This window comes from Prunus dulcis, chromosome 8, assembly GCF_902201215.1.
Source record: "Prunus dulcis chromosome 8, ALMONDv2, whole genome shotgun sequence".
Lineage (NCBI taxonomy): Eukaryota > Viridiplantae > Streptophyta > Magnoliopsida > Rosales > Rosaceae > Prunus > Prunus dulcis.
In genome coordinates this window covers 12,838,965-12,903,594 of record NC_047657.1, presented here as the reverse complement: position 1 = coordinate 12,903,594, position 64,630 = coordinate 12,838,965, and the positions used below count along the sequence as shown (strand labels likewise).

Here is a 64,630-nt window from a genome sequence, read left to right as displayed (position 1 = left end):
TAGGAAGCATCTTGGTTATCTTCACCAGCAAAAACAACAACTGCTTACAAGTAGATTCTTAGCTTGGCATGAGAGGCTTGTGGTAAGAAAGACAGGGGTTCTAAGGAAATGGGGAGGACATTCTAAGAGGGTTTGTTGAAGAGAGAGAGAGAGAGAGAGAGAGAGAGAGAGAGAGAGAGATGGGGAGTATTTTAGGTGTGTTGAGTAGTTTCCGGCAGCTCGATGAAGACTCTGTCAAGCTTTGGAACAGTTTACTAAAAGGGAAAACTGGGAGAGATGGAAGGATGGGGCTCGAAAACTGCAGAGGTTTTAGAGGTGAGGGATAAAGGTTGCTCTCCAGATGTGTGTTGCTTAGGATAAAGAAGAAGGAGATAGAAGGTGAGGCACTTGGGCTTGATGTTAGCAGTTAAAGAATAAGCTTGCTCGACTGCTCAGGTTGAGTTTAATGGGTAGGAGGTACCTCTTTTTATAGCCGTTGGAAGCTTCTCCTTCCCAAGAAACTCTCATGGTTTCTATCCAATTTGGCCAAGTCTTTCCTCTCCTTTCCTTTCTCTTCCATTGACTCATCCTATTTGGTGAAATTATCTCTGCCAAATCGCACAAAAACAGGGTATGGGAAGCTCTAAGCTTTTCCCGCAGATGTTCCAGTGAGGGAATCCCATTTTCAGCCATATTTCTTCCTTCTTTTCTCCCCTCTTCCATGGCTAGATCTGATGATGGGGAAAGAAATGGGTACGTACACTGGTTTGAAGGGTGCCTTGGCTCCTAGCAACCTACGCGAGCTAATATCCCCTGGTTCTTTGCGTGTTCCACCTTGGTGTTCGTTCTTAGCCCATGTGCTAGAGCCTCCCAACAGCTCACTGACATAACACTTTGGCTTTCATCATGGTTCACGTTTCCAAATAAGTGCTGAAGACTATGGATATTTTCTTGGCTGCTTGGGCTTTTGCTAAAGTGATAGGTTAGCCTATTAAGGGAATGAGCTAATTTCCTTAAATGATGGGCTATTTTATTGAGATGATTGGCTATTTTTTCCTAAAGTGTTTGGCTTTTTTTTCTCTCTTTTATGCTTACCCACATATTTGGGCTCAAGAAATGGGCTTGATTTTTGGGGCTCCTAAGCAGCCCAAAACTTCCATTTCTTGGCTTATCAATGGGCATCATGAAAGCTCGTTACCATCCATACCACAACCCACTCAAGCAAGCCCCGGATATTTGCTTGGCTTGGGCCCACTTAAGCTTGTAGCGTGGCTAGGTGTAAAAATAATGATTTTCTACTTGGCATTGCATGTCGCTTGGTGTGCTTGAATTTTATCGTCTATGAAAAGGGATATAATGCTTGACGGGATAATTAGCATGGGCTTGTAGAGCCAGTGCCTTTTATAGGCTTATTTTAATTCTTAGCGTGATGAATTGCATATTTATTTGGCATGACACGTGGTCGTGGCTCGGGAAACCGTGCATGATGAATTTCGCGAGCTCTGAACCGAGTCTTTTCTTAGTGAGGTGTAGCACTGAGCCATGAATTTATTTGGGCTCAACCCTGGATTTTTTGGGCCTGAACACTCTGGAAAAGTAAAAAATCAAAGGGGACAATAGAGACTCTGGTAATGGCCAAATATTTGTGGATAATGCTCTAAACTACTCTTATCAATAAACAAAATTCTGGGAAAAGTTTTAAAAAAAGAAAAAGGAAAAAAAAAAGAATCCAATATAGTCGTGCGGCTATACTATTTATTAAAAATATTATTAAAAAACTCAAGTATTGTCGCGTGGCTATACGCATTAACTACGCGCAACTATTTTATTTATTTAAAATAAAAACAGTGGGGCTATACTATTTATTTATTTTAAAAAAAATTAATAAAAAAACCTCACAGTATGTCAGCATTGGTCTTGGTGGTGCCTTCGGATAAACAGCACAGAAAATAGATTAGTGCTTCATGTAGCTCTTCATGCTCCAAGGGATGCAGTTATACACAGTAATGGGAAAAATGTGGTCCCAGATGTTTGGGAAGTTCTGGACAAGATCCAAAAGTTTTCTGAGAGTAATCGAAGTGGATTTCTTGGGTAATCACTGCAATTTTTTTTAGTATCCATTTTAGGATCATATTGCCTGAATTCTGAAGTAATTGGCAATTCTGGACAAGCCCTGGAGGGTGCCTAGACAGGACGCTGTTAGAGCGAGTGTGGAAAGCCATTTCTTGTAGTTAATGCACAATTGAGATTGATGTGTTCCTTTCCATATGCATCTGCTTAATATATAGTCTTGGTTGAGGCAGGGGACATGGTATCTCGTCCACTGCAATCACCAGCCAACGGTAACATGATTACGATTTGGTCTCTTCCCACACCAGCATACCAAAAATCGGCCTAGGCGGGAGGACACTGTGGCCATTTCACCCTACTTGTTAGGGGTAGTTTCCAGGGAGTTAGGCAGCGCCTGGGTTGGTCTGGGTGGGTCTGGTGGCTGCTTCGCTACTCTTCTCGACCCAACCAATGGCAGCGACGACGGCTTCTTTTCTATACTCGTCAAAGGAGTAAAAGAAGCCGTCAGGTGTACCGTATTAGACTCTAGTTATGAGTAAATAGTCTATGTCAGGTGTTTGATGTCAACTTGTATTATTTAATTACCCGACTATTTTATACGGGTTGAGCTTTTAATACTCTCCTTACCTACTAACTAATACAACCCACACACCCCGGTTTAGATAATACACGCTTAATTATACGGCTAGGGAAAAAGAACACGCGTTCTACGAAAAAAATCAGACGCTCTTTTCATCTTCTTCTCCCTAGGGTTGTTCTCTACTATCTTCTTCACAGGTTATTTTCTTCACTCTTCTCCAGGTATCCATCTCTCACTCTCTCTCTTTTTCATACTCTCTCCAATATGCTTTATATATTTCAAATTTTTAGTGGAAATTAGGTTATGAATTTTTTTTTTTGGCATTTTTTTTAATCGAATGTTTTCTTTGTATGTGATATAGTGATTCGACGTTGTGGGAATATTTAGATTATTGGTATTAAACAGAGTATTGCCAGTTTTTGTCCAAAAACAAATAACTGTGCTAGTGTTGGTAGTTTAGTTGAATACATACATACCTGACGACTAGGGGAGCAAAATTACAAAATTAAAATTGTATGAACCTGAATTCTAGGAACCATTTCTTTTTCTTTGTCAATTGCTATTAGAAAAGCAAAGATGGCCTTGTCTATTAATGACCAAATTAAGGCACTACGGCCAATTTTGGAGAAAGCAAGTGATGAAAAAACATTCCTGACATTGGATGGTGCTATGAGAAAAGCATTTGTTCTTCTCTTACTTGGGGCGAGGGAGTTGTGATTCACTCTTTGATGTAGTTTGGTTTATGAACAACTTTCTCTTTTGCTCTTATCACCTTAATATGTGATCACTTTGAATTATACATTATTTGGTACTGTTTTTATTAACGAATGCGAGTATGTTGGAATTTTTATGAGATACTACAATTATGATAATGGGTTATATGAAAAAAAATCTTGGCAAAAACAATTGAAAAACAAATCTTGTCATATGAATCTTACCAAAAAAAAAATTGTGTCATTTGAATCTCAATTTCTATTAAAATTATCAAAGATTTTTTTTAATTTTTTAATTTATAAATAGTATGATATGATGTTATTCGAAACATCACCAAACACAGTATAACTTAGTCATATTATTTATCCGGAATAGCACCAAAAGCCTTATAATATTATGGATAAATAGTCAGTACTCTCCGGAACAGATTAATACTATCCGACGGAAATTAGTCAGTACAGTCCGATGTACCAAACGAGCCCACAAGACTCATACATATACATATACATATACATATACATTTTTGTATTAATTTTGGTATAAATTTACAATTTATAATTCAAAATAATTAAAGAAAAAAAGAAATGCCTAGGCACACATCTAGGTCTCGATTACTCCTCTGGGATAGGCCCTTTCTTGCCACCAGCATACCGCCTAGCGATTTTTCCCGCCTAGCAATTTTTCGAACATTGGTATTAGTCTGCTCAAAACCGTATGAGAGCAAAACATACTATAATTGAAGTAAATTGTGTCCATGAAAGTATATTGTATGCGTATATATAGTTCATGTGCAAGCATGAGCCAAAAAAAATTTGGATGAATGATCCAGAACTAAATTATATGATTCCTAAGCTAGTGGTTGAGGATGTTAAGGAAGGAAACTCTGGTTTTAATCAAACGCCTTGAAAGTGTTCAAGTGACTCTTGTAGATCTTGTATGCACAACTCCAAATTTTGCAGTTGGTTTTGTGTGTTCTCAATGATGTTATCAGATTCTGCTGTCTTGTGACCAACAAATGAGTTCAAAGCTGCATCTACATTTGCAAATTCATTTGCATCTGTTTCTTCTTCCTTATATGCTGCTACTCTTTTATGGTGCATCAAATTGGAGACCAGTGACCATCCACTTTGCTTTGATTGTGTCTTTGGACTCGAGCTAAAAGAGAACATCGATTTAAATAGAGTATGAGTAACTGCTTCCACCTCTTTCGGCATGCTAACCATTGCCACAGCCTCAGTCTCTTTATAGAAGGGAGAAACACCCTTCAAATTTCCTAAGGCCTTGCGAATCGCCGTTTCCATCATCAACCTGGTTTCCAAGAATTTCTTAACATATCTCAACAATGTCCGTGACGTGTTCCCTACCTCCTCCAACTGTCACCATAATTTCTCACCTTCTGCCTTCTTTGTGTATTGAATTTTGGGTGACAGATCTGAATGCCCAGCTAATTGAGTTGCTAAATGATTGCTAAGTCCAGCTCATCTTACGGATCATCTTCCTCATTTTTGTCGATATAGAAACCAATAGCACCTCCCATACCTACATATCAAGTCTCTCTGGCCAAACACTCATGGTGCTTGATGAGTATCTTGTTAATGCGCAAGCAAGCTTATCGTCTGGGTGCTGTATGATAAATAAACATGCATTTCATCTAGGAAAAAAGAACATGAAAATGCCAATGTTCAAAAAATCGCTAGGCGGTAGTCGAGCGGCAGGCAGGGGCCTAGCGCCTAGAGGAGTAATCGGAGCCTAGGCGTTTCTTTTTATTATTATTTATAATTATTTTGTATTATAAATTATAAATTAATACCAAAATCAAGCAAAATAAAATGATATATTAATTAAAGGCTTAAAATAGAAAGTAACATAATTGATATAAAACACGGGGAAAAAGTTAAAGCATAAAGTATATAATAATACTCTATTTTTCAATTAACATATTAGTTAAATATATTACGCTAATAGACCGAAAGGGTTTTTGTTTGTTGGCCCCATAACTCCTACCCACCAAAACGATACGTTTAGCAACCCAACAAAACGAAGCGTACGGCGTATTCCATTAGGTCATCTTCTTCGCGTTTACCACCTAGTGCTGCCGCAGCAAGTTCATGGAGCAGATCCAGCCAAATCTTCTTCGCTTAGTTTACCATATGGTGTCGCCTAAAGCTCTCGGAAATGAAGGATCCGCCCAGGCGCCCAGAACCGCCCAAGGAGCGCCTAGGCGGTCTCCTAGGCCCATTTTTCTAACACTAGCAGGATATGCATTTGTATGCTAAAAAAAAACCAACTGGTAGGAAATGGAAGGTGATGAATGATTCTGACATAGACAATGTACCACATGAATATAAATTAATGCAAAAATATTCCCTTGCATTGCACAATCAACCATAAAATATGGGGACAATACCACTCGTGTTCTGCATATTTTATGGTTGATTGTGCAATGCATTCCATGATATTGTTACCGAATTGAAGATACTCATGCTATATATTATAAGTAAAATATAGGTGCTGATGGGGTTTGTGATCCGGTGGTGGTGAGACATTGCATAAACATTGCTGATATAGTTTTTCGATCCAGATCGAAATCACGTTGTGACTGATTCAGCTGTGAAGAGGATGAGTTTCTCTTGTCTCCCGAACCGTGTGATATAAATTGAGCAGATGCCAAAGGGAAGGAAAGCAAACTGAAACACCAAATTGAACATTCAACTGCAAAGTACAAGACCTTTCTCTTTTCCAAGATTTGAATGATTGTGTTGAGAAGTTTCTTCTATTGCCACAATCTCAGCAAACATTATCCCAGGAGTGTGGTGACAAATGGATCAATGAACTACTAGATGGATTTTGAGGCTCCTGGATGTGTGTGGCATCATTAAGCAAGATTGTTTGCCACCTCCACCAAACTCTCTTTCAACTGGTAAAAAAAAAAGAAAGAAAGAAGATGTTTTGTTGATTTTGCACCTGGGTGACATGCGGCAGCTACCACGCTATCTAGAACACTGTTTAGCCACATAACTACTAGTCCTAATACCACATATCATGAGATCATTGTTAGGGCATTTACTAATTTGTCATTTGTTTCCTGTAGTTATAGGAAAATATTGCTTTTATTATTATATTAATTCTTGCTGTATGTCATATCAGGCTTAGTAGACTTGCAGTGTGCTCCATAAAATCAACTAAATGTTGCCAATAGAATCATGTTAGTATAAATTGTTTATGAGATTGTGAGTAATTATGATTCATTGATGCATTGCGAGATCATAAGCTTATTCGCATTGCTCATTTCAAGTATTTGAGGCTATATAGAAGTAGAGCCCAATTTTCTACAATTCATGCATACCCAATAGAATTATGTCAATATTAATTGTCTATGCGCTCGTGAATGATTGCAAACCGTTGATGCATTGTGAGACCATCAACTCTCATTCGCATTGCTCTTTTCAAGTATTTGAGGCTAATAGAAGTAGAGCCCAATTTTCAACAATGCAGGAAGATTTACTTTGATCCTTAATAACATCTATGGTCAATTTGGAGGCAGGTTGTTTAGACTTTCAAAACCCAGCTGGTGTCCTCTTAGTGCCAACCTCTCTAATTCAACTCTTTTGCATTAATTTTTTTTTTCTTCTCGTGTTTGAACATTTATAGATTTCGATAAAGAAAAAAGAACCTTTATAGATTCTAAAGGACTCATGCACATCTGTTGTTGCCTTGACAGATTGGGTTGGGATGGTTGGTTTTTAGTGACAACGGAGAATGACTTCTTTTGGAAGGGCCTTGATTCACCAACTAAAGTCCAAGAAAGGCTCAGAGTACTACTACTGAAAGGGATTTGTTCTCCATCACAGGTGGGCATTCTATGCTTCACAATTGCAATCAGGTATGCTCATGTGCACCATTGTGCTACCATTTGGGCTTGAGAATTGGTAGAAATATGCCACAAGCCCTCATGTGATTGGCAGAGTAAAGAAGACTACCTCAGTGTACATGATTTCTCTCTTACTACTATGCCCATAAATCTTTTTTGAAATTGAAAATTCAGTATAATAAAAAACACGTATATTAGACATGAAACATACATACGTACATGTATTGTACATTTGCTTTTTGAAAAATGTGCATTTTCTAAATTACTCTTATTAATAAATGAAATTCAAGGAATTCAAAAAATAATAATAATAAAGAACCTAGCTATACTATTTATTAAAAAATGTTACAAAAACCCAAATATGGCTATACTACTTATTACAAAAAGTAAAAAAAAAAAAAAAACCCAAATATGGCTATACTATTTATTAGAAAATTTTAGAAAATAACTAGGGTATAGCCGCGCGGCTATACTATTTAATTATATTATATTAAAAAAATTTTAAAAAATAAACTATAGCCGCACGGCTATACTATTTATTATAAACAATTTTAAAAACTTGAGTACCGCCGCGTGGCTATACTATTTAATTATTATAGTATTTTATACGTAGAAGAATGCATTCATATGTTAAAGACATGTAGAGAAGCATTTTGTATTTGATACAGCACATAGGATTTAGAAAAGGTTTTTAAAACACTAAAATGTAGCCGCACGGCCATACTATTTATTTAAAAAATTTATTAAAAAATCAAGTATAGCCTCACGGCTATAATACTTAATTATAATAGTAGTTTATGAGTGTTACTAAACAAACCCTAAAATTAATTGAATACACCCTATTTTACTACCAACAAAACTCCTGGTACATCTTAATACATTCTATCACTCCAAAAAAAATACTAACAACATTCATCGATCTCCCCACAAATCACTTTTTTCCATACTTTAATTCTCAAAGTTTTTAACTATACAATCTGAACAATATTGTTCTTTCTGATATATCCTAAATCTAACTAATGATACAAAAAACGTTCAACATAAATCTTTGATATTGATCCTAAATCAAATAATAAGTAATACTAAGTGAGGGAATCACTCTTATTAAAATACTCAATTTTGCAGCTTTGGGTTTTAAATTTTTTTCCCAAGAAAGAAACACTGTATTTCATGAAGAATTTTTGGGCTTATGATTTCGGCTGCTACGTCGCGTAGCGCAATGCAACCCCTCATTTGGAGATGGTGGCTTATTTTTAGCATAACTTGATACGTAATAATTCATCCCAAGAAAATCTGAACTTCCCTTGATCATCATTTTCTCTTCTTCAGTAAACTTAGGCAGCCTCTCCTTCACCATGTCTCTCATGCTTTTTTGATACTCCCCAAACACAAATGGATCCATAAACCATCCTGGTGGGGCAATCCCCAGCTCATAACCATAAGATGCAAGAATTCTTGGCTCATTAAATGTGTACCAATATTTAACTCTGTCTCCAAATAAACGTGTACCAATATGCAATAATATCTCGGTTGGAAATGCTTTAATACCTTTTATTCTATTACAATTTTAGTACATGCCTATTTTATATGCTTAAATCAAACCATATCTTGTAACTGTTTAACGTACCAACAATTTTAGTCATGTCACATACAATATTAATATAACAATATCTTACGTGATAAAATAAAATACTGAGAGACACTCCATCGACAAATGTCATATTCAGAATCTTAATTATGTCATAACCTTCTTTTCCATGACTTATTTTCTTGTTGTCAACTAAAATCTGTGAAGTTTAATAATATTTTTATCCACATGAAAGTTAGGCCATTACAATCACCTAACTATAATTAGACATCATATCATTTACAAATATACATTGTTGTAACTTGTATGTAGACCAGGGCATTTTGGCATGACAACGCCCACACCGACACTTTCCCGCGAAATGTAATTGAGGCGTAACTTACGCTTTAGTCACGATGAGTCACGTGACCGGACAAAAACAGTTTTATTAAGACAGGCCTGCGACTGTCCCTCGTCCTCTACGTAGCAATCCCACTAAATCCTCCGAAGCTTCTCGCTCGCACTCGCGCACGTCGCCCAATCATTTCACTCGTTTATCCCATGTCGGATTTCAGCGCGTACGAATGCCCCCAACATAAACTAATATTAACTCAAATTCCATAAATCTTAAAACACACGAGAACAAAAAACAAAAACAAAAAAAGAGATTATGATCACCGACATTTGAGTTTCTTTTCCTGCAACATATTCTTTTCGTCTTGCTTGGTTCTCGAGAAAATGGAATGCTGGAAAAATTTTGAATTCGAATTTTCTTGGGGGTGGTGGGATTAGTGGAGGTTAAAGTAGTGAAACGTCATTGTCACCTCAGCTAATTGATACTTTTCATCCAAAAACAAACTAATTAATAGCGTTTATCCTTCTAGTGGGCGAATTAATAATTTGATTTGGAGCGGTTTCATGGAAAATCCAAAATTTCTATTCTTTTCCCACGCTTTCTTTTCTTCCAAAAAAAACCAGATAAGACCATGTACCAAACTGAACACTAAAAAGTTACAAAGAAAATGAAGAAGAAAAACTTATGTATTAATTAACATAAATTAATATAATTTACAAAACCCATCTCAATTAATCATCTTCATCCCCCTTTGACGATGGCGATGATGTTGGATTTCTGCAAAATTTAAAGCTATTATGATCTTCCATTTTCTCCACAACAAAATGCCCCAAGCTATCCACAGCCTCCACCAAGTTTTCCCGGCAAAGAAACTCGTCGCTAAAAACCCTCTCAACCTCTCTGTTTAAATCGTGGACAAACACATGGGTCGTGGCTCTGCCGCCCCTTTTGCTCCGAGCCAAAACTCCGGCGGTGAAGATCGCCGCCATCCGCCCCGGCGCTGCCGGCGAGTACCCACGTGGCCCGTCGACCAAAATCACATCCCAAGGGACCTGGTATATGTGGTTCGGCAAGTCGTTGATCCCAATCTTGCAGTCCGAGAACAGCAGATTCTGGACCGGCCGGCACTCGTTTTTGACTTGGCTTCTTGTCGTCGAGAGCAATTGTTTATGATCTTTGACCTGGGTCGTGTACGACACGTCGTATGCTTCGGGGGTGTGGTGGGGATGGGACTGTTCGAACCTGGAGACCAAGAACTCGCTCTCGTCGAGGAAGACGGTGCGGCCGTTGAGATTGAGGGCGAGGTAGAGGAGGGACTCGTGGGTGAGCCCAAAAATGAGGAAATTGCAGGTAGGTGCGCAGACGCGGGTGAGGGTGGAGAATATGGTGGTGATCTCTGGCGCGGACATGTGGGGTGTAGACGAGGTGTTCGACGAAGTGGCGTAGTGAAGAAGAGCATCGAGAATGGGCGGCTGGAGTGGGATTGTGGAGGTGGGCGTGAGGGAGGAGTTGGGGAGGGTTTGTGGGATGGTGGTGTTTATGAGAGTGAGAGTGAATGCGAGGGTGAAGAAGGTGAAGAAGAAGAGCAGCCATAGCCGGTGAGGGCTTCCTCCATTTGTGCTGGATTTGTGGATTGATGAGGGGTGGAGGAGGATGAGCTTTGTGTTTGTGTTGGTGGTTGTGGTGTTGGTCTTCATTTCTAGGGAGAGAGAGAGAGAGAAAGGGAGAGAGGTGATGAGGTTGTGATTGAGTTTACGACAAAGGGATTTTTGGCTACTTTTTATTTTCTGTTTTTCATCTTCTTGAGCTCTCTCTCTGTCTTCTCTTTCATGATTTCAATTACCTGAAAGTTAGAGAGTGCGACAGAGAAATCACGGAGGGATTGAGTGGGACACAAATGCCAATGTGTACAGTTGAGGTCTTGAGGAGGTGGCGTCTTGTCATAGAACGGAGGTTGGAGGGGGTCCTTTGTAAAAAAGAGAGGTCAAGGGGGCACTTTTGCAAGAAAATAATATTTCAGGGGTAGAATATAGAAGTTCTTTGCTTGAGGCCCGCCCATTGACAAGGCGAAGGCCGGAGACAATTGTTAACAAGAACACAAGTCAATCACCAAGATATTTTAGTGAAAGCACTCCGTAGGTTAAATTGGACTGCTAAAATATCTCGGTGGATTTCTTGTTAACAATTTCGGTGGCTAACAATGTGGTCAGTAAATGTGGTACAAATAATATTATTGTTAACATAAATCCCGTCTAATTCAAAATTTATCCAATCTAATTCAAGATTCTATACGAGGCCTTATGAATTAAGTAAACAAGTAATTATAGTGTGATACTTGAGGATGGCCATATGGTATAAATCATTCCAATATTAAAATATAAATGGATATTTATTGATGTTATACAATAAAAATGAGAATCTTGTCCACTCATATCATAATATGCGGACGGTATTTTAACACACTAATGCACGTATTTCAGTATAATACAATCATTTCTCCAGATAAACAATATATGAAACCATTGTTGGTCTAATTGTAAGAATATTCTTTGGTAAATTTGTTTTCCTTCTTGGAGGGGAGAGAGGGTAAATACAAAAATGTGAGTCAAGATCCCACATAAGGGATAAAAGGAAGAAAGAAAGAGAGTTTGCGGGAAATTGGACATAAATGGATAGTGGATGTAAATTTTGGCAGAAAGGGTATGGCCTGGGATTGAGATATTTAGGCGGGATTTGAATGTTGCAAATGGCAATTACTTTGCCCTACAAGCTTACCTTTGTTTTCAATTTGAAGTTTTAATGTGTCTAGCATCTTTGTATTTTGTGCAGCTCCCATCCCATGTATGTTAGTCTCAAAATTTGAGGTGAAAGTGACAAATGGACATTTGACCCATTTGGGGACATTCATTTACAAGAAATCGTCACCATATGAATAGAAGGTCAATTAAATGAATGGCAATCACAATCTGAAATATCAGGAATTTTATGATTGTTATCTCTTCTATGTGTGACCTAGAATAGTTAGTCGAAATGATAAAGGAGCAACTTGAGATGTGTAAATTTAGAATCAATTAAATTCAATCTGCGCATGTTTGGATTTCACTTACCTTGACGTATAGACTTTAGGCTAAATATCGTTGTTTGATAAGTTAAATCCATGTTTTAAGTTTAAGGGATTTGAAATTATGTTGGTTTTGTATTTTGCTTATGATTAGGATGTAGTTCTAGGGTTTGAAGTATATTAAAACCAACTTTAGTTAAGAAAGTAGGGTGGTTATCCATTCCATTTTTATTATCAATAAGCTTCCAGGCTTTTCTCATCTTTCTAGTGGATTTCATATTTTCTTGTTTTAAGATTATATTGTTGTGGTTTAAAGCAAATGCTCATTTTATGAAAAGTCATGAATTCGAATCCTGATATTTGTATAGTGTGTAAATTTAGTATGCTATTACCAACTTTTATAAAAAAATAAAAAAAACAGTGTTTGATTGTCCACTGAGTTATATGATTAGAGAGTTATTTGAGCCAAATAATATGATATTGCACTAGTTTTTGTCATGTTAGCAAAGTAGGCCACATTTCAAGGCAGGAAAGTCAGATTAAAGATGGTTGTATAGTTAGAAAGTTTCAGCCTGGGGCCCAAACTTACATGACCGAATGATGCAGCAATGGGCAAAAGACACCACAGCTGCTCAAGTTTCACAACGAACTTTTTCGTCAGAAACTTGCACCCTTCATTGTACAAAGAGATCTTACAACGAGAAAGCAAATACAATGCAATAAAGCTCTCAGTGCACACCAAACAAGCACTTACAAACACGCACTAACAGTCAAATAAACTCAGTAAAGCAACTGGTGAAAAACGTAACCGTAGAGGAAAACAAGGTGCGACAATCCCATAAGGAAAGTCAAAACGCCCCCAAACCAGCCAAACAAATTATGAATTCCAGGGTGGGCAGGGGAGCCCATCTTTGTTAAGAACATGCCCTAGTGAGGTGGGTGGTTTTGTTTCCCAGGTCTTCGAACTCCTCCTCGATAGTGCCAGCGACGCTAAATGGTCCGCCGCTTGATTTCCTGATCTTCTCGTCCAAGACCACACACAGGATGCAAAGGATCTGTTTCACAACAAACTTGGAAAGACTAAAACTTGCCATACCTCCTTTCTGTCACAAAGTTCATTTCTCTGATCACATAATTTACTTCATAATTGACAATAACAAACCAAATATAAGTATAAGTTTGATTCCAAACACTTGACTGCAAAGAATTTAAGATACACACAATTGCTAATTTGCTATATTTAAATTGTTCCTCTATGATATCTTTACTCTTTTTCTTTTTTTCGAAATCTGATTTCATGAAAGGCGAAATAGGCAAGCGAACAATAAACAAGCCAAATACACAAAAGAAAAACTACAAATCTAGAAAGGAACAACTCAAACCAAGTCTATCTTTACTCATGAGCAAGTCATGAGACCTTAACTCTTCAATCAAAGAATTCAAATTTGAGTGAGATGATCCCCCTACTTCAACAGCCCTCCTTGCCATCTCTGCATAACCCCTGGCTCTGTTCCTCATTTCCTCTGCTTCCTCACCCACCATGGCCCTTGTCACAGCCTTCTCTATGGCATCACTCTTCACACTCTCCACTGCCACTCTACTCCACTCTTTGGCTCCAACACCAACCCCAATCCTAAGCACTTGTGTGATCAGCTTCTCATTGTAAAACTGCTCTGCAAACACAGGCCATGTGGCCATAGGCACACCAGCACACACTGCTTCAAGTGTTGAGTTCCACCCACAATGTGTCACAAATCCCCCAACTGCTTCATGTGAGAGAATCTTCACTTGGGGAGCCCACCCTCTTATAATCAGCCCCTTCCCTTCAGTTCTCTTTTCAAATCCTTCAGGCAACCAATCTTGTTGGTTTTCTTGATCATTGTTCTGTTTCTTGACAACCCAAATGAATTGCTGCCCTGAAGATTCAAGAGCCTTTGCAATCTCAAGCAGCTGGGCATCAACAAAATTGGACAAGCTTCCAAAACAGACATAAACAACTGAGTTGGGTTTCTTTGAATCAAGCCACTTTATGCACTCATGTTGTTCATCAATAGAGACTTTGTCTTCTTTTGCCCCCTCATTGCATATCCAAAGTGGGCCTATATGCCAAGCCTTGATCCCCAGAACATTTGTGTAATGATCAGCATACGCAGGTTCAAGCTCATAAAAGCTGTTAACAAGAACCCCATAGCTCCTCTGCTCAGCTTTCTTAACTTCATCATACAATCTTGAAAATTCATTTTCAACTCCATCTCTAATAAAATCAGGCAGCTTCTTTCTTGTCAGCTCAATCTCATCTGGGAAATTAGGAATAAAAATGGTTTCTGAATCAGATGACACCTGTAAGTGAGGCTTATACAAAAACATACAGAGTGTAGCACATAAGGAGAAACCACTGGTTCCATGGCATATGAGCGTTGGAATTCCAAACTTAGAAGCCACATCTGTAGCCCAAGGAAAGAACATGTCAGCCACAAGGCAATTGGGTCTATTTTGCTGCAAGAACTGCTCAAGCTGAGGCTCAAGCAAGCCTGCAGCTTTGAAAAACTTTCTTTGCATTTCAGGAGAAGTGGCCAAATGCAAGCTCTGGCAATTTTCTGGCAATCCAACCTCTAAAGTAGGTAAATCGATTGTGAAAATGTGAACCGGGGAAGTTGAATTTTCAATTTTCTTGTGGATGAAGGGTGCATCTAGAGGGGTGGTGATTATTGTTGCTTTGAGACCTCTGGAAACAAACAGTTTGGCCATGTCTATGAATGGGATTATGTGGCCCTGAGCCATGAAAGGGAAGAGAGCAATATGAAGCTGATGGTTTTTGGTTCCCATGGTTGTCTTGAAGACTTGAACTCTAAGACCCAACAGTTCTAGTGGATATCTTTAACTATGATGGAGATATGATGTGTTTCTTCTAGTTTTCACCACTTGGCAAGTTTTCAACCAGTCACATGCGTTATCATTAGCATATGTTAAACAAGCACATGATATGTTAATGAAAAATCGTGGCGGAGTCAGGAAGTTTCCAGGAAATTGACAGTATTTAAAAGGTTAAAACCTCCACAAACAAATTTGGGACAACTAAATATTCTTAGAATTTAAATAATAATAATTCCCTTAGCTGTTTCAACCAAGTGCAGAGTCAATGACAAGAGGTACTCTCGAGGCTTAAATAATAATAATTCCCTTTAACATGTCCAAAGTATGGGTACTTTTCATCATTTTCCTACAAAATTATTATCATAAACTAGCACGTCAGAATCAAGTGCAGGTTTCGTTAGTCAAAATATGATTTCTCCCTAGATGACAAAATTAGATTTTAAGTCAATGTCTTGTTCCCCAAACTTTCGTTTAAAAAATTGATGCCTTATCGCACTAAAATTCAAAGATTTTGTTCATAATTGACTGATTAAACTAGTTGTATCCCATGGAAATAACAAGCCAAACACAATTTTTTAAGCTCCATGAGCCTTGCTTCCCAAGTCAAATGTACCGTTATATACCAACTCTATCAACCAGTTCTTTCAGTCAAGCCTTGACTGATTAGCAGTTTCATTACTTTCTCAGCTTCACCATCTTCTTCTCCATAATCACAAGTCTCTTGCAACTTAAAATGGATCAAAAAACCATCCAGCCTCACATTTTCTTCTTTCCCTATATGAGTCACGGCCACATGATACCAACCATAGACATGGCCAAACTATTTGCTTCCAAAGGCATCAAAACAACCATAATTTCCACTCCTCATAATTTGTCCCTCTTCTCCAAAGCAATTGAAAGAAGCAAACTTTCGGGTTTCGAAATCGGAGTTATTGCTCTCAAATTCCCAGCTGTGGAGGTTGGGTTGCCAGAAGGGTGTGAGAGTGCTCACATGGTAGAAACACAGGAAGAGTTCCAAAAATTCTTGAAGGCCACAACTTTGCTTGATCAACAACTTGAGCAGCTCCTCAAATATCACCAACCCAATTGCCTTGTGGCTGACATAGTTTTCCCATGGGCAACTGATGTTGCTGCTAAATTTGGAATTCCAAGGCTTGTTTTCCATGGAACGAATTTCATCTCTTCATGTGTTTCACACCATTTGATGAAAATGGACCTTTCCATAGTGTCTGATTCTGAACCTCTTGTCATTCCCAACTTACCGCATGAGCACAAGCTTGCAGGAAACCAAATACCAGATTTCATGAAACAAGAATCTGAGTTGGGAAGTTTTGCCAAAGCAGCTTCAGAATCTGAGTGGAAGAGCCATGGGGTTCTTGTTAACAGCTTCTATGAGCTTGAACCAGCTTATGCTGACCATTACAGGAACTTTTTGGGAATCAAGGCTTGGCATATTGGACCTACTTTTTTATGCAATAAGGAGATTGAAGATAAGGCAAACAGAGGACCCAAAGCGTCCTTAGATGAACATGAATGCTTGAAGTGGCTAAGTTCTAAGGAACCCAATTCAGTAATTTATATGAGCTTTGGAAGTGTGGTGAAGTTTGATGATGCTCAGCTCCTTGAGATTGCATTGGGTCTTGAGGCTTCAGGGCAGCAATTCATTTGGGTAGTGAAAAAAGAAAAGAGTGATCAAGAAAATAAAGAAGACTGGTTGCCTGAAGGGTTTGAGGACAGAGTTGAAGGCAGAGGACTTGTTATAAGAGGATGGGCTCCACAGGTGCCAATTCTTGAGCACCAAGCAACAGGAGGCTTTGTGACTCATTGTGGATGGAACTCCACCATGGAAGCAGTGACTGCCGGTGTGCCAATGGCCACGTGGCCTGCGTTCGCCGATCAGTTTTACAACGAAAAATTGGTGACTGAAATACTTGGAATTGGGGTTAGAGTGGTTGAGGGTGCTAAAAAATGGGCTAGGTTTGGAGGGGATAGAGTGAAGAAGGTAAATATAGAGAAGGCTGTGACAGAGGTTATGGTTGGTGAAAAGGCTGAGGAAATGAGAAGCAGAGCCAAGGTGCTTGGGGAAATGGCAAGAAAGAGTGTGGAGGAAGGTGGATCATCTTACAAGGATTTGAATGCCTTGATTCAAGAATTGGTGCTCCATAGAATTGCCCCTCCTCAGTCCTAATTGGAATATATACTTTTTTTTTTGGAGCTAAACTATAGGGGAGGGGGATTTCTCAGGGGATATATATTTTGGCTTATGTGCATTATGTAGGGCCGTATAAACCATGAGCTGTTTCTAAAGAAATAAAATGTCACGGTTCAGAGGCAAATGTTAAAGGGTTGTATAATATTTAAAAAACACAAAAAAAAAAACCAAAAAAAAACCAAAAGCTGAGCCAAAGAATATTAATCCTTTGCCCCTTTGACGCAATAAGAAATCAGTATTGTAAACCTGTAAATATTCATGAATTTTTTTAGCTCATGTGGCATATTTGATGTGATTGGCTTTGATAAAAAGAAAGTTATTGTTATATTAACAAAAAAAATTCAAATGATCGTCCAGATGAATTCTTTTTATCGTTACGATAACGCCGCCATTTAGTGTTACTAATTCATGTGTTGAAATTCGTATGATAATATTGATGAATTGCCAACAACACATAACGGTGTTAAAGCGCAAAAAATTTCTCTATGTAGGACTGCAATACCAAATTGGTCCAACCACAAACAAATGTAGAACATTCATCCCCAAAAGTTGAATTTGGAACCTCTTCTATAAAGTAAAGAGAAGTATCACTATCACTGGACTAAATGGTTGTTAATAGGGGTGGGCATCGGGACCGGAAAACCGGAACACCGAACCGAACCGGTGAAAAAAAAACGGGAAAAAAACCGGTTGACCAAAAAAGTCAACAAACCGGACCGGAACCGGACCGAACCGGTTCCAACCGGTTCTGATTCCGGTTTTACATCTTTCCGCACCGGACCGGACCGGACCGGACCGAACCGAACCGGTCATATATTTTATATTTTATATTTTTACAAATTTTTAAAATCTAATGTCATATTTTAACTTTTATAATCACTAATTTTCCAAGTTCAACTTCAAAAAATTTCTAAATGTATGAATTGGATTATTTGTTCATTTTTAAGCTAAAAAAAAAAGTTATTTATTATAATTTTTTTTTAAAAAAATAAAAAAATAATTTTTTTTTCAAAAAAAATTAAATTAATAATAAATTAATAATCCGGTTCAAAACCGGAACCGGTCAGAACCGGACCGGAACCGGTCAGAACCGAACCGGCCGGTTTTTGAAATTTTTTTTGCCTAAACCGAACCAAACCGGACCGGTTAAATAATACCGGTTTCGGTTCCGGTTTGAGGTGTGAACCGGACCGAACCGGACCGCGCCCACCTCTAGTTGTTAACAAATATCCTCAGAATTTACAAAACAATTATAGTTTGTATTAACTCTATATGCCCAAAAGCTACTTTATGAAAGCAATCCATCCAAAGAAGTTTTAAGTTATAAAATAAATTTGTTCTCACCTTGCTCCAGCAAACTGTGATCACTGAAGCTTGGGCCTTACAGCAATGAATAAACTTATGGTGGTAATAATGATATTCATTGTGCCCAAGTCAGTTGAACCTTATCATTCTCAGCTCCGTTATTTCTTCCCCTCTCCTCCACATCCCCATCGCCTTCTCCATCCCACTCATCATTGGATTGGTTTGAGCATGGCAGCACAAGATGTATGTACGATTAAGTGTGCACCCATAGCTCTAGATAATGTCAAGTATTTCTGGGTTTGCTATCATCAATGTTGGCTTGAGTCTTTTTTCAGACGGCTTCCTCCGAGAGCATGATTATGGCTGCAAGCTTAGTGGTATGGAATCCAATAAGCCTCAAAATCTATGTATACTTCTAAGTTGATTCATTTCCATAAATATGTATGGTGTCATGTTCTTGAACAAAATTTAAGGAAATCAAACTTGATCATGTATTATGCACTGATGCTATAACTTATGTTTCGTGATAGAATATTAACCCTGTAATCCTATATGAGCAAACTAACTTGTATGCAATTTGGTGTATATTATTTTTTGTGTCTATCTCTCTCCTCACACAAACGACACACAACCATAGAGAAAATGACTATTTTATTTGTTAGATGATGCATTGTAGAATGCTAATAGAGGTAGTGTGCTAAGGAGGACAACAATGGTGAAAAATATTAGTGATGATGTGAGAACTCAAAATTTTATGATTAATTATACAATAGTCCCACAAACTAGAAGATGTCCCCAACGCTCCCTAGATCTGTTTAGAAGCATTTGGCACTTGTAAACTCATACTTATTTAGTTTAAAAGATATACATGTTTGGAGAAAATTTAAATTACAAACACCATATGTCATTATTGAAGATGATCAGAAACATATTATACATACTAGGTTTAATTAGTACTTAGTTAGGAGCAGTGCTATGGAGTCCCAATTCTTGAATCAAGGCATTCAAATCCTTGTAAGATGATCCACCTTCCTCCACACTCTTTCTTGCCATTTCCCCAAGCCTCTTGGCTCTGCTTCTCATTTCCTCTGCTTTCTCCCCCACCATAATCTGTGTCACTACCTTCTCTATGTTTCTCTTCCCCACTTTTTCCCCTCCAAATCTTTCCCATTTTTGAACACCTACCCCAATCCCAATCCCAAGTATTTGAGTCACCAACTTTTCATTATAAAACTGATCAGAAAAAGCTGGCCAAGTGGCCATTGGCACCCCAGCAGACACTGCTTCAATCACTGAGTTCCATCCACAATGAGTCACAAAGCCTCCAACTGCTTGGTGTTCAAGAATTGGCACCTGTGGAGCCCACCCTCTTATAACAAGTCCTCTGCCTTCCACTCTCTTCTCAAACCCTTCAGGCAACCAGTCCTCTTTATTTTCTTCATCACTCTTTTCTTTCTTGACAACCCAAATGAACTGCTGCCCAGAAGCCTCAAGACCCAGTGCAATTTCAAGGAGCTGAGCATCATCAAATTTGATCACACTTCCAAAGCTCACATAAACTACTGAATTGGGTGTCTTGGAATTTAGCCACTTCAAACATTCATGTTCATCTAGGGAGGCATAAGTGTCCTTATTGCATAAAAATGTGGGACCAATATGCCAAGCCTTGATTCCCAAGAACTTCCTATAATGGTCAGCATAGAGTGGCTCAAGCTCATAGAAGCTGTTAACAACCACCCCGTAACTCCTCCTCTCTGTTTCTGCTGTCGATTCTAAAAATTTTCTCAACTCGGTTTCTTGTTTGAGGAAATTTGGTATCTGGGTTCCTGCAAGCTTGATCTCATCTGGTAAATCAGGAATTACTAGAGGCTCAGAATCAGACTTCAATAATGTTGAAAAGTCCATCTTGATCAAATGCTGTGAAATACATAAAGAGATGAAATTTATTCCATGGAAAACAAGCCTTGGAATTCCAAATTTGGCAGCAAGATCAGTTGTCCATGGAAAGCAATTATCAGCCACAAGGCAGTTGGGTTGGTGTTCTTCAAGGAGCTTCTCAAGTTGTTGATCAAGTAAGGAGGTGGCCTTCAAGAACTTCTGGAGCTCTTCCAGTGTTTCAACCATGTGACCACACTCACAGCCTTCTGGCAATCCAACCTCTACAGAAGGGAATTTGAGAAGAAGAACTCCGATCTCGAAACCCGAAGCCTTGCTTCTTTCAATTGTTTTGGAGAAGGCGGCAACGTTTTGAGGAGTAGAAATTATGGTTGTTTTGATGCCTCTTGAAGCAAATAGTTTGGCCATGGCTATGGTTGGTATCATGTGGCCAGGTGCCATATAAGGGAATAAAAAAATGTGAGATTGCTTGGATTTGATATCCATATTATCCAAATGATGGTTATGATTGGAGAAGAGATTGAACTGAGATAAGGCTTCACTGAAAGAGCTAGTTGATACACTTGGTACATTATATAGTACTTCGGGACTTGGGAGGAAAGGCACACGGATTAGAAAATGTGTTCAGTTTGTGTTGTCAATGGTTTACAGTCGTTCAATTCTGAACCTAACCTTTGGAAAATAGATACTTTATTAGGCTCCTAATGAAGAAAAAAAATGTGATAATCCAATCTCCTTGTTGAAAATAATGAGAAATATGGAAAAATCTAGAAGCTTGAAGAAAATGTGTTAAGTGTATGCATTTTGAGTTTTTCTTTTGTCTTCTCTTGACAATATTGTAATAGGACATACATTGTAATCACCCAAACTCAAGTTTAGATTAAAAATAGTTTCTCTAAATGTTCTTATTATCTGGCTGCTATCTTATGGAAGATCAATCATATTGGCAAAAGTAATTTGTGCATTGCATCCTATTGCATTCATTAGATTTCTTAAGATTATGACTAGTCATCTTGTTTTCGTATGACTAGTCATCCTTTGTATCAGTAGGATTTCCAGCTCACTGGTTTTCAGTTGGATCCTAACAAACCTTTTTGTCCTATTCTGCGAATTTTCTCAGCAGCCATGTGTACTTTTCTAACCTATGAATTTTTGGATAAAAGCCAAATGATTCCTCATTTGGCAGCCGTCAACTTTGAGGTGAGGTTTTGAAAAGGTTTTTCCTATTCTTTTGCTCTCTCTTCTTCCTCAAGAGAAAACCACCATTTTCATCTGTGAGTTTTCTAAATTGATTTTTTGAAAACTGCTTTTGAAATATAAACTCTGCATCTAGCTAGAACAAACACATTCTCATATACATCTAGGTTAGATTCAAGATTGATTTCTTCAAGAGTATGGTTTCTTGAAGAAATTGGTTATTTTTTCCTTGAATCCAAATTTTGGTTTATGTCTGAGTTTGAGCTGACTAGCTGGTGCCATGGGATGAAAAGCTGAAGAAGGAGTTGTCATTGCCATGAAGAACTAAGCTGCTAGTTTTGCTAAGTTGGAGAAGACGATTACACAATGGAGGTATAGCTTATCTTCCTAAGTAGATCTAGGATTTCTTGAGCTTGCTTGTGTTTCTTTGTAAGACTTTTCTTTGCATAGTGGATTGCCTGGTCGGTTGATGACCCCCAGTTTTTAGTTTTTCTCAGTGGTGGGTTTCTGGGTGAACAATTTATGGTTTGCAGCTTTGTTACTTTATGGGTTTGTGTTCTTGATAGTTGACTAGTCATTGCATGATGTTCGTGTAGTTCTGAGTTTGTGTTCTTGTGGTTGACTTGTCATCATTATATGCTATTTGTTGTTTACTTGATTATGATTTTTCACTTACTTTCACCATAATTGTTGCTAGCATAGGGGATGCCTAGATTGACGGGTCTTTCTGAATGCCTAGGTTGTCACTAGTAATCTTCTAGGCTTGTAGGTACAGATTGTTATGCTCTGTGTGTGTTCTTGGTTATGGTTTTTCATGACTAGCAGTTGACTAGTCATAAGTATATTTGGTCAAGATTTAAAGTGTGTAAAGATCGTTGTGTCTGCTTGAATAGCATTTAAATTTACCCCTTATGACCTAAATACCAATTAGAAAATGCTATAATCTTCACGGTAGTGTTGGCGGCCACAAACATAAATGAAAATAGGAGAAAATTCTAGACAAGAGCCACAGTATACTCTAGCTGGAATTACATGTTCAAGTCAGTTTGCTATACAACCGACCTATCTAGTGGGTTCAATAATCTATAAATAGGCATTAAACCTACTCATTGTAATTAAGCTAGAAGCTAGCAACCTAAACTAATAAGTTAGCTATCTAGCAACTCAAGGTGGTGAGGATTAGCCAAGAGTGTTGTGCGGAAACACTCCAAGACCTTGTTGTTGATGAACTATACGACGACACACACACAAACTCATTGAGAATAAAGTACACACATAAACCCCTTTGAGAATAAAGCACACACACCATGAAGAGAATAAAGCAAACACACAAAAACACAAAGATTTATAAGAGTTCGGCCTTGTGACTGTCATTTTGGAGATCCACCCGAGAAATTCACTAATATGTAAAAATGACTTTGGTTATAATCTAGAACCCCCTTAGCTCTCACAAGAACCCTAATTTTTTTTTCTCTCACCCTTACTCAAACCCTTTAATGCCCTTGTAAACACCTTAGAATTCTTTCTTGAATTCTCTTTTCTCTCACTCTTACGTCATAAAATTCCAACAAGCGATTGAACTGATGGTTATGATTGGAGGAGAGATTGAACTGATAAGGCCTGACTGAAAGAGCTAGGAGATACACTTGGTATATTATAGTACTTTGGGACTTGGGAGGAAAGACACACAGGGCTTTAAAAAAATGTGTTCAGTTTCTGTAGTCAATGATTTACAATAAATTAATCTGTCAGTTTTGAACCTAGCCTTTGAAAATGTATACATTTTGGTTTTGTTCTCTCTCTTATTTGGCTCCTTGTGAAGAAGAGTAGTGATCATCTAATCTCCTCTCCTTGTACCCTTCAAAACAAGGAGGTTTGTATTTATTTTATTTTTGTACATACATGATCTATTTACCTGAATCTTAAAGGGCCAAGACTTGTATCGTCTTCCCGATGCATAGATGCCTCCAGTTTTGCATTAGGATTCTATTAACATATCATACTCACAATTCTGTTGCTAAAGATTTAGAATAGAAACTTTTCCTTCCCAGTGATAAAAAACAAAAACACTCACAGACAAAAACGTTAGTTGTTTGGCTAAAGCTTCAAGCTCTAAGGGACTTCAACTCTTCAATAAGTGCAGTTAAATCTGAGAAAGATGAACCACCTTCTTCAACAGCCCTCCTTGCCATCTCTCGAAGCGCCTTGGCTCTGCTTCTGATTTCCTCTGCTTCATCACCAACCATGATTTCAGTCACAGCCTTCTTTATGGCCTCTCTCTTCACACTGGCTTCCTGCTTCACATCTACAAATGTAGCCCACTGTTGAACACCAACAGCAACCCCAATTCTCAGTATCTCAGTCAACAACTTCTCATTGTAAAACTGTTCGGCGGACACGGGCCATGTGATCATTGGCACCCCAGAGGAAACTCCTTCAAGGATAGAGTTCCACCCACAGTGAGTCACAAAGCCTCCAATTGCTTCATGCTCAAGAATCAGCACTTGTGGAGCCCAACCTCTTATAATTAGTCCCTTACCTTCCATTCTCTTTTCAAACCCTTCAGGCAACCACTCTTCCTTTTCCTTCTTTTCTTTCTTCACAACCCAAATGAATTCCCTCCCACTTGCCTCAAGCCCCAATGCAATTTCAAAGAGCTGAGGATCACTGAAATTGGTCATGCTTCCAAAACATATGTAAACAACTGAATTGGGTTTCTTAGAATTAAGCCAATTCAAGCACTCATGTTCATCAAGGGAGGCTTCCATTCCCCTCATCTCTGCTTTATCCAAGGTTGCCTTGTTACATAACGAAACCGGGCCTATATGCCATGCCTTCCTCCCAAACACCTTCCTATAATGATCTGCATAAACTGGTTCAAGTTCATAGAAGCTGTTAACAATAACCCCATAGCTCCTTTCCTCACAGGCTTTGGATGCTTCAAACAACTTGGTGAATTCTGTTTCAACCTTTTTCTTGAGAAAAGCCGGTATTTGGCTTCCTGTCAGCTTGATCTCAACTGGGAAATTAGGAAGAGTAAATACTTCTGAATCAGATGAAACCTTCAAGTGAGGCTCATACAATATCACACTAAGTGAAGCACATAAAGGGAAGAAACCAGTGCCATGAAATATGAGCCTTGGAATACCAAACTTGGCAGCAACATCTGTGGCCCAAGGAAATAAAGCGTCTGCAAGGAGGCAGTGAGGGCGCTGTTGGTCCAAAATCTGCTCAAGCTGTGGCCGGAGAAGGGTGGTAGCTCTGAAGAACTTTTCCTTCATCTCATTGGTTGTAGCCAAGTTAGTGCTTTCACATCCCGGAGGCAGCCCAACTTCTTCAGTTGGGAATCTGATGACAATAAGCTCAATTTTGAACCCCAATTCTTTGCTGCTTTGGATTGCTTTTGAGAAAAGTGGTGCATTGAGAGGAGTGGTTATTAGGGTGGATTTTACTCCATGAGAAGCAAATATTTTGGCTATGTCTATGAGAGGTATGCTGTGGCCTTGAGCCATATATGGAAAGAAGAAAATGTGAAGCTGCTCATGGGATTTTGTTTCCATGGGGACTTTGATGGAAGGACTGTTGTTGAAGTGCACAAAGCAGACAGGCACAATAAGAATGATGGAGATGAAGTGCTTATTTCTTTTTCAAAAATGCTTCTTTAAGGCAAGCCAAGATTGACTTTTGCTCTCTCATTGCATGCGTAGTCCCTTACGTCATTTATTAGCATTACAAGTTTGGTTTAGTAATTTTTGAAGATTTTAGTTTGACTCAAGAAAACAAACAAGTTTAGTCAAAATATGAAAATTAAATAAATTCAATCGTCAACATTCAACATGCATCGTTATCTTAAAATAAAAGAAAATATACTTGCTAGATTGTGTCAAAAAAGACTGTTAATTTTCCGATGTGGGATTTACACACTCAATACGCTAACTCCAATTTTTAACATTTCTCCTTAAAGAATTGCACTGTGGGATTTACACTCTCAACACACCAACCCCAATTTTTAGCACTTAGGTCACCAACTTCTGATTATAAGATTGCTCATCAGATACTGGCAATGTGGTCATTGGCACCCCAACAACAGTTCCTTCAATTGTTAACTTCCACCCACAATGTTAAAAGCAAAAGAACACAAAATGGTGGTATTTTTTCTATAAAGCTTCAAGCTCAAAGGGATCTCAACTCTTCAATTAGAGCAGTTAAATCTGAGAATGATGAACCACCTTCTTCAACAGACCTCCTTGCCATCTCCCCCAGTGCCCTTGCTCTGCTTCTCATTTCCTCTGCTTCATCACCCACCATGACTCGAGCCACAGCCTTTTCTATGGCGTCCCTCTTCACACTGGCTTCCTTCTTCACATCTACTAATGAAGCCCATTTTTGAGAACCAACGGCAACACCAATTCTTAGTATCTCAGTCGCCAACTTCTCATTGTAAAACTGCTCGGCGGACACCGGCCATGTGATCATTGGCACCCCAGAGGACACTCCTTCAAGTATAGAGTTCCACCCACAATGAGACACAAACCCTCCAATTGCTTCATGCTCCAGAATCAGCACTTGTGGAGCCCAACCTCTTATAATTAGTCCCTTACCTTCCATTCTCTGTTCAAACCCTTCAGGCAACCACTCTTCCTTTTCTTTCTTTTCTCTCCTCAGAACCCAAATGAATTCCATCCCAGAAGCCTCAAGCCCCAAAGCAATTTCAAGGAGCTGAGGATCACTGAAATTGGTCATGCTTCCAAAACATATGTAAATAACTGAATTGTGTTTCTTAGTATTGAGCCAATTCAAGCACTCATGTTCATCAAGGGAGGCTTCCATTCCCCTTATCTCTGTTTCATACCCTGCTGCCTTGTTGCATAAGGAAACCGGGCCTATATGCCATGCCTTCCTCCCCAACACCTTCCTGTAATGGTCTGCAAAGGCTGGCTCAAGTTCATAGAAAGTGTTAACTATAATCCCATAGCTCCTTTCCTCACACTCCCTGGATTCTTTTAACAACTTGGACAAGATTAGATTAGCATTTTGCTCAAACACCATCGGTACTTGGTTTCGTTTCATCTTGATCTCAACCGGGAGATTAGGAATAGTAAAAACTTCTGAATCAGATGATACCTTCCAGTGAGGTTCATACAATTTCACACCAAGTATAGCACACAAAGGGAAAAAACCAGGTCCATGAAATATGAGCCTTGGAATTCCGAACTTGGCAGCAACATATGTGGCCCAAGGAAACAATGAATCAGCAACGAGGCAGTGAGGTCGGTGTTGGTCTAAAATCTGCTCAATCTGTGGCTCAAGCAGGAAGGTAGCTTTGAAGAACTTCTCCTTCATCTCATGAGTTGTAGTCATGCTAGCAATCTCACATCCCGGAGGCAACCCAACTTCTTCAGTTGGGAATATGATGACAAGAATTTCAATGTCAAATCCCAAATTTTTGCTGCTTTGGATTGCTTTTGACAAAAGTGGTGCATTGAGAGGAGTGGTTATTAAGGTGGATTTTACACCACGAGAAGCAAATAATTTGGCTATGTCTATGAGAGGTATGCTGTGGCCTTGAGCCATATATGGAAAGAAGAAAATGTGAAGCTGCTCATGGGATTTTGTTTCCATGGGGACTTTGATGGAAGGACTGTTGTTGAAGTGCACAAAGCAGACAGGCACAATAAGAAAGATGGAGATGAAGTGCTTATTTCTTTTTCAAAAATGCTTCTTTAAGGCAAGCCAAGAATGACTTTTGCTCTCTCATTGCATGCGTATTTATTAGCATTACAAGTTTGGTTTAGTAATTTTTGAAGATTTTAGTTTGATTCAAGAAAACAAACAAGTTTTAGTCAAAATATGAAAATTAAATAAATTCAATCGTCAACATGCATCGTTATCTTAAAATAAAAGAAAATATACTTGCTAGATTGTGTCAAAAAAGACTGTTAATTTTCCAATGTGAGATTTACACACTCAACATGCTAACCCCAATTTTTAACATTTCTCCTTAAAAAATTGCTCATCATGTGATCATTGGCACCCCAACAGCAATTCCTTCCAATGTTGGCATGTTTGTCTAAAGCTTCAACCTCTAAGGGACATCAACTCTTCAACAAGAGTAGATCTGAGAATGATGAACCGCCTTCTTCAACAGCTCTCCTTGCCATCTCCCCAAGTGCCCTGGCTCTGCTTCTCATTTCCTTTTCTTCATCCCTCACCATGACTTGAGTCACAATCTTCTCTAGGCTTCCCTCTTCACACTGGCTTTCTTCTCCACCTCTACAAATTCAGCCCATTGTTGAGCACCAAAAGAAACTCCAGTTCTAAGAATCTCATTCACCAACTTCTCATTGTAAAACTACTGAGCAAATACGGGCCATGTGATCAAGGGCAGAACCATGAATTTTTCAATGGGTCGGCTAGCTAAAGTTATTAGCTTAAAATCTAATGATAATTTTTTTTTTTTTTGGGTACTAACAGTAAATTATATAAATCAAGCTAGTTATAAACACAAGAAAAAAAAAATGGAATTAGAGCCATATTATTCACAAAAGTGTGAATTTTATTTAGAAAAATGCTTCTCTTTCAAAGATATGTTTATGGAAAAGGATTAAAATTGATGTTTGGGACAAGCTCTGACAAAATACAAATGTGGAAGACCTTTGACTATGCCTATTGGTGTGGTAGGATATGCAATTATATATATTATATATTTATTTTTAGTTTAAGATATTAGGCTATATATGTTTAATTATTTTTTTTCCCAAAACCTTCCCTAGGCAACAGCCCTTGGGCTAGTTCCGGCCCTACATGTGATCAGTGACACCCCCAGCAGACACCCCTTCAAGGATAGAGTTCCACCCACAGTGAGTAAAAAAGGCTCCAATTGCTTGATGCTCAAGAATCAGCACTTGTGGAGCCCAACCTCTTCTAATTAGTCCCTTAACCTTGCATTTTCTGTTCAAATCCTTCAGACAACCACTCTTCCTTTTCTTTCTTTTCTTTCTTCACAACCCAAATGAATTCCTTCCCACAACCCTCAAGCCCCAGTGCAATTTCAAGGAGCTCACAAGTGAAATTGAACATGCTTCCAAAACATATGTACAGAACTGAATTTGGTTTCAATGATTGTGAGCTCCTTGCAATTGCATAGATCTTCCTTTCAAAAATCAAGAAAATTGAAAATCATTCCTGCATCTAGTCAGGACTTACAAAATAAATGAATACGGTACTTCAAGAAAATACAATAATAACAACCATCTAATTGAGTGGTCAAAAAAGTTAGGATTCAATTTTTTTTTTTTTCAAAGATGATATTTGAGAAAATATCTAAAAATTGAACGGTTCGGATCATTGAAATACAATGCGTGGTGAGCCCTACAAGGGTGTCCCTAAGCTTGTCACTCAAATTTTTCTTAGGGTAATGATTTCCCCACTCCAATTTTATCCATTTACACTCTTTTTTTTAATAATAAAATGAAGTGTAAATGGATAAAATTAGAGTGGAGAAATTACCACTCTTTTCTTATATATAAGACATATTAGACACAGGAAAAAAAAACTGGAGTCCTTTTCAATACTAACTTGGGACCTCAGTTCTTCAATTAGGGCATTCAAATCAGAGTATGATGATCCTCCTTTTTCAATATCCCTCCTTGCCAGCTCTCTTAGTCCCCTGGCTCTGCTTCTCATTTCCTCTGCTTCATCACCCACCATGACTTGAGCCACAGCCTTCTCTATGGCGTCCCTCTCCACACTGGCTTCCTTCTTCACATCTACTAATGAAGCCCATTTTTCAGAACCAACAGCAACCCCAATTCTCAGTATCTCAGTCACCAACTTCTCATTGTAAAACTGCTCGGCAGACACGGGCCATGTTATCATTGGCACCACAGAAGACACTCCTTCAAGGATAGAGTTCCACCCACAGTGAGTTACAAAGCCTCCAATTGCTTGATGCTCCAGAATCAGCACCTGTGGAGCACAACCTCTTATAATTAGTCCCTTGCCTTCCATTCTCTGTTCAAACCCTTCAGGCAACCACTCTTCCTTTTCTTTCTTTTCTTCCTTCACAACCCAAATGAATTCCTGCCCATAAGCCTCAAGCCCCAAAGCAATTTCAAGGAGCTGAGGATCACTGAAATTGGTCAGGCTTCCAAAACGTATGTAAACAACTGTGTTGATTTTCTTAGTATTGAGCCAATTCAAGCACTCATGTTCATCAAAGGAGGCTTCCATTCCCCTTATCTCTGTTTTATTCCCTACTGCCTTGTTGCATAAGGAAACCGGGCCTATATGCCACGCCTTCCTCCCAAACACCCTCCTGTAATGATCTGCAAAAGCTGGCTCAAGTTCATAGAAAGTATTAACAATAATACCATAACTCCTTTCCTCACACTCTCTGGATTCTTTGAACAACTTGGACAAAATTGTATCAGCATTTTTCTCCAACATAGTTGGTACTTGGTTTCGTGTCATCTTGATCTCAACCGGGAGATTAGGAATAGTAAAAACGTCTGAATCAGATGATACCTTCTTTTGAGGCTCCTGCAATATGACAATGGTTGCAGCACACAAAGGGAAAAAACCAGGTCCATGAAATATGAGCCTAGGAATTCCAAACTTGGCAGCAACGTCTGTAGCCCAAGGAAACAATGAATCGGCAACGAGGCAGTGAGGGCGGTGTTGGTCTAAAATCTGCTCAATCTGTGGCTCAAGCAGGAAGGTAGCTTTGAAGAATTTTTCTCTCATCTCATGGGTCGTAGCCATGCTAGTAATCTCAAATCCTTGAGGCAACCCAACTTCAATAGCTGGAAATTGGATGACAAGAATTTCATTCTCAAACCCCAAATTTTTGCTGCTTTGGATTGCTTTGGAGAAGAGTGGTGCATTGAGAGCAGTGGTTATTAAGGTGGCTTTTACACCATGAGAAGCAAATAGTTTGGCAATGTCTATGAGGGGAATGATATGGCCTTGAGCCATATATGGAAAGAATAAAATGTGAAGCTTCTGATGGGGTTTAGTTTCCATTTGTTACACAATGATTTTGGTGATGAAGTTCGAATTTACCCTTAAAAATGAACTGAAAATGTGAAGCTTCTGATGGGCTTTAGTTTCCATTTATATAAGTAAGAGACTTTAGACTTGGGAGGCCTTGTTGTTGTTGTGTTTTTTGTTTTTGTTTTATTTCTGTGGGAAGGCTTTGTTGTTGGGTTCGATCGGAAACAAGTTTGGATTGCAATAAATTATTTGTTAAGTGAACATTATTACATGAGTGACAAGCAAAGCTGGTTCTTAAGGCAAGACAAAAATGGTTTTGTTATGTGATTACAACCGAACAGTGGCGGATCCAGAAATTTTTCAGCGGAGGTGCAATTTTTAAAAGGATAAAAGCTCTTTAAAAAAACTATTTCAAATGCTCTTAATCTAACCAAAATCAATACCAATTAATCTAATCAAAAATCAATCTCAATTAATCTAATCAAAATGCATATCAAAAAGCCTTGTAGACTTAAAAGAAAATTCTAACATTTAAAGATTACAGTATGCCCCTTGTAGACTTAAAAGAAAATTCCAAAAAGCCTTAAATTAAATAAATAAATAAATCCGAAGAGCCTTTTGCTACTGAAGAAGAAAAACAAAACCAGACCTTGTTGTTGTTGTTGGGTTTGCTTTGCCTTTGCCAAACAAGAAAAGTAAAAACAAGATATTTGTATTTTTTATTCAGAAATTTGTTTGATATCAGCACATTAGTGCAGAGATTGCTACGAGAACACCGAGCCCTCTCAATCCAAAATTCTAATACAATCGAGCCCTCTCAATCCAAAATTCTAATTCCTAGTTGATTAATTAGTAATTACATTTGAACAGTGGATGGTAGTAAGGGTTTAAGGCTTCTAAACTTGGATTGGACGATCGTCTTCTATAGAAGGTAAGGCTTTTTCTTCACTACGTTGTTTTATTTTTATTTTTAAACTCTGGTCCAAAACGACGTCGTTTTAGCCATAGTTTTTTTTTTTTCCTTTTTTTAAAAAAAAGATCGCGCTGTGCGTTGTTGGCGCAGCAAACTGAGAAAGCATCTTTGAGGCATTAGGATGAGCACATGGCGGGCACACAGCAGAAGGGCAATTTCCAGCCTCTTCCATGGCTTTCTGGCAAGGGGAGGTGCAGCTGCACCTCCTTGCGCCTCTGTGGATCCGCCACTGCAACCGAATATGCTGAATGAATTCAGAAGAGACAAATAGATAGAACAAATGCATCCCAAACAAACCAAAGTGGTGATAGTGAGAGTGACCCAATTAATTAAGCTATTGTAAGGTTAATTAACTTTTTGATGTGTGACATGTTTTTACATCCTCACATGCCCTCACGTGTGGCGAAATTTCAAACTTAACATGTGGATGAACCTGATTCTGATACCATGTAAGAGTGAAAGAAAAGAGAGAAGACAGATTGCGAAAATGCTAAATCGATTCTTCTATTAATCTGAATGAGTAGAGCTGTTGTTACAAGGAAAACTTTCTTTTGATCTTTTTTATTTTAAAGTTAGCCTGCCATATGAGAATATTTTATCAAAAAGAAAATAGGATCAACAACTTGTCTAAGATATGCTGAAGATACTCACAGAAAGAAACTACAATCTAAGGCTCTAGGCTTGTTCTAAACTTTGAACAAACAATTCTTACTTACTTAAACAAATGCTGGTATTTTGGCTAAAGCTTTAAGCTCCAAGGGATCAACTCTTCAATTAGAGCAGTTAAATCTGAGAATGATGAGCCACCTTCTTCAACAGCCCTCTTTGCCATCTCTCCTAGTGTCCTGGCTCTGCCTCTCATTTCCTCTGCTGTATCACCCACCATGACTAGAGTCACAGCCTTCTCTATGGCTTCCCTCTTCACACTGGCTTCCTTCTTCACATCTACAAATGAAGCCCACTGTTTAGAACCAACAGCAACCCCAGTTCTATGTATATCAGTCACCAACTTCTCATTGTAAAACTGCTCGGCGGACACCGGCCACGTGATCATTGGCACCCCAGAAGACACTTCTTCACGGATAGAGTTCCACCCACAGTGAGTCACCAAGGCTCCAATTGCTTGATGCTCAAGAATCAGCACTTGTGGAGCCCAACCTCTTATAATGAGTCCCTTACCTTCCACTCTACTTTCAAACCCTTAAGGCAACCACTCATCTTTTTCTTTCTTTTCTTTCTTCACAACCCAAATGAATTCCTGCCCAGAAGCCTCAAGCCCCAATGCAATTTCTAGCAGCTCAACATCAGCAAAATTGGTCTGGCTTCCAAAACATATGTAAACAATTGAATTGGGTTTCTTAGAGTTTAGCCAATTCAAGCACTCATGTTCATCAAGGGAGGCTTCCATTCCCCTAATCTCTGTTTTATCCTCTGCTGCCTTGTTGCATAGTGAAACTGGGCCTATATGCCATGCCTTCCTCCCAAAAACATTCCTGTAATGATCTGCAAAATCTGGCTCAAGTTCATAGAAACTATTAACAATAATCCCATAGCTCCTTTCCTCACTCTCTCTGGATTCTTTGAATAATTTGGTCATTATTGATTCAGAATTTTTCTCAAAAAATCTCGGTATTTGGGTTCGTGTCATCTTGATCTCAACTGGGAAATTAGTGTTGGAGTTTTAAAATTTTAACCTTTTTATTTATTTAATTATTTTGACTGTTTTATTTTATTTATTATAAAGTTATAAATATTTAATATTCAGGCTTTATTTATGGTTGGTGAATGCCTTAATTTTTTGGTTAGTAAACTTTTATGTTTGGTGAATGTTACATGTTTTGAACGCTCATAAAAGGCCACTCATCCTTCACATTTGAAACACACAATACACTATCAGAATATCACATACCATAATCACCACCACAAACTAATTCTCTCATTTTCTAATTTTACATATATTCTTTACTTTAAATTATTATTATTTTTGGGCAATGGTTATGTGATTTGGATATCTATATCTATCTATGAACGTGCTCATAGCGAATCTTGAGTTTGTGTATAAGGGGTCGTATCTTGGAGTCTTGTACACCGTCAGTACCTGCACGTAAAAAAAAAATACAAACAAAGAGGGAATTATAAGGATAACAAAGAGACACTCTATGAAACAAAGACTATTAAAGTTGTGAAAATTGGCTATTTTAACACAAACCCCTTTAAAAAACCGCCTTTAAAAAATTAATAAAACTCAGCATAAGTAAGATAGAGGCTTGGGACTGGGAGGGAGTGCTTTCATTATTTTTATTTATTGACAAGCAAAAACTAAAAAATAATGATTAAAGCGAAGATTCTAAATTGACAAGCAAAAATGATTCTTTAAGTTAAAGCGAGACCCAAAAATGTGGCTTGTTATCTCATTGCATACGTAGTGTCTTACATCATTTGTTCACATTGCAGCTTTCTTTTAGTATCTTTAGGAGATTAGTTTGACTCAATCTACATAAACAAACTTACTTTATTTTAAAACTTCTTGTTTTTACTCTCTTAACTTGTTATTTAACCCAGAATACCTGCCGAAGTGAATTAAAAATGACAAAAGAAAAAGAAAACGAAGGTCCCTACCTCTATAGCTTGTTTTATTGAAACGAACAAAAACACTAATAAAGGTCTTAACTTATAGACTAATAGTCTCAGTTTCAAACCCTCCATAATACCGTAGCACCTTAGTAAACAAAACTGAGACGCAAAGGTCTTAACTTGTAGACTAATAGTCTCAGTTTCAAACCCTCCATAACACCGTAGCACCTTAGTAAACAAAACTGAGACGCAAAGAAATGTGACGTTGGGATTTTGTGTTGATTGAATCATGCTCCACGTTTCAAGGCCGCCACCAAGGCAAAGCATACAAAACAAGTCAACTATGAAAATCAAATAAAATAAACCGATCTCCTCAAAATGCATCATTGTTCTATGAGTAAATGTTCTTGCTAGGATTGTTAATCTACAATTTTCATCAACTGAGGTCTCATTATTCAATGTGGGGTCCAAATTTAACTATGGGAACTCATCAGCTCTTCAATGAGAGCATTCAAATCAGAATGGGATGATCCTCCTGTTTCAATAGCCCTCCTTGCTTGCTCTGCTAGTCCCTTGGCTCTGCTTCTCATTTTCTCTGCTTCTTCTCCCACCATAATCTGAGTCACAGCTTTCTCAATAGCTTCGTTCTTCACGCTATCCCCCACAACTCTAATCCATTTCTGAGTACCAACACCAACTCCAATTTTCAGCACTTGGGTCACCAACTTCTCATTGTAAAATTGCTCTGCAGACACCGGCCATGTCACCATAGGCAACCCAGCAGCAATTCCTTCCAATGTTGAATTCCACCCACAATGAGTCACAAAACCACCAACAGCCCCATGATCAAGAATCAGGACTTGTGGAGCCCACCCTCTTATGATTAGCCCTTTTCCTTCCATCATCTCTTCAAACCCTTCAGGCAACCAATCCTCTTTGCCCACGTCATCATCATCTTTGCCTTTCCTCACAACCCAAATGAAATCCACCCCAGAGGCTTCAAGCCCAATTGCAATCTCCTTCAGCTGAGAATTGTTGAACTTAGCCACACTCCCAAAGCAAACATAAACAACTGAATTGGGTTTCTTTGAATCAAGCCACTTCAAACATTCATGCTCATCAATGGATGCTTCCTTTCCCCTGTATGCTTTTTCTTCATTTTCCCTGTTGCACAGAGAAAGAGGACCAATATGCCATGCCTTCTTCCCCAACACCTTCCTGTAATAATCGGCATAAACTGGTTCAAGCTCATAGAAACTGTTGACAACAATCCCATAGCTCCTCACCTCAGCTTCCTTGGACTGTTTCAGCAACCGGGTCAAGTCATTTTCAATATTGTCCTTAATAAAACCAGGCACCTGGGCTCTTGTCATCTTGATCTCCCCTGGAAGATCAGGAATCACAAAGGGTTCTGAATCAGATGAAATGTTCTTGAAAGGCTCATATCGCCTCACACAATCTGATGCAGCCAAAGCAAAGAAACTAGTCCCATGAAAAACTAGTCTCGGTATGCCAAATTTTGCAGCGGCATCAGTTGCCCAAGGAAAAAACATGTCAGCCACAAGGCAAGTCGGTTGGTCTTCAAGTAGAAGCCGTTCGAGCGGTTCCTGGAGCAAGCCCGCTGCTTTGAAGAAACTATCTGCTAATACTGGTGTGGGGGGGAGTGAGTCCAGATTCTCACACCCTTCTGGCAGCCCAGCCTCTTGAGAAGGGAACTTGATGGTTTTGATTTCGATTTCGATGCCGCCGGAGTTGGTTTTGCTTGATCGGGTGGCTTTAGAGAATGTTGGGGCGTTTAGAGGGGTTGTGATTATGGTTGTCTTCACTCCTTGTGCTGCAAATAGCTTGGCCATGTCTGAGACTGGAATCATATGGCCATGAGCCATGAAGGGGAACAAGAATACATGGAAATCTCGGTTTTGACTGCACATGTTTGGGGGTAGAAATCAAGATGAAGAAGTATAGAGTTTTAGAAAAACTGGGGTGGAGATGGTCTGTGTTTATATTTGTGGTTATGGACATGTAGATTATATATAGAAGCAGGATCTGTCAGGATACGAAGCTACCAAGAAGAGGAAGAAAATTTTGACTGAAATTGCCCATGTCGGTGTCAGATAAGAGACTAGCTAGGCATCTCACAAGTCTCCCCAATGCCACAGATGTGTCGGATGCCAAACAGATGACAATTCAGGGTTATGTTTACAAGGGTAAGTTTGGCATCTGGCATTTTGCTAAAAGCTACAGGCGCACTAGACTTTCAGTGTAGAATAAATTTTTAAGTGTTTTTTATGTGATGATGAAAAATGACATGTCATTTTGTCAAGGATAAATTGCCGAACACCCTTTGAATTATCATTCTAGTTGAATTTAACACCTTAGATGATTTTTTTCAGTTAATTTAGTCCTTATACTATTTTAAATGGCAAATAAAGCACATGTAGTTAGCTTTTATGCAATTTTATCCAATTTTTTATCTGAATGTCACATATTATGCACGTGATTCACCATTTCTTGACTAATATAAAAATAAATTAACAATCCAAATGGAAAAGACATTTCTAGCACTGAGACCAGTAAAAATGGATGGTCAATAATAAAATTGTCGCTATTCACGTGGATAATAGCAGTCCTTGTTTTGCCTTTACCTTAGTCTTAGCCTTTTGGAGTGTACATGCTCTAAGTATTCATTATTTTCACAATATACATTCATAAAGTGAAGTCTTACTTGAATATCTGATACAAATTTAACTTTGAGAACTCAACTCTTCAATTAAAGCGTTTAAATCAGAATGTGATGAACCTCCTTTTTCATTAGCCCTCCTTGCCTGCTCTGCCAGTACCCTGGCTCTGTTTCTCATTTCCTCTGCTTCTTCACCAACCATCATCTGAGTTACAGCTTTCTCAATAGCTTCCTTCTTCACACTATCTCCGACAACCCTAACCCACTTCTGAGCACCAACACCAACTCCAATTTTCAGCACTTGGGTCACCAGCTTCTCATTGTAAAATTGCTCTGCAGCCACTGGCCATGTAACCATAGGCAGCCCAGCAGCAATTCCTTCCAATGTGGAATTCCACCCACAATGAGTCACAAAACCCCCAACAGCACCATGATCAAGAATCAGGACTTGTGGAGCCCACCCTCTTATGATTAGCCCTTTTCCTTCCATCCTCTCTTCAAACCCTTCAGGCAACCAATCCTCTTTGCCCACATCATCATCATCATCTTTGCCTTTCCTCACAACCCAAATGAATTCTAGCCCAGAAGCCTCAAGCCCAAGTGCTATGTCCTTCAGCTGAGAATTATTGAATTTGACCACACTCCCAAAGCAAACATAAACAACTGAATTGGGTTTCTTTGAATCAAGCCACTTCAAACATTCATGCTCATCAATGGAGGCTTCCTTTCCCCTGTATGCTTTTTCTTCATTGTCCCTGTTACACAGAGAAAGAGGACCAATATGCCATGCCTTCTTTCCCAAAACCTTTCTGTAATAATCTGCATAAACTGGTTCAAGCTCATAGAAACTGTTGACAACAATCCCATAGCTCCTTACCTCAGCTTCCTTGGACTGTTTCAGCAACCGGCTCAAGTCATTTTCAATATTGTCCACAATAAAATCAGGCACCTGGGCTCTTTTCATCTTGATCAACCCTGGAAGATTAGGAATCACAAAGGGTTCTGAATCAGATGAAGTGTTCTTGAAAGGCTCATATCGCCCCACACAATCTGATGCAGCCAAAGCAAAGAAACTAGTCCCATGAAAAACCAGCCTTGGAATGCCAAATTTTGCAGCGGCATCAGTTGCCCAAGGAAAAAACATGTCCGCCACAAGGCAAGTTGGCTGGTCTTCAAGCAGAAGCTGTTCGAGTGGTGCTTGGAGCAAGCCTATTGCTTTGAAGAAATTACCGGCTAATTCAGGTGTGGGGAGTGAGTCCAGATTCTCACACCCTTCTGGCAGCCCAGCCTCTTGAGAAGGGAACTTGATGGTTTTGATTTCGATTTCGATGCCGCAGCCGCCGGAGTTGGTTTTTCTTGATCGGGTGGCTTTAGAGAATGTTGGGGCGTTTAGAGTGGTTGTGATTATCGTTGTCTTCACTCCTTGAGCTGCAAATAGCTTGGCCATGTCTGAGACTGGTATCATGTGCCCATGAGCCATGAAAGGGAACAAGAATACATGCAACTCTCGGTTTTGGCTAGCCATGTTTGGGAGTTGAAATGAAGATGAAGTATAGGTTTTATAAAAATTGGGATGGGATTGGTCTTTGTGTTTGTGTTTGTGATATTTAGCTTCGACATGAACGTCATATATAGAAGTAGGCTATGTGAGGAGTTGAGATTTTTCTTTCCTACACTGACGGTGACAGAGGAAGAAAATTCTGTACTTTCCCGTTGGATACGTCGGTTTATAAAAGCCTGTTAGTCAAGTTGATTCATTAGTAGAAAACTACAAATACGAAGTTGGATAATAAGTGTCGATCCATAATGTGATGATATTAATATAGCGTTATCAACAAAATGTACCAACGTGTTATCGATACATTTTTAGACAACCTCAATTTGATGCATTGATAATAGATGCGTGTATGAGTTTTTTTATAAAGCATGTTGTGAATATTGAGAAAGAACGAAAGGTAAATGGAATCAAATCATTAAAAAAGTTAAGGAACATAAACTTATACATTTTATCAAGAAATGCACTCACATTCGTACTACACCATTCACTTGATTTACGATTCTAATTATAGTTTTTTTTATAAATGTTTAACGATTTCATTTTCTGCTCATTTTTGGTACATGACGGATGCCAAAAGTACAAATGCTAATCTTCATGGTATGTTTGAAACCAAGTTTGGCATTTGGCATTTTGCTAAATATAGACGCACACTAGATTTTTAATGTAAAAGAAATTGAAAAGTTCTTCGCCATTAAAAATGGTGGTGATTTTCTCACTCTCGTTTTATCCACCTACATTGTCTTTTGTTTTTAAATATTTTTTACTATAAAGGAAAGTATGAGTTCTTAATTTCCGAAAAGGAAAAATTGCGCTTATTAAGTGGACGTAGACAAATTGAGAACCCAAATGGAGAAGACACGGGGAACTTACTTGGTAACCGAAAAATATTAGGACTTTTCAAGGTGACATAATCGCTTACATCATAGCTCTCGAGACTTTCGAAGAACATTTGACCTGGAAAGTAGAGTTGTGTAGGAGAAGATGTTCCCAAAAGAAGAAGAAAAGTAAGCACTCTGAACATTCAAAGCAACAGATCCAGAAAAGTTAATCAAACAAAGAAAGATAAGGAAATTAATGAATAATATTGAACTTATGATTTCAAAGAGTGGTCATTTGTGTATTGATACTTCTCTTTATAATGAAGAAGATCACAAGTTTTAATCTGTATTAATGAAAGGAAAAAATTGTGTGGTTGTCACTCCATCCCTATTTTAACACTTCCCACAAACTTTTATAATAGATAAATCTACTCATGTCCCCCTCAATTATCGATAAATTGGCCATATTGCTTCATTTTTCGCTTTCATATTCATCTTTCTCTTTTTTGGACGTTAAATTATAACCCTAAAAGCAATGTCTGTACAAATTTTGATTCACCTCTATGCAAGTTTTCTAAAAGATGAGATGAGAAAGACATGTTCTATTTCCACTATGAAGCTTGTTAAATTGAAATTCAGAACAAGTATTGACCAATTATTCGATTCGAAAGAAGCAAAAAACTTTGTTGACTTAAACGCTCCCTCTTCTTGCTTTCTCATCTCCGCCGCTCCATACCAACACCCATCACTCTTCTCGCGGCTTCCCCTTCTCTCCCCACCAATTCCCCTCTCAAAAGTTGAAAAATCACTGAAGAATAAAATTTTCAAAATATAGGAAAATAATGGCATATAATAATCTTGATTATGAAAGGATAGACACTATTCAGGTAAATAGTAACTGCCTTAATATTTTTTTTGATGCATTCTCACTTATTGCCATAGCAATCTAAGAGCAATCACTATTCACATGGAATGTGAGGAGAGGAATATGTATGGATTTTGGTGTGAGAAGTGAAGAATTCGGCTAGGTATTATAAAAACAATAAAATAAAATATAGATTTTTTCTTCTCTTTTTTTTTTTTCAATTTTGTTGGTATTTAAATTAGTCTCTGATGTTAGCATAATGTCAACTTGCTCAAGCAAGCCTTTCCTTTGGGCTTCATCAGTTTCATGGTTCAATTCTTGTCATGGCAATTTTTCCTTCAATAGAGATTGTTTTTTAAACCTAGGCCCACTTCTACCATGACCCAAAAAAAAAAAAAAAAAAAAAAAAAAGGTGGAGGTGCTCTTAGAGCAACTCCACCGCTCTACACAAAACTGGGCAAAAGGCTGCCCTCGCAAGCCCAAGAGCCTCCAGCGCGCAAGATTGAGCCCGGGCAATCAGTGGGTCCCACCAACCCGGGCAGGCCCAAGGGCAAGTCTCGTCTGAGCTTTAGCCCGAGGGCGGTGATGTCAGCCCTGACGTCACCCCTGACAGACTCCAACGGGCATTTGACACGTGTCGCAACAGGGCTTCTCCGATGGATTTTTTTTCTAGAAATCCGACGGTCCTCGTTTTTTTGGCTAAAAAAATTCCAAAAAAAATCGAAAAATTTCTGAAATTTTTTAAAAAAAATACCCAAAAATTATGTATTTTTTCCTTATAAATACCTAACCATTTTATTTACTTTCCACACTAAATCTTCATACAATTTCTTCTCCATCCAATATTTTTTACTCTCCACTCACATTATTCACTTCCCACACCAATTCTCCATACAAACTCTTCTCCTTCCAATATTATTTACTCTCCACTCACATTTTTCACTTCCCACACTAATTCTCCATACAACTTTTCTCCTTCCAATATTTTTTACTCTCCATTCACATTTTTCTACTACTTTCCATATGTATAAAAAAAAAACAAACAAACAAACAAATAGCATCTTCTGTCAAAACCGGAGGCTCGTGGTCAACTCAGGAAGATATTGCGTTGTGTCAGTCTTGGGTGAACGTTAGTCATGACCCTATCACGGGCAATGAGATGAAGTTCCATCATATGTGGAGCAAAATTCATGGAGAATTTTGTCAAAGATCGGGTTCCATTCGGACCGAAATGGCCTTGTCTAGTAGATGGAAACTTCTGAATAAAGAGTTAGGAAAATGGAGAAATGCCTTGACAAAAGCAAGGGAGAACATTCGAAGCGGTCAAAATCTATCCGATGAGGTAAAATATTTATAATTGTCATTTTAATAAATTTAATGTAATTTTTTTTTATTGCATATTCTATTTCTTTTTCTTGCATAATCTTTTTTTTTTCTTTTTGCATTTCCAATTTGTCTATATTTTCTTGCATAATCAATTTTATTCTTGCATTTCAAAATAGTTTATATTTTCTTGCATAATAATTTTTTTTCTTGCACTTCCAATTATTTATTTTTAATAGATCATACAAGCACAAATGTGGTTCGGTGCCATGGGGCAAGGCAAAAAAAGTTTCGTGCATTTCCAATGTTGGGAAGTTGTGAAGGATTGTTCGAGATTCAAAATTATTCCCACCGGTCCAACGGTTGTGTTGAATGAGACGCCGCTCCACGATTCACCATCAACCGATTCGCCATTGGACTCCCCAATGGAAACGGAGTCACCACTCCCACGTCCGCCGAGACCTATTGGGAGAAAGGCGGCAAAGGCCAAGAGAGGGGGCACTTCAAACAATGAATGTGTACAATTATTGGAGCAAATAGCTAAGAACACCTCACTAAGAATTGAGAGAGACTTGAAAAGAGATGAAGTGGACAAGGCACGAGAGGAAGCATTTGTAATTCAACAGCAGCAGGCACAAGACAAAGACATGGATGATAGAGAGATGAAAATCATGGCCATGGATACGAGCCATATGTCTCCTGAAACAAAGGCCTATTGGAAGCATAGACGAAGGGATGTGATGAGAAGAAAACTTTTCCATGACGACGGACCTAGCAATACGGATTGGTTAAATGATGAAAACCATTAGGTTTTATTGAAACACCTTTGCCATATGTTGTATTGTTGTATTGTTGTATTATCCTTTAATTTGTTGTATTGTTTCCTTTTCATTAAATAAAAAAAGCATTAAATAATATGACTATTTATTAAAAACATTTGAGCATCAAAACAAAGATTAATTAAAAACAAACCTTAATTTATTGCAAACAACACACAAAACAAATCATACATAAAAGCATAATAATAATAAAAAAAGCATAATTCCAAAAAACACCACACACAATATAAAGCATAATTAAAAACAAAGCATAATTCCAAACAAAGCACTAATCTTGACTTCATCCATTGTGATTGCCTTTCATCTCCCACAAGTGCTCGATCAAGTCAACTTGACGTCTCTCGTGAACATATGAAGATTGCATTTCTTCATAACGATCAATCATGGGGTTGTTGAATCGACCATCCCGAACTAACGGTTCGGGCTCCATTGGTAGTCCATTTGGTCCCATCGGCCTTTCATATATTCTTGTCAACGCCGTGTTCATGGGATCGGGTTCAAACACCTCTGGAGCATCGTAGTCATACTCATCCTCCACAATCATGTTGTGGAGGATGATGCAAGTCATCATAATACTCCTCAGCACCTCCTCATCTAGCATCCGAGCAGCACCCCTGATAATTGCCCAACGAGCTTGCAAGATACCGAAACACCTTTCCACGTCTTTCCTGTAACCTTCTTGAAAGGAAGCAAAGCTTCTTTCCTTCTCGGATTGGGGATTCGGAATTGTTTTCACGAATGTCATCCACCTAGGATAAATTCCGTCGGCAAGGTAGTACGCACCAGAGTATACGGTATTGTTGATTTGGTACGTGACCTGGGGGGAATGACCTCGCAATACCTCGTCGAACACCGGGATTGACCAAGGACATTGAGGTCATTCTGAGATCCGGCAACCCCGAAGAAGGCATGCCAAACCCAACAGTCGAATGAAGCTACGGCCTCCAAAATTATACTTTTTTGGCCCTTTCGATTCCCGTACTCTCCTTGCCAAGCAGTAGGACAATTCTTCCACTGCCAGTGCATGCAATCAATGCTTCCAATCATGCCTAGGGATGGCAACGGGTCGGGTAGGGGCCGGTATGACAATACCATCCCCATCCCCTCTCTCCATCCCTGCCCCCGTCCCCGAACCCATCCCCGTTTATTAGGTTTCGGGGAGTCCCCGTCCCCGTCGGGAGAATATCCCCCATACCCGCCCAGAATATCCGATTTTTTTGCATAAAAAAATATTTATCATACATTTTAACATTAAGTTTCATATATATTACGTTATCATTCAACACATCTAAATTAACTATAAAGTTCAACTCAACTATTCAAAATCACATCAATATTAAATTCCATAGAAAATTAGGAAGAATTAGGAGAGGGAAGTTAACTTAGGGTTAAACATAAATATTATAATTATTTATTTATTTAAATATAAACAAATATATTTTCGGGTTGGGTTCGGGGATGGGGACGCCAATACTATCCTCTCACCATACTCGTCGGGAATTTTTTAAGTTCGGGGATCCCCGTACCCGATACCCATTTAGCCCCGAAATCATGCCTGGGAAACCTCGAGCCTCTGCTTTTTGTAGCAGCCTTTGCAGGTCCCTCGAAGTGGGTTTGCGAAGGTACTCCCTCGTGTACAAATTTTCCACTGCATCACAGAATCTCACCAAGCACTCTAGGATAGTTGATTTTCTCATCCTTGCAATCTCATCCACCTGCTCTGCAGATGCCCCATAAGCAAGCATCAGCAAAGCAGCTGTAAGTTTTTGCTCCGGGATAAGACCCAAAACTCCAACAGCATCATGCTTTTGAATGAAGTATGTGTCGTAATTACAAATATCATGCATGATTTTTTGAAACAAATGTGGTTGCATTCTATATCTCTCTCGAAACTTATGAGCAGGATATAACGAATTTGGGATAAAGTAATCCTCCAAGAGATTCTTACCCCGAGACTCTCTACGTCTGTCCACATTTGGGGCACGAGGACGACGGTGTTGCCTTGATTGATTAAGCATACACACCGCTACTGCAAGCATTTGTTCCTCTTCTTCATCGGCGTCTTGATCTTCTTCAGCACGTCTACGCCGGATTTCTTCCCTTTCTTTATGTTGCCTCTCTAACACCCTCCTCAAGTTTGACATTGAGAGTAGAATGTGTTTTGTAAAATCTGAGAAATGAAGGAATAGATAAGAGATGATGTGAGAGGTATGAGTTGATGATGTAGTTTTATAGAGGGATTCAGAAGATAGAGATGACATGTGACACAGTTTTAGATGATGAAAATCTTATCTAAAATTTGAGATTATAATTTTAAAAAAATATCTGAAAATCTTATCTGATAGAGATGACACGTGGCACAATTTTAGAGGGTGAAAATCTTATATGAAATATGATATTATAATTTTTTTTAAATATCTGAAAATCTTATTTGACATGGGACACGTGGCACAATTTTAGAGGGTAAAAATGTTATCTGAAATCTGAGAAAGGTTCATCAAACAAAGGAAGTTAAGGAAATTAATGAATAATATGAAACTTATGATTTCAAAAGTGGTCCTTTGTGTATTGATATATACTTCTCTATTAATGAAGGGAAAAAATTGTGTGGTTGTCACTCCATCCCTATTTTAACACTTCCCACAAAATTTTATTTTATAATTAGATAAATATACTCTTATGACCCTAAATTATTGTGAGACTAACCATATCGCTTCATAAATTAAACCCTAACAGCGATGTATGTACAAATTTGATTCACCTCTATGCAAGTTTATTAAAAGACGATATGAAAAGAAAGACATGCTCCTTACCATCACCCATCTCCTCTCGCGGCTTCCGCTTCTCTCCTCACCAATTCCTTCCTCTACAATGTTGAAAATCACTAAAGAATAAAATTTTCAAAATATACGAAAATAATGACATATAATACTCTTGATTGTGAAATGCTGGGTGCTGACGTGGAGAATGTTTGATAAAGGCGAAAAAGTGTTGATAAAGTAGTGCACGCGGGGGTGTGTGTGATTATCAAAAAAGAGATTTCAACTCTCATATTCATTTTCCAAGAGTCATAACGGCAAGTAGTGGAGTGGTGGCAACTGAGGTGAGAAACTCTCATGTAACGAGGATAGTATTTTTTTATTATCTTTGATAATAACACAATGATATATAAGATAATTTTTTTATATATCATTGTATTCTTAGTTAAAAATAATAAAACAATATTATCTACATTACATGTAAGTTTTTTATGAGTGATAAGGCTGGGATGCTTGTGTCTGGCCCTGAAGGATTTGATGATGAAGGTGAAAGGGAGCCACTGAACAATGGGGCCCTTTAAGAAGGTAGGTGTTGCTTCCTAACATTTTCATGCAAATTTCGCACGGAGAAAATCCAGATGTTCAAGTTGCATGTCCACTGTCACGTATCCAAAATGCGATTGTTTGGTTGTTTGTAATTACGTCATTACATTTGTAGGCTATTTAGAGTTTTTCATGTTCGCATTCCGGCATGTTTGCATTTAGGTTGTGAAAAAAAGTGGAATCTAGCCTAGGCGCGTGAGCACCTGGGTTATAATATTTTTTAAAATATAAAATATATAGCATTGAGCACGAGGGACGATTCTATAATTGTGTCTATTCATATGTCTAATCCATTGATAAAGTCACTGAGATAACTTGTAATACAAGCACAAATATACTGCTTTCGTGCTTTATATTGTCAGACACGAATGTCCTATAGCAATGAAAATTCCTATAGACAACATGTTGAAGAATACACGAGTTCTACATTGAAAACTTAACAAAATAGAAAGTCTCATATTATAAATGATTCTACTCCTAATAACATCGAGACATTTTGTATAAAATCATACACCTGCTAAACAAGTAGTTAAGTTGAGAACAATATCGATGTTGCTAGTGGCGGGCAAAGGGTCAGTCCCTCCGAAATCTTAACACAACACCGTTAGCCTAATAGTAGTTGCACCATGGCCTTTAAACATAGAGCACAATGATTTGTGTCTTTTGCAGCTAAGAGCACAAACAAAAATGGTGATCAAACCCAAACCAATGCTCTATAGATCTCCTTTCTTGGTTCCTCTGAACTTTGGTCTTCTTGTGGCAGTGACTACTTCATTTGTGTAGGGTTTGATTTTAGGGTTTTTGTAATTTGGGGGCTTTTTTTTATTTATTGTTTTAGGCCTGAGCTATTGGGGTTTTCGATTGAACTTTACTGAGGCCTTGGTTTTCTTTTTCAAATTTGGATTCTCTTGTAATTTTATTTGTGTAAACTGTGTATCCTTCTCGTATTGCGAATGGCCTGAACCTGGATTAAGGTTAGGGCTTATATCTGATCTCCTGGCTTACATGTGATCTCCTAGTGGGACTGGACCACATTAAATGACTTCTTATGATCACCATGTTGTTTGGCAGGGATTAGGTGGCAGAGCGACACTTGGCTTTGGATGGGAGGCAAATTAAGTGATCCCTCTCCATAACCTGGCTAATCATCAGGGGAACATATGGTAAGCAACACTTGACTTTGGATGTGAAGTATATTAACTGATCCATTTCCATCGCAAGGCTGTTGTATCAGGTGGATGGAGTGACTGACTCAACAGGGTCTGATCGTGCCTTCAGAATATCAGTGCTCCTCTGGTCATACATGGCATCCTAGTGGTCGGGTCGATACCTGCATGCCCAATCACTGATTCACACTCTCTCGTCAGGCTCGGCTTGGAGGCCATCGACACCTGGGGTAGTAACTCTGGTCGGGTCGGTATACGGGGGACCCAATCTCTTATGGCCACGTGGTGTTCTCGGATAGACTCGGCTTACAGTGATGGTATGAACCATTAACAATTTGGTAATGAATTATTCATTTCCTGCTACCAAAAAAAAAATTGATATTGACATCTAATTACAAATTGATTCACCAAAGCACTACAGGCTGCAACCTTGATAGCTAAGCAAGGTAATAATAGGTGAGATGGCCAAGTTTCACCTCCAAATCCAACGCACGAATTTTCTGAACTATTTTCAATTATAAACTTTACAGTTACTTAATGGGCTAAATATAGTAATATGAAAGCCACCTATCAATCATGGGAAAACACTCCCTAGGATTGTACTCTGTAGCTGCGTGGCCAGCTCCCTGTATAGGTAAAACAAAAGTTAATTTCCACTGTTTACTTCTTGAGAAACATAATTGGGAAGGATTAATTTTCTCTTCTTGCCTTCACAGTCGCATATGTCAAACTGTACGCTTTCCTTGTATATGCTTTCGTATACCTGTGATAAAATATAAAATAAAAATAATAATGTATTTAGAAATTCCAGTGAAATTATGAATTGTAAAACAATGATATGGTGGAGTGGAATTGATAGTAGCAAAACCAACCCGGCAACTTGGCCATTGACAAACCATGGTCTCCAAGTGTAATCAATACTCAAATTTAGAGATGTTATCCATTCTTCAGTGCCCACGTATGGAACAAGCATGTCATGATCACCACTGTTACAAATTAACTTTGATCTTTAGGAGAGAGGAATTATTCAACTATTCAATAGACCTCAAACACTAATCAATTAGTACGATAATAAGCACTTATTTTGGTCATACTAACAATATAATTTTATAATCCGAACCGACTACTTTCTAGGTCCTCATTGAAAAATCATTCAAGTGAAATTTCATCTAAATTGGAAATCATTCAGCCACTTATAATTGGTATTGTGAACATTTTCTTGTTTATTGAAAATATTGTGTTCATCTATTTATTTGGTCACAACTAAACGTTCTCTAATTTAAATGAACTTTTGCAGGGATCATCTTCCAATAATGACCTAAAAAGTTAAAAGTTCGAATTATGAGATGGTTGTGGAGTAGGGCAAAACAAGTAGTTAGCGTTTGTGGGATATTGTTCATCTATGTATTTGTAAATTTTTTAAATAGCTCATAGCTATATAAGTTTTGGCATGACGTTCGTGGTACTTTAAGAGTAGACAAACTTGGAAATGTGGAAAATTAATATTAAAAATAGGAGTGCTGTTATTACAACCTATGTTCTATTTTTTCACCCACGTTATTTTTTAAAATTTTAAAGAAAAATTTATCCTTTTATAAAATGACTTCTAAGGATTTGGGGAAAAAAATCTCAACTCATGTAACCCACTTATTCTAACCTTTGACAAAAAGAAACAAGGCAAAGAATAAAAAAATTAAAAGATCTAGAAAATCAAAATATTAGACTAAAACATTTATCCAGTACGTCAAACACAACTTGATCGTCTTCATATCTCAACTGCTAATTATTAGCAAAGAGAATTTGCTTGAATTAATAATTAAAGGATATTTTAGAAATAATAGTGGATGGAATGATAGGATTATATTTTTTCAAATTTACATAGTTGAGTGGGGAAATAGACACAGGGTGGAAATAGATGTACCTGTAAACCAGTGCTCTAAGGTTTTTCTTGGTGAGGTTTCGATGATAGTCAAGACTAGTTCTAACATCATATGCATAACTGCTAGAGAAGCTCTGATTGCATCTTTCCCAATCCTTTATTGTTCCCTGCAGGTTGTAATGGTAAATAAAATCGTGAATATTTTATATAGGTATTTTAATTCTCAAAATTAATTAACTTACCTCTCGAACGTGAAGAGCATTTTGTACAGTTTTATCATTAGCCCAAATGAAGGAGAACATATAGTTATAAGCCTGCAAAGAAGTACGAATAGTAAGATATTAGCATGCAGCATATTTCAATCATGTATATAACTAAATTATATTTTTAATTAGTCTGTATAATATGACTCATTTTTTGTTTATGTCATTTCCATTTTGGTGATTTTAGTTATGTTGTTAGGTCCATTTATATTGTGTGTGAGAGAGAATGAGCCAGAAACTTACACGACACCATAGTTCTGGATAGCGATGAGGCATATCTAAGAAGTTCTCTCCAACAAAATTTTTATCCCATTTGAATCCTTTTGGTTTTGGAGACATTGTGCTACATATTGGCTCCAATATTTGGGGACTATTTATCTTTTGGAGGCACTACAAGTTTATTCGAGTGGCAAATCGATCATTAGGGCAATAAATAAATGTAAACCAAGAACATTAATATTGTGGTAATTCTCACCTGAGTAACTTCTTGAAGGTTTTCCACACAAGGTGCATTGCTTGGATCTACTTGAACATACTCACCCTTGCAATTTGTTTTAGTTGACTATAATACCAAGTTATTAGATCTTATATTATCTATCAATAATGAATAAAAATTGATTATTAATTTCTCTTTTCCAACGTTATTAATTTTTTCTCCATATAGACATGTTTCTAGGTATTTGTATTATTATTGCACTAAAGCACATTTGTATATATAACTTAGGTATTCAGACCACAGAAAAAAAATTATAGGCATTATTTTTCCTACTTCGTTAGTTAATTAGATTAAATTTAAAGAAATGTGAGCAGATTGGTATAGAATGTAGCAACCTGTGGAACTAAGTGAGGACTTGAGTTATGTGGAGCAACCAGTTCAAATGCTTGGATTGAAAAATGCAAGTACTATGTTCTAGAACCATTCTACTGATGAAAGTCTTGTGGAGAAGTCATGCTGTGGAAAAGGTGGGGAGCATGAGGAGCATATGTGGGCTCAATACCTCTTTGAGTAACAGGTGTGAAATTTCGGGAACATATTTAAAAAATTATAAGCAGAAAAAAGAAAATATAGTAGAGAATATTTATTACCTCATAGAGTGCATCAGATATAAGGGCCATATTGTGAGCAAATATAATTCGTGAATTCACGTCATATGTTGGATTTGTAAATGGGTTGCCTAATATGTAACCCTGTGTTCAATACAAAAGAGCATTTAGTTATGTTTAAGACAAAAAAAACAAAAAAAAAAAAAAAAAAAAAAAAAAAAAAAAAAAAAAAAAAAGGGAGTTGCCATGTTTCAATGTCATATTTTTACTATCAATGAACTAGAATTTTAAATCTAAATTGAATTTTTTTTATAAATTAAAAAAAAGAAAAGGAATTTAAACTTTAAAGTGAAATTGTTATAGTAATTTTTTGGGGAGACGGATTTAACTCTAAAATTGACTCATAATCGTATGATGCACAAATGTCGGTTTTTAGACTTGAGGGGTATTTAGGAGGAGGGGATGAGTTGGACTCTAAAACCAACCTTTACAAGATTGAGTCTAATAATTCAAAGCTGAAAGTTTACATTAAGAAATAAATTTAAGCCTGAAATTTGAGGCATTTTTTTTCTAAATTGTTGATGTTCTACACAAATGAAACAAAAATTTAAGTGAAAAGAAAGAAGACGGGCCGTGGGCGGCGAGATAGTGAAGCATAGGTGGTTCTTTTGATGAGTTTCATGGATTTTTTTCCCTTCTAAATTAATTGGGTTTTCGACTTGGGGGTTTCAACTTGTCAAAGAACTATGATGGTCAAAGAAAAGCATTAATCCCAAGCTAAATTAGATGAGTGGAAATCAACAACAACAGCCCAAAGCTCAAACAGGGATAAAAAGTTGCATGTCACCGGTTTAAATCCCTTAGCATTATTTGCATTATCAGTGATTGAACCAGCTTTTGAGTCTGGGTTATGTTGGGCTAAAACAAATTTGTCCTCATGGCTGGACCACAAGATATACAAAGAGTCCATGAGCATGCTTCTAAAATAAATAAAAGCGTTTTAAAACTAATTGGGATTTTAATAATAGGAAAATTGTTAACAGGGTCTAACTTAGTGAAAGAGAGCCTTAACTTGCAAATAAAAGATCTCAAGTTCAAACTCCCATAACATCTTAGTTATGTGTGTAAGAAACCCCCACTCCCCTTTAGTTTAGATAAACGAAAATTAGTTGTGCTCCTTTAAGGCTGTAAGGCTGCGGTTCCTATAGTGAAAAGATAAAATGAAAAACAACCATGTCAAGTCAGATTGAATTCTTACTTTGAGATTCATTGGTGGTTCACGCCCAACCTCATTTCCTACAACAGTTTAGATATAAGAAGACTTGTTCATAATAAATAAATAAAAAAGGTAGTAACATTATCTGAAAACGTCTTCATTCACAACAAAAGTTTTACCTTCGGACACCTCTTGAGTAATGATGGGAACGGTCTTGCCTGAATATGAATCACCACCAATGTATAGTGGATTTTTCAGAAATTGAGGGTGACCTTTAATCCACTGCAATATATAGTAAATTAAATAGTAAATTAATTAATGAGATTTATACATAATTTTCAATCCATTGTAACTTAATTAACCCATTTTCACCTTCCTTAGAAATTCATAAGTTTGCGCTGCTGATAATGCATCACCTGTCATGTATCCTTGGGAACTTTTTGCATATGAGAATCCAGTACCAACAGATCCAAAAATATTATACTCGCAAGCTGAAAAATTTCAGTGCCTTAGGGTGGGTAAAATAATTATTCGAAAATCAGAAGTTTTGCCACTAACTATACACAAACATACCTTTGTCCATGAGTATGGATTTAACAAAAAAGTTGGTTGGTTCCCACTAGAATTTGCGTAGTTAAATACCAGTGGACCTGCCAAAAAAGAAAGAACTCAATCCATCAGCAAAAGTAGAGGACAAGGTTAAGAAGTGAGCTTATGATCATGTACCAATTTGATATACTAGGCCAGAAAAAGAAGAGCAGCCAGGACCTCCGGTGAGCCAAAGCACTAGAGGATCTTTTATGGGAGTTCTCTCCGACTCAATGAAGTAATAAAAGAGCTGCACATCATCTGAATCGCCGACCCCTAGGTACCTTCATATCATTAAACCCCATAGCTTTTATTCTCATCGATGTGTTGTATGTATGAACTGATATAATAATATTCATGCTGGAACCAATATCATAATGTATAAAATTATATATACGAGATAAGCACAAAATTGTATACAACTGATTACTCCTATAATTTTATCTTTTAGTTTAAAAAGTACGAACCCAGTTTCAAGTTTGAACGGGAGTTCGCCGGAAAAGCCCGGCAGGGTATTGATGATGGATGCTGAGGAGACAATGTGACAGTTGAGGAGGAACAGAACAAGTGCTAGCGGCAACATGGTGATCCGGTGACTGGCTATCTTCTTGTGGCATAGTATCTGTTTGCTACTGCAATTTGCCCGTACACCCATTAATAATTGGTCGTCCACTGTGAACTTATGGGGCCGGCATGTTAGGTTTTTTACTTCAACTCCTATATATAGAGTGACTCTGCAATGTATGTCAGGTGTTTGGTTGTATTGATATTGAACATTAGGTCTTGAATTTTAGGTCGTCTTAGGCGATAAATTAATAAGATCCCTTCTTTGGTATACAATAAAGCTTAGAGATATTTAGTCATATACTCATTCTTAGCACTAATAATATAGATAAACCATATACCATTTAATTTTTATAAACAAACCCAAAAAAAACTCCAAAAATGACAACTGACCCTATTAAATTTAATTTTGATTATTAAATTACTTTGATGCCCTATTGAGTGTTTTAGGCTTTTTTTATGAGGTTTTGGAGTTGGGTTTGTTTTAAGAAATCAATGATAATTTTGTAATTTAAAAGAAGTTAAAAGTCTTTTTATTATGTTGTAAATGGATTTTTGGTGTGTTTCTAAAGTCCATTTCATATAGGGTTTTTTTTTTTTTTTTAAATGTAATAATTTGGGCTTCTATATTGGGTATAATTAATAGTGAATCTCCATAAAGCTTAATATGAAAGGATTTTTTTTTTTTTTTAAATAATGCGCCGAAAGGTGCTAATTATAAACCAATAAAGAGAACCAACAAACCGCTTAACAAAAGATAGAGCCCACGCCCAACAACAAAAAGCAAGAAAAAAAAAGTCAACATAGACCAACAAATAGGGTTTAGGGTTGGAAAAAATAATTTGCTGAATAGGAAATAATATAAAGAGAAATTCATAAATCTGATTACCTTTTCAAATTCTCATGTTCCTCTTCTCTTGGTCACCATCAATCTCAAAGATAAAGATCAAAAAAGAAAATTTGTTAGCTTTTCAGTGAGAGATCGATTCTTAGGATTACAATATGAGAAAAGAAGAATGAGAGAAACTTAAAATAATAGATAGATTGAAGAGAGATTGGGAAAATATATAATAATATGATGGTGAATTAAGGACTCGGTGGATTAAATAGAGAGTATAATCTTCCATGAAAAAAATTAAGGACTCAAGAATAGGCATTGTGTGAGAAAAGAGGAAGCGTGTTGGGGGCATGAATAGGCATTGTGTGATAATATGATGGTGAATTAAGGACTCAAGAATAGGCATTGTGTGAGAAAAGAGGAAGCGTGTTGGGGGCATGAATAGGCATTGTGTGATAATATGATGGTGAATTAAGGACTCAAGAATAGGCATTGTGTGAGAAAAGAGGAAGCGTGTTGGGGGCATGACCATGGCCCTTCCCACCCACCCTAAAGGTCAATCCTAAACATTAGGTGTTAGTCCAAGAAATAAAGACTATTAGGTGAAAGTAGCCTTGTGAGTGTACAAGAAGACCCTCTTCTCACAAAGATATTTATGATTTCCTTACCTACTTTATTTATGAAATTTATTTTATTAAAATCAGTTTGCCATTTTCAACAAATCAATTGTTACATTTGATTTTTTGAAAATAATAGAGTGGCTCGTGTGAAAAGCAACTCATTAGCCACCTCTCAAATATCATTTCTACAAAAAATTACTTGAATTTAAAACCATTTGACCACTCAATTAGATAATTATTATTTAGTCTATTCTTCAAGCACCATGTTCGTCTATTTTGATGCTTGTACTACCTTAATAATTTTCAATTTGTCTGATTTTTTACAAAAAATTTCAAGAGATAATCTCGAGCAGACTTGGTTGGCTAGTTGCTTCATCCAGCAACACTGACTCATCACATCTCTGATGATAGGTATAATGATAGGAATTACAATGTACTTACGGTGGACATTCATAACCTTTGAGTTTACAACAAAAATATAAAATAATATAAGATAAATAACCCAACACCCCATCTTCCCTGCAACCCCTCCCCATCAAGTGAAATCTCATTTTGTATGTGAGGTCCAACTTTACCTATGGGAACTCAACTCTTCAATTAAAGCATTCAAATCAAAATGGGATGATCCTCCTGTCTCAATAACCCCTCTTGCCTGCTCTGCTAGTCCCTTGGATCTGCTTCTCATTTCCTCTGCTTCCTCACCCACCATAATCTGAGTCACAGCTTTCTCAATAGCTTCCCTCTTGACGCTATCACCCTCAACTCTTACCCACTTCTGATCACCAACACCAACCCCAATTTTCAACACTTGGGTCACCAACTTGTCATTGTAAAATTGCTCTGCAGACACTGGCCATGTCACCATAGGTAACCCAGCAGCAATTCCTTCCAATGTGGAATTCCACCCACAATGAGTCACAAATCCCCCAACAGCCCCATGATCAAGAATCAGGACTTGTGGAGCCCACCCTCTTATGATTAGCCCTTTTCCTTCCATCCTCTCTTCAAACCCTTCAGGCAACCAATCCTCTTTGCCCACATCATCATCATTTTTGCCTCTCCTCACAACCCAAATGAACTCCAGCCTAGTAGCCTCAAGCCCAGCTGCAATCTCCTTCAGCTGAGAATTACTGAATCTAGCCGTACTCCCAAAGCACACATAAACCACTGAATTGGGTTTCTTTGAATTAAGCCACTTCAAACATTCATGCTCATCAATAGAGACTTCCTTTCCTCTATATGATTTTTCCTCATTGTCCCTGTTGCACAGAGAAAGAGGACCAATATGCCATGCCTTCCTCCCCAAGAGCTTTCTGTAATAATCTGCATAAACGGGTTCAAGTTCATAGAAACTATTGACAACAATACCATAGCTCCCCACCTCAGAGTCATGAGCTTGTTTCATTAACTGGGTAAACTCATTTTCAATATTCTCCTTCAGAAAATAAGGCACTTGGGCTCTTGTCATCTTGATCTCCCCGGGAAGATTGGGAATCACAAAGGGTTCTGAATCAGATGACATGTTCTTGAAAGGCTGATATCGCCTCACACAATCTGATGCAGCCAAAGTGAAGAAACTAGTCCCATGAAAAACGAGCCTTGGAATGCCAAATTTTGCAGCAGCGTCAGTTGCCCAAGGAAAAAACATGTCAGCTACAAGGCAAGACGGTTGGTCTTCAAGTAGCAGCCGTTCGAGTGGTTTTTGGAGCAAGCCCAATGCTTTAGAGAAATTATTGGCGAATTCTGGTGTGGGGAGTGAGTCCAGATTCTCACACCCTTCTGGCAGCCCCGCCTCTTGAGAAGGGAACTTGATGGTTTTGATTTGGACTTCGATGCGGCCGGAGTTGGTTTTTCTTGATCGGGTGGCTTTAGAGAATGTTGGGGCGTTGAGAGGGGTTGTGATTATGGTTGTCTTCACTCCTTGTGCTGCAAATAGCTTTGCCATGTCTGAGACTGGTATCATGTGCCCATAAGCCATGAAAGGGAACAAGAATATGTGGAACTCTCGGTTTTCACTACTCATGCTTGGGACTAGAAATGAAGATGAAGAAGTGTAGGGTTTTAGAAAAATTCGGGTGGTGGTGCTTTTTGTGTTTGTGATACTGGTATGGACATGAAGGTCACATATAGAGGATGTACATCACTTACATACTGTTCTGGCTACCTATCCTAACTCAAACCAGTCCACCCGTCCGCTGATATAAAGTGCATTATTGCTACAACGTTTCTACAAATGCGACATGTGATTATACAGCATGTTGGCCCCATTTATGGAAAATCAATAACTTGGCTGACTAATTCTTTCTCAATGATTTGAGCTCTGAAATCAAAGCATTCACCCCTTCATACGAGGAACCACCTTCTTCGACGGCTCTCCTAGCCTTCTCCGCAAGCGCTCTCGCTTGCTTCCTCATCTCCTCCGCCTCCTCACCGCCACCCATCACCCTACTTACCACCGCCTCCACCTTTTCTCTCCCCACCAACTCCTCCCTCTCCGCATTCCACGACACCCACTCTTTGCTCCCAACCTGGACTCCAATCCCCAACACATCAGTTATCAGCTTCTCATTGTAGAATTGCTCCGCCGACAGCGGCCACGTCATCATGGGGACCCCAGCAGTCACACTTTCCAACGTCGAGTTCCAGCCACAGTGACTCATAAACCCCCCAACAGCGCCATTCTCCAGCATCAATATCTGCGGGGCCCATCCCCTTATCAAAATCCCTCTCTTCATCTCCATCATTCTCTCTTCAAATCCCTGAGGAACCCAATTCTCATCGTCCCCAGCACGACCTTCGTTCTGTGCGCGTCTGAAAATCTTCCCAACAACCCAAATGAAATTGTGGGCCGAGGCCTCGAGCCCATGAGCGATCTCAACGAGCTGGGCGGGCGGCAACCGACCCAAGCTGCCGAAACTTATGTAAACGACCGAGTTGGGTTCTTTAGAATCCAACCAGCTCAAACAATTTCGGAGGCTCTGTCCATCAACTGAGGCTGCTTGGCCTCTGTCAGTCTTATCGGCATTGTTTCTGTTGCACAGAGAAACTGGGCCAACAGGCCATGCCTTTTTCCCCAACACAGTCTTGAAATACTCCACATATTTTGGCTCCAATTCATAGAAACTATTCACCACAACCCCAAAAGCCTTCTCCTCTGCTTTTCCAACTTTGTCAGGAAGCCCTGGTTTGTTTCTTGCAAAAGGGGGCAGCTGAGACCGCGTCAATTCGATCCTATCAGGAATTTGAGGCACCAGAAATGGCTCAGAATCAGAACCCAGTTGCTCATGCGGCGCGTATCGGCCAATACACTGGCTGACGCAGCGAGAGAAGAATCCGTTTCCATTGAACACCACCCGTTTGATGTTAAGCCCGTCGATGACATCAGCCGCCCAGCGGTGGAAGACGTCGATGACGATGCAGTCGGGTGGGTTTTGGGTGAGGAATAGCTTGAGGGGTTCTCGGAGGACGGAGGTGTCTGTGGAGGGGGTTGTGGACATGGAGGAGTCGGGCGAGACGGCGTCGTTTGGGAGGTTGAGGACACGGATGGTGATCGGTAGGTTGAGGCTTTGGTCTCGGCGGATGGAGCTTCGGAAGCGCAGGGCGTTGGCGGATGTGGTGGTTAGGATTGTGGCTTTGGCTCCGTGGGAGGAGAAGACTCTTGCTATATCTATCATTGGGATTTGGTGGCCCCCTCCTATAAATGGGAAGAAGTACATGACAACTGGAGTTTCTGATGAATCCATGGATGCAGAGAGAGAAAGAGAGTGAGATTGAGAAATGGTTTTGGAGGTTAGGGTTTTAGGATGGAGACAAAATAGGAGGGAGAGGTTGACTGTTTGATGGGTTGTCAACGTGAGCTTCTTTGCTAGGGCCACTGTATTTAGTTGCATTTGTGTATTTTCTTTTTCAAATTTACATTTTTAATCCTTGTTATTTTCATTTTCACAATTCAGTCTTTACATTTTGTTTGTTGCAATTAAGTCCAAATCTTAAACTCCTTTAAATTAATAGATGGAATTAGTTGTGGTGTTATACAACCATCGCATGTGACGTTATTTTTTGTCATTTCAAAACGTTTGCAATCAGTCCAAATTGTAAGAATTTTTTTGTTTTTCTTAACAACATTTTGATACAAGCGATATTAGGGGAGGAGAAAATCGAACCTAAGACCTTAAGTACATGAATAAATATTCTTAATCACTTAAATTACAAGTTACGAGTGCCTTGTAACAAGTCTCTTTTTTCTTAACAATATTAAATTTGTATGACATGATTGCTTACTAGATAAAATTGTTGGTCTAAAATTGTCAAAATTGAAATACATTTCTCAATAAAAGAAAAACTTTTAGGTTGTTTCTAGTATGATTACAATTTTGCACAAATGCTCGTATATTAGAAAATATAGCACCGATGTAATACTACTAAATTTGATTCAGCTCATCATATCAAATATGAACTGAATCAGGTTGATTGAACTCATTCAGATATGAAGTTTTATCCCAAAAGGTATTAATGTTATTAGTAGTGAATAACCTATTTTTATGTTGTACATTATTGTGATACGTTTTCAATGTGAGGTTATGTTTGTCCACATCTATAGCTTGTAACTTGACAAGATTTAAGCCACGATAATCATCCATTACAACCCCTACACTTTCAAGCAAGTGTGACATGGTCCCGACTCCCATCCCGTCTACCGTGTTTTATCATATTTGTGTCCTGCATATATATATATTCATGTCATGTGAAATTATTCTAAACCAGAGATACACGGAATTTAAGCAAGAGGCACAAACTATATGATATTCTGTTCCATGTTCCATTGTCCTATCTGGTTTATGGTGTTTCTTTTTGGCTAGTCTATGTCTTTGGATAGCATCCCTCTTTTGCTTTTCTCCGGTGACGTTTTGGCATGTCTGTTTGGTTTCTTGGGTCTTGGCTCCCCTTTGGGCATTTGCCGTTTGGCCTTTTCTGAATCTTCAATTGAACAACGACAACAAAAAAAGCTTCAATTGTTCGAAAGCATTTGTCAAGTTATATATATTAAGGGAATCAAAAACTAGAACAATGAATCTCCATTATTAAGAGAGAACCACTTTTCTTGTTGGAAACAAGATACAGAGAGAGAGCCAGATTAGAGAGAGAAAATGACAGAGTTTGTAGTTTCGACTGTCGTCGGAAAGCTCACAAACTGGATCACTGAAGAAGCACTTCTCTTGGAAGGTGTGGGTGACAAGGTTGAGCAACTGCGAGACGAATTGCGGTGGATGCAAAGTTTCCTCAAGGACGCAGATGCAGAGCAAGATAAAAATGAAAGACTTCGCAATTAGGTGTCTCAAATAAGAGAAGTGGCCCTGGATGCTGAAGATGTTATAGAAATTACATCGCCAAAGCAGCATCTCGCAGTTCATGGAACATACCTGCAAAGTTGATCAATCTTTACGAGGTCGGACTCGGAAAGAAGATTGGAAAAATCCAGTCTAGGATCCGAAACATTTCAAGCCAACAAGACCATTTTGGGATCACTACTGGTCGAGAGGGAAGTGAAGGGACGATTGCTTCTGCAAATGAAAGGCTGCGATGGTGGAGACAGACATCGCCCAGCATCGAGAAAGATGATTTGGTTGATCTTATAGAAGATACCAAAGCATTGCTAAGACAACTATCTCGCATGGAGCCACGTCGCCGTGTGGTTTCTATTGTGGGCATGGGATGTCTCAGCAAAACCACTCTTGCAAAAAAATTGTACAACAATAGTGATATCAAATACCAATTTGATTGCCAAGCATTTGTTTATATGTCTAAAGATTACAGTAGAGAAACTCTAGAAAGGATAATTGTAGCTACAAGTCCTGATTGCAATATGGATGATTTGAAGAAATTGGAAGAGGAGGCGTTGGTATTGAAGTTGCATCAATTGTTGAAACTTGAAAGAGATGAGGTATCTAGTTGTTCTCTGGGAAACAGAGGTCTGGGATAGCTTCCAATCTGCATTTCCAAGTGGAAGGATGGAAAGTAAGGTGATGCTCACCACCCGAAATAAGGAAGTTGCTTTATATGCAGATCCAATGAACGAAGCACTTGAACTGTGATTTTTTAACACAAGATGAAAGCTTGGAATTGTTTTGCAAGAAAGCACTCCCAGGAATGGACTATATGCCTTGTGATTTGGAGAAGGTCGGAAGAGAGATGATGGCGAAATGCAGTGGTCTGCCACTCGCAGTGGTGGTGCTTGGAGGATTATAGTCCACGAAAAGGAAGACAGCAGAGGAATGGAGACGCATGCTTCAAAACATCACCTGGCGTCTCATTGATCAAGATCGCGTTTTTGCAATTTAGCTCTAAGCTATAATGATTTGCCTTTCCACTTAAAATCATGTTTTCTCCATTTGGGTCTTTTCCCCGAGGATTCCTCTATATTGAAAATAAAGTTGATACACTTGTGGGTTGCAGAACAATTCTTACCACAATAAGGAGAAGAACCCGCGGAAGGTGTTCCTGAAAATTGCTTAAACGAATTGATGGATAGGTGCATGATCCAGGTGGCAGCACTAACCTCACGTGGAAAGATTAAAACCATTCGCATGCATGATCTTCCCAGAGACTTCTCTATCTCAAAGGGGAATGAGGAAAGTTTTCTTGAAATTTATAGTGGGCACCAAAGTTGCATTGCCAACATCACAACGCAACAAGTCTCGAAGGCTTGTAATCCATGGTGAACATGATTTGTATGTTTTTCTAAAGCCGTATGCCTCCTACCTACGCTCCCTTCAATATTTCAACGTAGAGTATTTGAAAAACGGCTTTATTTACAAGGATTTCAAGTTGCTCAGGGTCCTAGATGGTGTTCCCTTTCCATCTCAGGCACTAAGTGCAGTGGGAAACCTAATTCAACTGAGGTATCTAGGATTATCCTTGATACAGGTCTCCTTCGGACTCCAGCTTCCACGATCGATTGGAAAACTAAAGAATCTACAGACACTTAAAGTAGAATATAACTTCTCATCAAAAGTACAATATAACTATAAGGATTTTCAAATTTACAAATATTCGTATTGTTTCCCCGATGTAATTTGGAAGTTGAAGAATTTGAGACATTTGCTCCTCCATGGAACCAAACCAATGAATCTCAGGTTGGATACCTTGAGCAATTTACGGACCCTAAAATGTTTGGGTGGAAGTTGGATAGAAGAAGGTGGTTTAGCTTGCTTGACTAATTTGCAACAACTGAAGATGGTAGAATTAATAAATAATTCGATATAAGTCCAATTGTTATGATAGAAGTTGGGTGCAATCCACACACTTATTGTTAGTAATCCAAGTTCTTTGACTTTTGTATCACGCAGGATTAGTTACATTTATCGAATTGACCTAGGCTAAAGGGCTTAAATTTAGCTAGATTGGTCTTGCTAGGCTAAAGGGCCGTCTATTTAAGCCCGCAGGCTAGGTGGATTTGTTTGTTTTTGGGCTTCATGCCCCCTTCGTTACCAGACAAAAGTATTAAGAATCTCATCCGTATTTGCAAAAATAAATTTAGTTTACCAACCATAACTCTTAACTTGTGGATGAACCAACTGGTATCATGATCAATATCGAGCTCGTATTTATCTTTGGACGAAGCAGCCCCAAAATCCCACACTTACCAACGAGAAGGATTGTTAATATTCGTCACACGTGCGGGGCGTGTGAGAATGTAAAAGTAAAAAGTCTCATATTGAAAAATTAAAAAACTTTACAAGTTCTTATAACAAGTTGGACTACTCCCCCTATTATCAATTGATTTTAGGATGTAACTCCAACTTCCTTCAAAAAGTCAACTGCCATTATTGCCATTTGTCAACCCACCAAAAGTAAAAGTTGTCCCTATACGGGCATGTTCAAATTTCAACCTCCTTTTCTATTGTTTTTCTTTTTCTTTTCTTGTTGCAGAAAATATATCAATGATCACATGAAACTTGATTGCTTTCGTCATGACATGACATATCATAATCTAAGGGGGAGAGAGAACCAATGGTTTGTGCGTGTGGTAATGCCTTTGACAACATTACTCCCTTCACTTTCATGCTACTTATAGTTAGCCAATCATACTTCTTTTTATAGCAAGGAAAAGTGATCATTTAGGTATAGTCTATTCAAGCGCCACTTTGGTCTCTTTTACTTTACATGCATCAATCTTAAGCCCAAAATTGCAATGGGGCCTCATTAGAATAGATAAAAGGTTTGTCCGCGAGGGTTCGTTAGAAATTTTGCCACTTTTTGGGTTACATATATATAAAGGAGGTCAAATGTAGAGAAGCGATTTGAACTCTAAACTTGCGCGTGGTAGAAATACTCACTATCATTGGAACTACAAGTTCCTTTTCATAAGTTTTTTATATAAATAATAATAGTGCCTAATAACACTCAAATAACATAGTTAAAAGGAATAAAACTACCTTAATAATATTGACACACATAAAAACTCAATGTTAGCGTATAAATCCAAAGTAGGATATATATTCATTTATCTCCCAAATTAAGTGAGTGAATCTCAATATCAATATAAAAAAATAATTTATTGTATATATCTGATACACCACGTAGCCTACCGATATAGTATATTCAATTCACGCAATAATTTTTAGAGGGGATTAAGAGCATCACCATTCTAAAGAAAAACATGTGGGGAATGAGTGTTGCTAATCATTCATGTGAGCCAATATTATAACTCCGCGTGCACAAATGTTGTGCACCACGTGTGGAATATGCTTATCTCTTTCGTTGAAGTAAAAGGTTGAGGGTTTGACTCTTATTAAATAATATTGAAGAACTTATTTTTAAAATGAATATTTTGCTATATATTCATATTTATATGAATGACTTACATCGTTTGTTGTAAAATATATAAACAAATATAGGATCTTGTACGCACAAAGATTGGCCACCTCACCTATAGCTGTTGGTGAATTGTGAATTACATGTTTATAGAATATGCGATCAACCATGTGATTAGAAAATATAGGTGAGATGTATTACAACAAAATAAGCACCACATCAGTGTTGTGCAACGAATCATTACGAGCCCACTATTAAACTTGATTCAGCTCATTAAGTTAAATATGGATTGAATTAGGTTAACTGAACTCATTTAGGTATGAGGTTTTATCTCGAAAGGCATTAATGTTATATTAGTAGTGAATCACCTATTTTTATATTGTACATTGTTGTGATACGGTTTTTTTTAATGTGAGGTTATGTTTGTCCACGTCTATAGCTTGTAATATGACAAAATCCAAGCCAAGATAATTGTCCATTACAAACCCTACACTTTCAAGTAAGTGTGACATGGTCCATCTACTGTGTTTCCCTATATTTGTGTCGTGCATGTTCATGTCATGAGAAATTATCCTAAACTAGAGATTCAATTCAATTTGTTATGCATCACAATATGAGAGAAAAAGAAGATAAAAAGATATTAGCATGATTTCAAACTTGTAAGATATAATCACAAAGGTGAGCTTAATTTGTACTTTTGAGGAAGTGTACCACACCATATAAATGTTGGATGCTTAATTGCCCCAACGTCAATCACAAGAACACATAGATATCTAGATGTGTTTCATGGAAGCATTTCACTCTAATAATAGCCCTACATTTCTTTATTTGAATAATGGAGGATGTACAATAAATAAAGGAGTTGGTGAAGTTAATGAAAACTTACAAATTTACAATCCAGTCCAAATTAATCATTTATTGATGACAATGAAACAACGTCGCACCAAATTACAGATGACCATTTTGATTTTTCCGGCGAGACTTGAGCTCAGCTATGAAAGCATCAACATTTGCATAAGAAGAGCCACCTTCTTCAAAAGCTCTCATGGCTTTGTCTCTATACTCAGCTGCTCTCTTTCTCATGCCCAGAACTTCAGCTTCTTCACTGCCCATTAGTCTTTTCACAACTTTGGCTACTTTCTCACTCTTGATGGTCACTCTAGGCAGCTCCGTCAATGGAACCCAGTGCTCATTTCCCATTGAAATCCCTACCCTTATGACATTGAGAATGAATCTCTCATTGTAAAATTGCTCAGAGGAGAAAGGCCATGTGATCATAGGCACACCAGCTGTGACACCTTCAATGATTGAGTTCCATCCACAATGGTTCATATAAGCCCCAACTGCTGGATGTTCTAGAATCAGAAGCTGAGGAGCCCAGCCTCTGATTATGAGCCCTCCTTTTGATTTTGTAACTCTTTCTTCAAACCCAACAGGAAGCAGAACACTTTCTACTTGTTGCTTCTCTCTGGATGAATAATCTAAAATTCTCCCAATCACCCAAATGAAAGGGTGGTTGGAGGCTTCAAGCCCATGAGCAATCTCCAAGAGCTGAGCTGAAGTGATCCTTGGCATGCTTCCAAAGCTGATGTAAAGAACAGAGTTGGGTTCTCTAGAATCAAGCCAATTCAAACAACTGTGCTCATCAATGGAGGTTTTAATACCTCTTTCAACTTTGTCAATGTTGCTTCTGTTGTGCAATGAGACTGGCCCTATGTGCCATGTTTTTCTCTTCATCTCCTTTTGAAAATAATCAGCATAAGCTTGTTCCAACTCATAGAAGCTGTTGACCACAATCCCATAGCTTTTAATCTCACCCTCCAGAGCCTCATTGAGGAACAGAGTGAAGCCATTTTCAGCTTTGACATAATCTGGCAGCATTGACCTCTTCAGCTCAATCTTGTTGGGCAGGCCTGGCACAACAAAAGCCTCTGTTTCAGATAAAACTCTCTCATGCGGTGTGTAGCGTCT

General features: G+C 38.2%; 12 protein-coding genes and 3 pseudogenes across 13 annotated transcripts in view; 2 read left to right on the top strand and 13 right to left on the bottom strand.

Moving 5' to 3' along the window:
- Positions 1–4,236: 4,236 nt before the first annotated feature.
- Positions 4,237–4,880, bottom strand: LOC117638513. Its single transcript, XM_034373626.1, has 2 exons — positions 4,831–4,880; positions 4,237–4,651 (listed from the first exon to the last, which is right to left on the bottom strand). Exons 1-2 carry the CDS (start codon positions 4,878–4,880, stop codon positions 4,237–4,239), a joined length of 465 nt encoding a protein of 154 aa, XP_034229517.1.
- Positions 4,881–9,804: 4,924 nt separating this feature from the next.
- On the bottom strand, positions 9,805–11,119 carry LOC117637550 (protein IRX15-LIKE-like). Its single transcript, XM_034372458.1, has one exon. The coding sequence runs from the start codon at positions 10,831–10,833 to the stop codon at positions 9,868–9,870; it is 966 nt and encodes a 321-aa protein (XP_034228349.1). The 5' UTR covers positions 10,834–11,119; the 3' UTR covers positions 9,805–9,867.
- Positions 11,120–13,360: 2,241 nt separating this feature from the next.
- Positions 13,361–15,081, bottom strand: LOC117612253 (scopoletin glucosyltransferase-like). Its single transcript, XM_034341020.1, has one exon. It carries the CDS (start codon positions 15,021–15,023, stop codon positions 13,551–13,553), a length of 1,473 nt encoding a protein of 490 aa, XP_034196911.1. The 5' UTR covers positions 15,024–15,081; the 3' UTR covers positions 13,361–13,550.
- Positions 15,082–15,804: 723 nt separating this feature from the next.
- On the top strand, positions 15,805–17,259 carry LOC117638512 (UDP-glucose flavonoid 3-O-glucosyltransferase 7-like). The gene has a single exon (XM_034373625.1). The coding sequence runs from the start codon at positions 15,805–15,807 to the stop codon at positions 17,257–17,259; it is 1,455 nt and encodes a 484-aa protein (XP_034229516.1).
- Positions 17,260–19,515: 2,256 nt separating this feature from the next.
- Positions 19,516–25,292, bottom strand: LOC117638511. The gene is made up of 3 exons (XM_034373624.1): positions 23,790–25,292; positions 23,597–23,667; positions 19,516–21,025 (listed from the first exon to the last, which is right to left on the bottom strand). The coding sequence occupies exons 1-3, from the start codon at positions 25,239–25,241 to the stop codon at positions 19,546–19,548; spliced, it is 3,003 nt and encodes a 1,000-aa protein (XP_034229515.1). The 5' UTR covers positions 25,242–25,292; the 3' UTR covers positions 19,516–19,545.
- A 381-nt stretch (positions 25,293–25,673) lies between these two features.
- Positions 25,674–27,354, bottom strand: LOC117638085 (UDP-glucose flavonoid 3-O-glucosyltransferase 7-like). Its single transcript, XM_034373180.1, has one exon. It carries the CDS (start codon positions 27,301–27,303, stop codon positions 25,855–25,857), a length of 1,449 nt encoding a protein of 482 aa, XP_034229071.1. The 5' UTR covers positions 27,304–27,354; the 3' UTR covers positions 25,674–25,854.
- Positions 27,355–27,916: 562 nt separating this feature from the next.
- Positions 27,917–30,705, bottom strand: LOC117638510 (UDP-glucose flavonoid 3-O-glucosyltransferase 7-like). Its single transcript, XM_034373623.1, has 2 exons — positions 29,260–30,705; positions 27,917–28,033 (listed from the first exon to the last, which is right to left on the bottom strand). The coding sequence occupies exons 1-2, from the start codon at positions 30,703–30,705 to the stop codon at positions 27,917–27,919; spliced, it is 1,563 nt and encodes a 520-aa protein (XP_034229514.1).
- A 1,524-nt stretch (positions 30,706–32,229) lies between these two features.
- LOC117638509 lies at positions 32,230–33,314 on the bottom strand (annotated as a pseudogene). Its single transcript, XR_004587291.1, has one exon. The product of XR_004587291.1 is annotated as a UDP-glucose flavonoid 3-O-glucosyltransferase 7-like (transcript).
- Positions 33,315–34,482: 1,168 nt separating this feature from the next.
- Positions 34,483–36,422, bottom strand: LOC117636489 (scopoletin glucosyltransferase-like). The gene has a single exon (XM_034371003.1). It carries the CDS (start codon positions 36,151–36,153, stop codon positions 34,696–34,698), a length of 1,458 nt encoding a protein of 485 aa, XP_034226894.1. The 5' UTR covers positions 36,154–36,422; the 3' UTR covers positions 34,483–34,695.
- A 344-nt stretch (positions 36,423–36,766) lies between these two features.
- Positions 36,767–38,546, bottom strand: LOC117636488 (scopoletin glucosyltransferase-like). The gene has a single exon (XM_034371002.1). The coding sequence runs from the start codon at positions 38,425–38,427 to the stop codon at positions 36,967–36,969; it is 1,461 nt and encodes a 486-aa protein (XP_034226893.1). The 5' UTR covers positions 38,428–38,546; the 3' UTR covers positions 36,767–36,966.
- Positions 38,547–47,375: 8,829 nt separating this feature from the next.
- LOC117638508 lies at positions 47,376–52,406 on the bottom strand (annotated as a pseudogene).
- A 1,986-nt stretch (positions 52,407–54,392) lies between these two features.
- LOC117637346 (scopoletin glucosyltransferase-like) lies at positions 54,393–56,083 on the bottom strand. Its single transcript, XM_034372216.1, has one exon. The coding sequence runs from the start codon at positions 55,866–55,868 to the stop codon at positions 54,417–54,419; it is 1,452 nt and encodes a 483-aa protein (XP_034228107.1). The 5' UTR covers positions 55,869–56,083; the 3' UTR covers positions 54,393–54,416.
- Positions 56,084–56,139: 56 nt separating this feature from the next.
- LOC117637347 (abscisate beta-glucosyltransferase-like) lies at positions 56,140–57,689 on the bottom strand. The gene has a single exon (XM_034372217.1). The coding sequence runs from the start codon at positions 57,586–57,588 to the stop codon at positions 56,140–56,142; it is 1,449 nt and encodes a 482-aa protein (XP_034228108.1). The 5' UTR covers positions 57,589–57,689.
- A 1,303-nt stretch (positions 57,690–58,992) lies between these two features.
- LOC117638507 lies at positions 58,993–61,225 on the top strand (annotated as a pseudogene).
- Positions 61,226–63,607: 2,382 nt separating this feature from the next.
- Positions 63,608–64,630, bottom strand: part of LOC117638506 (abscisate beta-glucosyltransferase-like) — a 1,497-nt gene continuing 474 nt past the window's right edge. Inside the window, exon 1 of the mRNA XM_034373622.1 lies at positions 63,608–64,630. This exon is cut by the window's right edge and continues 474 nt beyond it. Within this exon, the coding sequence (XP_034229513.1) occupies positions 63,608–64,630 (1,023 nt within the window).

What these genes read in the sequence shown, in the direction of transcription:
- LOC117638513 (XM_034373626.1), bottom strand. Translation starts at nt 4,880, where the DNA reads ATGGGAGGTGCTATTGGTTTCTATATCGACAAAAATGAGGAAGATGAT. An exon ending in AAAAATGAGGAAGATGATCC is followed by an intron (nt 4,652 to 4,830) that starts GTAAGATGAGCT and finishes CTTGGAAACCAG; the next exon opens with GTTGATGATGGAAACGGCGA.
- LOC117637550 (XM_034372458.1), bottom strand. Translation starts at nt 10,833, where the DNA reads ATGAAGACCAACACCACAACCACCAACACAAACACAAAGCTCATCCTC.
- LOC117612253 (XM_034341020.1), bottom strand. Translation starts at nt 15,023, where the DNA reads ATGGGAACCAAAAACCATCAGCTTCATATTGCTCTCTTCCCTTTCATG.
- LOC117638512 (XM_034373625.1), top strand. Translation starts at nt 15,805, where the DNA reads ATGGATCAAAAAACCATCCAGCCTCACATTTTCTTCTTTCCCTATATG.
- LOC117638511 (XM_034373624.1), bottom strand. Translation starts at nt 25,241, where the DNA reads ATGGAAACAAAATCCCATGAGCAGCTTCACATTTTCTTCTTTCCATAT. An exon ending in AGTTGAAGTCCCTTAGAGCT is followed by an intron (nt 23,668 to 23,789) that starts TGAAGCTTTAGC and finishes ATATGTTAATAG; the next exon opens with AATCCTAATGCAAAACTGGA. An exon ending in CTTGGCCCTTTAAGATTCAG is followed by an intron (nt 21,026 to 23,596) that starts GTAAATAGATCA and finishes TAGCTCTTTCAG; the next exon opens with TGAAGCCTTATCTCAGTTCA.
- LOC117638085 (XM_034373180.1), bottom strand. Translation starts at nt 27,303, where the DNA reads ATGGAAACAAAATCCCATGAGCAGCTTCACATTTTCTTCTTTCCATAT.
- LOC117638510 (XM_034373623.1), bottom strand. Translation starts at nt 30,705, where the DNA reads ATGGAAACTAAACCCCATCAGAAGCTTCACATTTTATTCTTTCCATAT. An exon ending in TTGAAGAACTGAGGTCCCAA is followed by an intron (nt 28,034 to 29,259) that starts GTTAGTATTGAA and finishes TTTGCTCAGTAG; the next exon opens with TTTTACAATGAGAAGTTGGT.
- LOC117636489 (XM_034371003.1), bottom strand. Translation starts at nt 36,153, where the DNA reads ATGTGCAGTCAAAACCGAGATTTCCATGTATTCTTGTTCCCCTTCATG.
- LOC117636488 (XM_034371002.1), bottom strand. Translation starts at nt 38,427, where the DNA reads ATGGCTAGCCAAAACCGAGAGTTGCATGTATTCTTGTTCCCTTTCATG.
- LOC117637346 (XM_034372216.1), bottom strand. Translation starts at nt 55,868, where the DNA reads ATGAGTAGTGAAAACCGAGAGTTCCACATATTCTTGTTCCCTTTCATG.
- LOC117637347 (XM_034372217.1), bottom strand. Translation starts at nt 57,588, where the DNA reads ATGGATTCATCAGAAACTCCAGTTGTCATGTACTTCTTCCCATTTATA.